General features: G+C 46.1%; 2 protein-coding genes across 2 annotated transcripts; both read right to left on the bottom strand.

Annotated features, from left to right (window-relative positions):
- Window positions 1-556: 556 nt before the first annotated feature.
- LOC143837050 (uncharacterized) lies at window positions 557-17,424 on the bottom strand. Its single transcript, XM_077336473.1, has 4 exons — window positions 17,380-17,424; window positions 16,777-16,887; window positions 2,762-2,872; window positions 557-865 (listed from the first exon to the last, which is right to left on the bottom strand). Exons 2-4 carry the CDS (start codon window positions 16,796-16,798, stop codon window positions 690-692), a joined length of 309 nt encoding a protein of 102 aa, XP_077192588.1. The 5' UTR covers window positions 16,799-16,887; window positions 17,380-17,424; the 3' UTR covers window positions 557-689.
- Window positions 17,425-43,075: 25,651 nt separating this feature from the next.
- Window positions 43,076-53,064, bottom strand: LOC143837049 (uncharacterized). Its single transcript, XM_077336471.1, has 3 exons — window positions 52,945-53,064; window positions 49,320-49,430; window positions 43,076-43,516 (listed from the first exon to the last, which is right to left on the bottom strand). The coding sequence occupies exons 1-3, from the start codon at window positions 52,991-52,993 to the stop codon at window positions 43,341-43,343; spliced, it is 336 nt and encodes a 111-aa protein (XP_077192586.1). The 5' UTR covers window positions 52,994-53,064; the 3' UTR covers window positions 43,076-43,340.
- Between the last annotated feature and the right edge of the window lie 7,884 nt (window positions 53,065-60,948).

Raw genomic sequence — 60,948 nt, 5'->3', positions numbered from 1 at the left:
GGCCATGGCAATCGTTTGAGTGCAACAATCCTTAGGGTGAATTATCAGGACTAAAATGTCCAAATACTGATCTTGCTTGGAAAATCTCTCTCTCTGGCACAGTTGTCTGCTAGACATTTGACCTAACAAAAGAACAAAATGTCATTCATCCGGCCTCAGCCCCTGACCCAACTCAGCTAAACTCGTCCCTTCGACGGCATGGAAATAGGATTAAGATAGCTTAGAGGTCCTTGTAGTGTCATCAGATTTTGAATTTATGCTAGGGCTGCCAGCTCTGGAAAGGGAAAATCCTGGAGACTTTGGGGGTGGAGTCAAGGGTATGTAGGATTTTGGGCAGAGAGGGGACTCAATAGAGTATAAAGCCATTTTCTCCAAGGAACTGATCTCTGTCTCTTAAAGATCAGCTGCGAAGCTGGGGTATCCTCAATCCTTCCTGAGGACTGCCATCCCTAATTCATGCCAAATTTCCTTCACTTTTTGTGTCTGCACAAATAGACTTGGGGACAACCAATTCACACCCTGACCGAATACAAATAGACAAATTCCAGATTGCAGCTCCTTGTCAATTCATCCTTTTTATTTGTTTTGCTTGCTAAAAAAGCCATTAGGGGCCTGATCTCTTTAAAAGGTCGAGTGGTCAGGTCCAAAGGAAAGGCATTGATGGCTCTGTCAGATCTTCAGGAGGTGTGCTAGAAGAGGAACTTGATCAGCAGAAGTCCTGAGAGTGCCAGGAGTAGAGATGCTGAGGCGGAAGGGGCCTTGCATGTGACTACTTTGATGGTACCTCCGCTGAATGTTTCTCCAGCTTTCAGTACTTCACAGGCATTCTTGGAAAAGCAAAACTTGGAAGTAGTTGTTGTCCCACCTGGATTTGAAAAACAAAAGTAAGAAGTAAAGTGGGTCCATTGATCCCAAGAAGTTTATCCATTCAACTGATGTCCCACCTTTCCTTTTTCATACCCAAGATGACTGACATAAATAGACACTTCCAAAAAACATCCCATAAGGATCCCAGGAATGGAGGCATGACCCACATCACAGTCCCATCCACACTTGGCTATCCCCTCTCTGATTGCCTCTAGAATAGCAGCATTTTCTTCTGTTTCTTTGACCATTCTTTTTTTGTCTGGGCGGGATCCACCAATGGCTTCAGTCCATGGGAATTTCATTCCAGTTGCGTGGAAAACAAATGAAACAACCCCACAGAGGTGGCAACGTGTTTACCATTAAAACACAAGGAAATGTAAGTAAGGGGGAAAATAATTCAAACAACAAGAGTAGAGTAAAGCAAGGCAGAATCTTGCTACTCCAACCGGCTGATACTTTGCAAAGAAACAGGGACTAAACTGAGATCTGTCTGTTTCCAAGCATCTTCATCAGTGACGAGAATAATACGGGGCCAGGGGACCAAGCACCGGCTGAGGCACTTGGGGATGTTCATCATGGAGAAGAGGAGGTTGAGAGGGGACAGGATGGCTCTCCTCAAGTATTTGAAAGGTTGTAACTTGGAGGAGCCTCTTGTGGTAAGGCAGCAGACATGCAGTCTGAAAGCTCTGCCCATGAGGCTGGGAGTTCAATCACAGCAGTTGGCTGAAGGTTGACTCAGCCGTCCATCCTTCCGAGGTCGGTAAAATGAGGACCCAGCTTGCTGGGGGGTAAACGGTAATGACTGGGGAAGGCACTGGCAAACCACCCCATATTGAGTCTGCCATGAAAACGCTGGAGGGCGTCACCACAAGGGTCAGACATGACTCAGTGCTTGCACAGGGGATACCTTTACCTTTAACTTGGAGGAGGACAGGGGGCAGTTCCTCTTGGCAGCAAATGAAAGGACTCGCAGGTATGGCTTTAAACTACACGTAGAAAAATATTGTCTAGCTACCATGGGACGGGAAATTCACAGAGTAGTTCACCAGTGGAATGGGCTGCCTAAGGAAGAGGGGAGCTTCCCCTGACTGGAGATCTTCAAGCTGTAGCTGGACAGATTCTTCTCCTGGATGATTTTGGCTGATCCTGCACTGAGCAGGGGGTGGGACTAGATGGTCCTTATGGCCCCTTCCAAATCTAGGATTCTATGATCAATTTTTCTTTATAACCCGTCCTATGCTTCCTCTTGTTAGCCCAGGTAGTCACTTCCCTAAGGTGGGAATCCAGTGAGAGGGGAACCTGCATTCCCGGTAGAAGAACTGGTTGGGCCCCAGGGTGCCACTAGAGATTTCCCTTGAGTGGGATCCCAGTAGCAAAGGGAGCCCACATACCCAGTGAGGGAACAAAATGGGCCCCAGGGCATTGCTGTCCTCCAGGTTCTTGTGGTCTGCAGACTGCAAATCAGGCTCCCTCTCCCAGGCTGCGCCAACACTCCTGTGGAGCTATAATAAAGCTGTGGCCTTGTTTAAGCCAATGAAGATGTGTGGGCATCTTCTTTGAGCCCAAGGTGCCCTCCTGCAAGTCAATGGAATTTCTGATTTTTGGAGTCATCTGTGCAATCCTACTCCCTCCTTAGATTTAGACACCTCAGAAAGGCTGAATTAGCAACAAATTGTCATTTGTTTGTTTGGGGCATCATGCCAATTTTTTATAAACTTTATTTTCCTGAGCTATTGTTTGTCCTCTACTGCTGCTTGAATTGTTATTGCAGCTTTTAAAAATGATGTATGTTGTTGGATGCTGTCCCAAAGATGGGCATGTGTTGCGAAATATTTTAGGAGTCGAGTACACTCTTTTCATTGGTGCTGATGGGCCAAGGTTCCATTCCACTCACCTGCTTCTGTCGTAACGGTCATACAGGTGTCTATGTTAGCAGGACAAGTCTGCTTCGAGCCACTGCAGCTGTTCCCTTCACTTGAACATGTTTCACACTCCAAAGAGGCACCTGTGAAGGGAACAGAGAGAGTCTTACAAGTCATATGGGGTCGAGAGGCATCTACATTAATTGGCAGCAGAAGGACATGAATGCCATATACACATCGAACCCTCTAAAACAGCTTTAAATTCAGAAAATGCTTTGAATGACTTTTTTTCTTCATTTCTTCCATTTTTTTCCCCAGACCTTCTCATCAAATGAACTTGACAATGATGAAGCCATGCATGGGAAGCAGTGGACATAGAAGGGGCTTCGACACGATTCTACAGGCCAGTAAAAGATTTCTGAAAAAGGTATTTTTCCACTTGTACCCACCATGCCTAGAGAATGCTGGATAGCTCATAGCATTCATCTTTAAACCGCCCGTGGCGCCACGGGCGCCACGGACTAAATAAATGGTTAAGGGGTTCTAAGGTGGGATTTGTCCGTGATGAGGAAGGGTCCAGATTGGACCCTTCCTCAGGACAGACAATCGGAGGGACCACTCGTGTCCCTCCGATTCCCAGCCCTAGCAACTGCGAGCCGCGCGCAGCGCGGCTTGCAGTTGCTCCCTTTCCCGCCGGGCTGACGCGTCGGAGGCACGAAGCGCCTCCGACGCGTCAGCCCGGCGGGAAGGGACCCCCCCCGGCAGCCGTGCGGAGGCGTACGGGGAGGTGGCGTCAGAGTCGCAGGCGCGCCGGGCGGCGCTGAGGCGGGCGGAGGCGCTGGCGGCCAAGCGGCGGAGCTCTGAGCCCAGCGCCGCCGAGCCCAGCAGGGGCCGCCCCACGCCGCGCACCAGACCCGCCAGCTGCTGCCGGACGTTCCGCTCTACCTGCCGCGCTTGCAGCGCCCGCAGACGTTGGCACATGCCCCGCGCCCGGCCCCACAGCGCCGCCCGACGCGCCCGCGCCGCCGCCCCGCCCGCCTCCGGCACCACCACCGCCGCCATCCCGGCCCGCGCCCGCCGCCACAGCCTCCCTCACGGCGCGTGGGCAGGCGGATGCCCAGCCCACGGGCCTCCCTCAGGCCCGTGTGCGCATGCCGCCTCTCGTGGGAGCCCCCGGCAGTCGCGCAGAGCGCGGCTGCCGGGGACTCCCTGCCCGCCAAATGACCGCCGCCCAGGGGAGGCCCCGCCGCCCACGAAACCATAAGTGCCTAGGGCCCGCTGTATTATTCATACAGCGGGCTTGATTACTAGTAAGGAATAAGACAATTAAAGCAACATGCAAAATCCTAAGATCTATAAATTCCAGAAGGGCCGCCACTTTTTCTCTAGCAAGAGAGGGGTAGATAAAATGCATGCTTCGTAATGAGTTGGTGGGTATTAGCCAATGTTTTACATGCTTTAGGCAGGGAAGACAGAATTTTTGCTCTTATTTTAAGGCTGCAACTTTAACCCTGGTGGAACTGCTGTTTCATAAGCCCTGTGGAACTCTCTTGAGTTCTTGCAGTGCCCTGATCTCATTGGGTCGGGTATGCCCCTAAACTAAGGCAGGGCTGAAAAGGCCCTCACCCTGACTGAGGCCAATTTGGAGCCAGGGCTCTTCAGCAAATGTTGCTCACTGGATCATAAACTCCTTGGTGGGATATGGTGGAGGAGGCAGATTCTTTGAGTTTCTCCGTAGACTAATTCAGATAGTTTTTCATCTCTGCAGTTTAACAGTTGTTTACACCTCATGAAAAACAGGACCTCTTTGACCAACTTGGCCAAATTCTTTTTGATTTTCTTTCAAAGCCTGTTGTCAGTTTGGTTCATTCTCTGCTGCCCTCTCCCCGAAAAATATTTTTCAGTGACTGGGCTAAGAGAGTTCTCTTGCTTTCAGTAGAGCCCAGAACCTCACTAAAATGAAGTTCTCACGGCAAAAATCCCTGAAAAGGGTCAAGAGTGGTCTCAGCCAAAGGCGACTGGGGCAGGTGCCATAGGGTCTAGCAGAAGGGTTCTTGAGGAGTCATGACCAACAAGCTATACTGGCCGCACCTCACTGCCCAGCTCCCACAGTAGGCTAGGATTGTGAGGGTGGAGGGTGGAAACGGGGGAGCTGAATTGTGTCCGGTAATACCATGAGCCACTGTGGTGCAGGGATTAAGAACAGCGGACTCTAATCTGGAGAACAGGGTTTGGACTCCTTTTCCTGGGATATAACTGAGCAGGGTCTCAGCTACTAACAGCTGTAATACTACCTGAAGGGAGAAGCAGAGAGAAGAGGAAGAGCCCGAAGAAGCTTTCCATGGTGATCGGAAGTGCACCAGATAAGGAGTAGTGCAAAAACTCTTTCTTCGGTAACTGAAGTGCCTGCAAAGATATTATCATTGTTAACCAAAATTGTATTTCCTGGGGTTTATTCCCTTATTCCCTTTATAATACAGCAAGACATCTTCCAGTCTAGCTGGTGTTTATTTTACTGTCTACTTTGTGTACTTTGCATTGTATCCAAAGATGTGTGTCAAAAAGTAGACCTCTGAGGAAGACTCAGTGTGGGTTGAAAGACATCCAGCCTAATGCCTAAGACAGTATGGTGCATATGATATTTTTTTCAAGAATGGCCTATGGGATTTGTGCATATTTTTATCAGTAGTCTAAATTGTACAGACATCCTGGTTTTCAGGACATGGAAAATAACATCACAACACTGAAATAACATCTTTGGACACAAGGGAACCTGCTAACTACTGCCATGTCTTGCACCCAAACTCATTAGCCAGATTTCTGGAAGCAGTGACAGGATGGCTCAAGCAGAGCCATCTGAAACTCAACTCATTGAAGATGGAGGTCCTATGGTTCCATAGAAAGATGGAGGTCCTATGGTTCCATGGAGAAAGCATGATTGCCCTGCCTGGATGGGATGCAACTATCAGTGACACACTCAGCCAGAAATTTGGATGTGGCCTTTGATGCCTCCCTTTCCATGGAGGAACAGGTCACAAATGTAGCAAGGCCGGTGTTCTTCCAGCTTCGCCAAACTAAGCTACTGGCACCCTCCCAGGCACCAGAATACCTAGCCACAGTGATCCAGGAACAGTCACCTCTAGAACAGATTTCTGCAATTCGCTCTCTGCATGCCAACCCTTATCCTTGCTCTGGAAACTGCTATTGGTACAGAATGCATCAGCCAGGGTCCTCAAAGGAAAAATCTGGAGGACCACATCTGGCCCACACTCCAACATCTGCACTGGTTATTGATTGAATTCCAGATCAGGCTTAAGGTTTTGGTAATCACCTTCAAGGCCATATGCAGTTTGGACCTTGCATACTTGATGGACCACCTCTCTGAATATGCCCCCCCCCATTCCACTCCATATATATATTTATTTATTTGTTTAGATTTCTATATATACCAACAAACTGGAGATCCTTGACCTGAAGGAAGTGCATTTGGCCACCACCAGAGTCAGGGCTTTCTCCATCCTGGCTTCCACTTGGTGGAACAAGCTCCCAGACAAGATCAGGGCTCTGCCAGAACTGAAACAGTCGACAGAGCCTGCAAAATGGAGTTCTTCTGCCAAACCATTGGTTGAGGCCAAGAGGGCCACACCAACCCAGAAGCCCCCTCCCAATGACCAAATACCAACAATCGCCCAACAGACATAATCATAAGGCAACTCCTGACCCAGCCACCATCAAATGAAAGCAGCACTCACAGGTGAATAGTCAAAAGGTAAGTGTTACACAGTTATGACTGTAAAATGCTACTGCATTCAAAATGTTAAGTTCAGAAGGACTGATATATTTCCTGGTACTGTTATGTTAAATACTATATGTATAAAGCTCTGTTCTCTGTAATGTACTAGCATCACACCCCACTGAGAGCTACAAGCTTTATTGTAAACTGCCCTGATCCTCAAGGGAGGACAGTATAGAAATGTAACAAAATAAAAATAAAATAAGATACTGAAAGAGTCTTACAAGGTATACTAAAAACCCTGGTACTTAGTGCATAATGATAACAGTTTAATCTCCAACCATACCTACCACTCAAGCAGGAGTTCTCAATGGCTACCAAGGCTCTTGACTGGCTCCAAAGATGAACTAATAACAAAATAACTGTGCAAATGCATTTTGTTGCTTCCTTGCATTTCCTGCTTGTTACGCTGGTTACAGACTCTGCAGCCAGCTTGCTTCAACTTCCTTATTTTCTCAATTCACTGGAAATTTGGGCATGATCTTCGACACTTCCCTTTCAGTAGAAGTGCAGATCCTTCAAGTAACCCAAATGGTGTTTTCCACCGTCATCAGGTTAGGTTACTAATGCCCTATCTGGCCCTGGAACAGCTAGCCAAAGTGACCTTTGTGATGATAACCTCCAGATTAGACTTCTGCAACTTGCTCTACATGGGCCTACCCTTGTCTCTGACCCAGAAATGGCAACTAGTACAAAATGCGACTGCCAGGGTTCTCACCAAAACACCCTAGAAAGTCCACATCCAGCTGATGCTGTGGCTGTTGAACTGGCTACCAGTTGAATTCCAGATCCAATTCACAGCATTAGTTTTAACCTTTAAGGCCATTTGCTGAGGCGTTTCTAGGAGAGGTACTGGAAAAGGCTGCCACGGTCCAATTAGCAGCATTCCTGAATGAAGCTTCGGTCCTGGACATAGCCCAGTCGGGCTTCCAGCCGGGCCATGGGGTTGAAATGGAACTAGACACCCTGATGGATGACCTCCACCATGAGCTAGACCGAGGGTCAGCACTGCTCGTATAACTAGACCTTACAGCAATTTTTGACAAAGTTGACCATGAGCTGCTAGCTCACTGCCTTGCCAACGCTGGGATACATGGGACAGCCCTACAATGGCTGATCTCCTGTCTCCAGGGTTACAGGCAGAGGTTACAACCAATCTCAGCACTGCCATCTCCCATGCAGGATGTTGCAGGGAGTGGTTCTCTCGCTATTTCTATTTAACGTCCTCATGCGCCCTCTTGCTGATATGCTGGTGACATCCATCATCCGGATGGATGGCCACTGATTCACCCACAGACTCATTAGCCAGATTTCTGGAAGCAGTGACAGGATGGCTCGAGCAGAGCCATCTGAAACTCAACTCATTGAAGATGGAGGTCCTATGGTTCTGTAGAAAGGGTCCAGGGAGAAAGCATGATTGTCCTGCCTGGATGGGATGCAACTATCAGTGGCACACTCAGCCAGAAATTTGGATGTGACCTTTGATGCCTCCCTTTCCATGGAGGAACAGGTCACATATGTAGCAAGGCCGGTGTTCTTCCAGCTTCGCCAAACTAAGCTACTAGCACCCTCCCAGGCACCTGAATACCTAGCCACAGTGATCCAGGAACAGTCACCTCTAGAATAGATTTCTGCAACTCGCTCTCTGCATGCCTACCCTTATCCTTGCTCTGGAAACTGCTATTGGTACAGAAGGCATCAGCCAGGGTCCTCAAAGAAAAAATCTGGAGGATCACATCTGGCCACATTTTGTTGCTTCCTTGTATTGTTGCTTCCTTGCGTTACGTTTTTCACAGACTCTACAGCCAGCTTGCTTCAACTTCCTTGTTTTTTCGATCCACCGGAAATTTGTGCATGATTTTCGACACTTCCCTTTCAGTATAAGTGCAGATCCTTCAAGTAACAGAAAAGGAGTTTTCCACCTTCATCAGGTTAGGTTACTAATGCCCTATATGGCCCTGGAGCAGCTAGCCACAGTGACCCTTGTGATGATAACCTCCAGATTAGACTTCTGCAACTCGCTCTACATGGGCCTACCCTTGCATAAGGCTCACAGGGCCAAGTAGCCCAGGGTGGGACCAAGGGCTTAGTGCCGACTGGCCTGGGGTAGGTCCAAGAGAAGTCCACACTCCCTCTTGTTACCCGAGGTAGTCACTTCCCTAGGGCAGGAATTCAGCGGCAAGGGAACCTGCGTTCCCGGTGGGCCCCAGGGTGCCACTAGATCTTTTCTTTGAGTGTGATCCCAGCAGCAAAGGGGGCCCACATTATCAGTGAGGGAACAAAATAAGCCCCAGGGCATTGCTGTCCTCCAGGTTCTTGTGGTCGGCAGACTGCAAATCAGGCTCCCCCTCCCAGGCTGCACCAACACTCCTGTGGAGCTGTAATAAAACTGTGGCCTTGTTTAAGCCAACAAAGATGTGTGGGTATCTTCTTTGAGCCCAAGGTGTCCTCCTGAAAGTCAATGGAATTTCTGATTTCTGAAGTCATCTGTGTAGAGATTCGGCCTGAGGGCGTTGGCAAACCACGCTCTCTGAGGCTGCACCTCTGCATCTAACCTAGACCAATCAGGATACTACAGCACAACAATTGCCTTATATGTAAAAAGGATTACTTGAAGCCTATCAGTTTCCTCCACGCTACCTCGCGGGATTATTTGAAATGATTTACGTGTATGTATAAATAAAGGATTCCCCTCTGTTCGAGAGGTCTTTCGCAGGAAATCCTTCTCCGTGTCATTCTTCCTCATTGCTTCCCGACAAGTGGTGACCCCCGACGTGATTCCAGACCCTGTGCTCACCGCGACCAGAAAAAGAGTCTTCGTGCACGATCAGCTACGGCTCCCTGGTGAGTATGGGGGAATCATTGTCTAAGGAACAGGTAAAGCATGCTGACGAATTGCAACAGGCAGTGAGACAGTGCACAGGAGAGGCGATTTCGGTGAAGGACCTCCGGGAACTGATACAAGAGGTATCTTGCCAGTGCCCGTGGTACCCTTTAGCGGGGACCAGAAGACTAGGAGACTGGGAAAAAATAGGGAGGGAGTTAAAGGCAGAGCCACATGCTCCCATGCTGATCTTATTGACATGGCAGAAAGTACACAAAGCGCTGGAAGTCATGAATCCAGAAGCTGGAAATCTGCTATTGAAAGATATTGCACCTTCACCCCTTCCCTATCCCACTCTCTTACCAGTGGCCGTTACACTGACCGCTCCCAAACCTGTCGCCTCGCAGCCATTAAGGACTGGGGGCCACTCCCAGATCGTTAACGCGATTCGAGCTGCCCGTCAGGCCGGTCAGCTCGATCTCTCTGAGGACTGGGAGGGAGAAACCCCAGCGTTCTTTCCTTTAACGAGGGGGGAACCACGTGGGGAAGGGGAAAACAGGCAGATCCCGTTAACGTTAACAATTTGTTGCTGGGCCCACCCATCAGGCCGGCCACACCCTCGACCTGATCTTTGGGGCAGGGATAGAGGTGGTTCTGGATACAGCTTTGGCCGTACCATGGTCAGACCATTATGCCCTGCGGGCTCGGATCAAGACCCCACCCCCTCCCCAGTTGGGCGGCGGGCGCATTTTTGCCCGCCCAAGGAGACTCATGGATCCAATTGGTTTCCAGAATGCTCTGCGGGACCCGAAACCTCCCAGCATCTCGTTAGCGGCCATGGTGGAGGACTGGCAGTCCCGCCTGTCGGCTGCTATAGACGAGATTGCTCCTAGACGTCTTCTCTGCCCTCGACTCAAACGGGCACCCTGGTATACTGGGGAGCTCCGGGAGAAGAAGAGGGAATTGAGACGACTAGAGCGAGTGTGGCGGAAGGCCCGTGACGAGGCTACAAGAACATCTCATCGCACGTTTATGAGGGCGTATGAGATGGCAGTGAAAGCGGCTAAACGTGAATTCTTTGCCGCGGAAATTGCATCCGCTAGCTCTCGCCCAGCTCAACTATTTAGGGTTGTTAGATCTCTTACCGCCCTGGAAGATGGGCGCCAAAATAGTAGGAATTTGACCATCAGCTGTGAGGCATTTGCGAGCCATTTCGCGGATAAAGTCTTGTCGCTCCGCCACTCCCTTCCAGCTACAGTTAATACAGTTAATGAACTAGAGGCCCGTTGGCCGCCTTTGGAGGTAACGTTTGATGGCTTCAGGCGGCTCTCTTTATCCGAAGTGGACGGGTTGCTGGGGAGGATGAGGGCAACCACCTGCCCCCTTGATCCCTGTCCGTCTTGGCTCCTTAAGGGGAGGGATGGACGGATAGGTGAGCAGCTCAGGGATATTGTTAACTGCTCTCTCCAGTTGGGGGAGTTTCCTGAGGTGCTGAAGGAGGCGATGGTGTGCCCTCTCCTCAAGAAGCCATCCCTGGACCCACATGACCCTGCAAGCTACCGCCCAGTAGCGCATCTAGCGTTCCTGGGTAAGGTGGTGGAAAGGGCTGCGGCGGACCAGCTCCTAGCGTTCCTGGAAGATACTTCGGCACTCGATCCATACCAGTCTGGCTTCCGCCCTGGTCATGGGGTGGAGACTGTGTTGGTCTCCTTGTTGGATGACCTTCGTCGCCAGCTTGACCGAGGTGGCTCTGCTGTGCTAGTTCTTTTAGATCTGTCGGCCGCGTTTGACGTGGTCGATCACGAGCTGCTAGCGAGCCGCCTTGCCGGTACGGGGATAAGGGGTACAGCGTTACGCTGGATACGCTCCTTCCTCCAAAACCGGACACAGAGGGTAGCCGTGGGAGAGGAAGTATCGGGCCCTTACCGGCTCCCTTGTGGGGTCCCACAGGGCTCGGTGCTCTCTCCTACATTATTTAACATCTTTATGCACCCTCTGGCTCAACTGGTACGGAGCTTTGGGCTGGGTTGCCACCAGTACGCTGATGACACCCAGCTCTTTCTCCTCATGGATGGCCACCCGGACTCCCCCCCAGATCCATTTGCCAGATGTTTGGAAGCCGTAGCTGGATGGCTCGAGCAGAGTCGCCTGAAACTCAACCCCTCCAAGACGGAGGTTCTGTGGTTGGGCCGTAGGGGGGCAGATCAGGAAGCGCGCTTACCCTTTCTGGCTGGGACGCAACTTAATATCGCATCTCAGGCCAGGAATTTAGGGGTGACCATCGATGCCTCACTAACACTCGAGGCACAGGTTAAACAGGTAGCTAGCCGGGCATTTTTCCATCTTCGCCAGGCTCGGCTACTAGCGCCCTATCTGTCCTCTGAACACCTGGCCACAGTGATCCATGCGACGGTCACCTCTAGACTAGATTTCTGTAACTCGCTCTACACCGGCCTGCCTCTGGGCTTGATCCGGAAACTGCAACTCGTCCAAAATGCGGCTGCTAGAGTCCTCACAGCTACACCATGGAGGGCTCACATCCAGCCAGTTCTGAGGCAGCTGCATTGGTTACCGGTCGCCTTCCGGATCAGGTTCAAGGTTTTGGTTTTGACCTTCAAGGCCATCCGTGGTCTAGGCCCAGCATATATGAGGGACCGCCTTTTGCCCTATATCCCCCGCAGGGCTTTACGCTCTGCGGGGGCTAACCTACTGGTCGTTCCCGGCCCCAAGGAAGCCCGCCTGGCCTCGACTAGGGCCAGGGCCTTTTCGGTCCTGGCCCCAACCTGGTGGAATGAGCTCCCGGAAGAGCTGAGGGCCCTGCGGGAATTACCAGCATTCCGCAGGGCCTGTAAGACGGAGCTCTTCCGCCAGGCTTATAACTGAGGCCGGGCGGAAAGAAGATCAGCCCCCCCCTCACAAACTGGTGGTAGAGAGCGTCACCCCCCACCGTAGATGAGGATGCAGAGAGCAAATGAGTAGGCTACGCCATCGCTGTTACAATTATTGTAAATCATTGGTTTTTATTGTCATTTTATGGTTTTAGGGGACGGGTTTATGTAAGCCGCCTCGAGCCTTCGGGGGGAGGCGGGGTATAAATATAAATATAATAATAATAATAATAATAATAATAATAATAATAATAATAATAATAATAATAATAATAATAATAACGTGGGAAGCCATTCCCTATTCAATTCTGCGTGAGTTGAACAAGGCTATAAAGGAAAATGGTTTACAATCCTCTTATTTTCAAGGAATGATAGAGGGGATCACTAATGTTAGGCAGAAAGTCTCTGAATTCTTTCTTGATTTCATCAAGCACCTTACAGAGGCACAGATTAATAATCAGGAAGCCCAAGCTGAATCGCTCAAGAAATTAGCTAAAGAAAACTGTATTTCAGAAAATAGATGCCTTATTCAGGGTTTGGGCCGTGATCCAGATATTGCAAGCATGATAAAATCTCGCTGGGATTTTGGCATAGGTGACTACCAAGCTTCTTTTGACTCAGGGTAAAGCCCTCGGGAATATTGTTCATTCTCCAGATGCTTGCAACGATCTTTATCAGGGATCACTAATTCTTAGTCACTGACCTTATTAAAATTTCTGTTCCTCTTACAAGGTATGCATTTTCTCTAGTTTTTCAGCTTTCTTCTCTTCTACAACGTGCTTTGGAAAGATTTTGTAGAACAGGTTTTTTCCATCTCTCTACAGATTTATATGGTCTTGTTCTTATAAGCAAGCATTTTCAGAAGCTATATGCATTAAACCACAATCTGCATTAGTATTTTAGGGTACTAGCTTGAGCACCCTCACCATCTGTTAGATGGGTGGCAGCCTGAGAAAGGATCTTTTAAGTTGTGACACTAAAATAATGGTATTCCATTCACAAAGAGATTTGCTTGTTTTTCTCAATCACTGCACATGCCAGTGGATTAGAACTGAACTGTTGGATTTGGCTTTGCATTAATGACCTCTTTTCTTATTTCTGTGTTTTACTCAGTTGTTTTCAATTGGCTTATATAATGTATCAAATAATGTTTTAATGGGTTTGATGATTAGCCACCTACAGAAATTTGGAAATTTAACATTTGGCTGTAATTGATAGAGCCTCCAGCTGCAGTAGCAGGAGTGCTGTTTAGCGATTTGGAATCAGACTCTCTTTTTCCAGTTCCTATGCTAGGAGCTTAGTTAGAAACTTATCTTGCTTTCTTACCTATCACCCACTAATCTACACAACTAAAAGGTTTTCCTTAGCACAGGAATGATCCTTTGTTTACAGCCCAGGAAGAACTTTAGCTTTTGTTTCCTCACCCCCGCTTCAAGGAAGAAGGGGGGGGGGGATGGAGTTCGGTCTTGAAATTTTTGGTCAGCAGTTAGGAAGTATGCTCACTGAAACGCTGCTGTGTCTCAATAGAGCTTTATTTAGTGTCTCAATAGAGCTTTAAATAGAGCTGTCTAGCTGCGTAATATTTATAAGTCAGGGTAATGCCTGGCTGTGATGGAGGTAGAAATTTTTATATAAGACAAAATCCTTTTGTCTTTATTTTATGTTTTGCTACCTTTTGGGTAAAAACAAGGCACAGAACCTCTTTGGGGAATGTGTCCACAGTTTTTATTACATCATCAATTTTTTAATGTGTAATTAGCAGTGAGAATTTTTTCTTTTGGTCAAATTCTTTTTGGGTTGTCTATTTAAAGGAGGACCTACATTTTGTTTTAACTCAGGCTACCTGATTTATATCAGACAGGCCTAATCTTTCACAGGTCAATTGTTTGTTTTGTCACAGGAATGTGTGGAGATTAGCTCTCTCTTGGAGCTCCAGCCATTCCAGCCCTCAACAGATGAGATGACTCATGGAGTCCTTTCTGTTCTTTGAATTTGATTGGTCACATGTTTGAGCGCTTTGAAAGCTCTAAGCCTCCAGGTTTCCTTCCAAATGAGTATTTGCTTTACATTGTTTCTAATGTTTTCAGTTGTCATTTTCTTTGAAAAGGGTTATTACTGATGTCCCAGTAGATGGCCTAACGGTGTTTACCGATGGATCTCCCTCACCAGGAGTCTTAACCTGGCAACAACCAGATGGTATATGGTACAGTAAGTTTACAGGTCCACAGATAATCAGCCACCGGTTGGAACTGGCAGCAGCAGTGTTGACCCTGGTCTTTCTGAGTCTCAACTATTTAATTTAATTTAAATTCTGATAGTTTGTATCTCTGTAATCTTTTATCTGTAATTGAATATTCATATTTGTCTCCAGTATGTGATGAACAACTATTAAGTGTGTTTTTAGCTGTACAAAAATCACTGTAACAGTGAACAGCTCCAATATATGTAGCTCATGTGAAAAGCCTTTTCCTGGTTTTCTCACTGAAGGAAATGCTTGAGCTGATTCTCTTGTTTCATTTGTTGTTCACTCTCCAATTGAGAGTCATGCCTTGCATCATCAAAATGCAAAGGCATTAGCCAAGGAATTCCACCTTCCTTTGGCAGAAGTACAAGCTAATGTCCACTATGCACTAATCAGGCGTCTCACTCCTCCATTGGTGTGAACCCCCGTGGATTTGGAGCTAACCAAGTTTGGCAGATGGATGTCACTCTTTTTCCACCCTTTTCCCCTTGGAAGCATCTCCATGTAATCATTGATACCTACTCTGGGTACATCTTTGCTACCATGCAAAAAGGAGAAAAAGAAAAACATTTCCATGCACATTTACTCCGAGCATTTTCAGTCATGGGTGTTCCAGGCACCCTAAAAACAGAGAATGCGCCTTCATATTGCTCCACAGCTTTTGCTCAGTTTTGCACGAATGGAACATCAAACATGTCTTTGGAATTCCCTATAATTCCACGGGTCAAGCTATTGTAGAGCGTGCCAATGGGACCCTGAAACGCATGCTCGACAAACTAAAACAAAAAGGGGAAATTGGGATTTCCCTTTTAGACAAGGAATCCCTGCTTTCAAGTACTTTGTTTACTCTAAATCATCTTAATCTTATTTCTTTTAATTCTCAATTTTTAGCTAGGACTCAGCGTCATTTCCAGACCGACGTCCCTCTTCCTCGGCCCCAGGATCAATATCGTCATTTACCAGACCTGAGGTGGTACAGGCCAGTCCCATTGATTACCTGGGGCTGGGGCTACGCAGCAGTTGCCCTTCCCTCTGGGTGGGTTCCTGCTTGTTGAGTCCGCCCTGCACTTAATGGTTGGCATCAGGGGTTAAGCAACCCAATTCCTCAGTTCAACCCGCAGCTGCAGGAGATGGAGCCCGTGGTCAAGAGAAAACGGGGAGGGAAGACATCCAAACCCCCCAGTGACTTGGGGTGCAATAAAGGGTCTGTCTGATCAAGCTGAGCAGCAACTCAAGGACCAAGGACTTCCAGAAACTCTGGAAAACTTTCTTGCTGCTGTTATAACAGCCTTACATTTTAATTCTGTTGTTATTTGGTTATGTTGTATGTGTGGGTTTTTACCAAGTGGGGTTGCCACTCCGCATTATATGTCTGCGCCTAATCACTGGGTCCGCCATGCTGCTTATATGTTTCAATTTCATGGGAAAAATGTGTCTTTAATCTATGAATCCCCTCTGTCGGTAGCTTCTATGTCATTTATCCCCACTCCCTTTAATTCACCTGAGATGGTGCTGGCTGAATTACAAAATGTAGACAAATCAAAGTTATTTGCAGGGAACTTTTCACAAGTTAAGCGCTTTCAACAATTTCGATATCAGCGCACAATGCCAGGCCTCTGTTTTTGTTGTCATGCAAAAAATTCGGCATTTCATAATTGGACACCCAAAAATCACAGTGATAAAATATGGGTAATGTGTTGCCAATCCCATGAAACTTTTCAGCGCCGAAACATGTATCGGGCTTATCATTGCCTTAAAACAAAAAAGGGGGAGATGTAGAGATTCGGCCGGAGGGCGTTGGCAAACCACGCTCTCTGAGGCTGCACCTCTGCATCCAACCTAGACCAATCAGGATACTACAGCACAGCAATTGCCTCATATGTTAAAAGGATTACTTGAAGCCTATCAGTTTGCTCCAAGCTACCTCGCGGGATTATTTGAAATGATTTACGTGTATGTATAAATAAAGGATTCCCCTCTGTTCGAGAGGTCTTTCGCAGGAAATCCTTCTCCGTGTCATTCTTCCTCATTGCTTCCCGACACATCTGTGCGATCCTACTCCCTCCCTCTGAATTAGCAACAGATTGTCATTTGTTTGTTTGGGGCATCATGCCAATTTTTTATAAACTTTATTTTCCTGAGCTATTGTTTGTCCTCTACTGCTGCTTGAATTGTTATTGCAGCTTTTAAAAATGCTGTGTGTTGTTGGATGATGTCCCAAAGAGGGGCATGTGTTGCAAAATATTTTAGGAGTCACTCTTTTCATGGGTGCTGCTGGGCCAAGGTTCCATTCCACTCACCTGCTGCTGTCGTAATGGTCATACAGGTATCTAGGCCATCAAGACAAGTCTCCTTCTGGCCACTGCAGCTGTTCTCTTCATTTGAGCATATTTCACACTCCAAAGAGGCACCTGTGAAGGGAACAGAGAGAGTCTTACAAGGCATATGGGATCGAGAGGCATCTACGTTAATTAGGGTCACACCAACCCAGAAGCCCCCCCCCCAATGACCAAATACCAGCAATTGCACAACAGACAGAATCATAAGGTGACTCCTGACCCGGCAACCATCAAATGAAAGCAGCACTCACAGGTGAATAGTCAAAAGTTAAGTGTTACACAGTTATGACTGTAAAATGCTATTGCATTCAAAATGTTAAGTTCAGAAGGACTGATATATTTCCTGGTACTGTTATGTTAAATACTATATGTATAAAGCTCTGTTCTCTGTAATGTACTAGCATCACATCCCACTGCAAGCTACAAGCTTTATTGTAAACTGCCCTGATCCTCAAGGGAGGACAGTATAGAAATGTAACAAAATAAAAATAAAATAAAATAAGATACTAAAAACCCAGGTACTTAGTGCATAAAGTTAAAAGTTAAATCTCCAACCATACATACCACTTAACCAGGAGCTCTCAATGGCTACCAAGGCTCTTGACTGGCTCCAAAGTTGAACTAATAACAAAATAACTGTGCAAATGCATTTTGTTGCTTCCTTGCATTTCCTGCTTGTTACGTTGGTTACAGACTCTGCAGCCAGCTTGCTTCAACTTCCTTAATTTCTCAATTCACTGGAAATTTGGGCATGATCTTCGACACTTCCCTTTCAGTAGAAGTGCAGATCATTCAAGTAACCCAAATGGTGTTTTCCAACTTCATCAGGTTAGGCTACTAATGCCCTATCTGGCCCTGGAGCACCTAGGCACAGTGATCCTTGTGATGATAACCTCCAGATTAGACTTCTGCAACTTGCTCTACGTGGGCCTACCCTTGTCTCTGACCCAGAAATGGCAACTGGTACAAAATGCGACTGCCAGGGTTCTCACCAAAACACCCTAGAAAGTCCACATCCAGCTGATGATGTGGCTGTTGAACTGGCTACCAGTTGAATTCCAGATCCAATTCACAGCATTGGTTTTAACCTTTAAGGCCATTTGCCTGCTGTGTCTAGTGTATTTGAGAGACCATCTGTCTGCCTAGGCCTCCTGGAGAGCAGTCTTTGAATACCAACAGGTTGGTTTCCCCCAGCCCAAGGGAAGTTTTCCTGGCCTTGACCAGGTCCAGGTCTTTTTGCATTTGGCCCCTGCGTAGTGGAATGAGCTCCAAAAGACCTGAGGGCTCTGACAAAGCTGGTCCAGTTCCAAAGGGCTTGTAAGATGGAGCTCTTCCACCAGGCACCTGATTGAGGCCAGGATAAGGACATTAACATCATCCAGGCCTCTCTTTGAGCAAAGTCACCCCTCTGCCGGCTGGGAGTTAACATCAATGAACTGGCAGTACAGCAAGCTGTCATCTCTAGTATTACTGTAATGATGCTGCAATCAAGATATATTTGGTTGTTTTCATTTTTAGGACTGTTTTAATATTTGCATTTGACTTGTATGTCATATCACCTCTTTGTCATCTTCTCTTCAGGCTAAACAGACCAAGCTCCCGCAACTTTTCCTCTTACAACTTGGTCTCCAAACCCCTCACCATTTTCATTGTCCTCCTCTGGACACGCTCCAGTTTGTCTACATCCCTCTTCAACTCGGGTGCCCCAAACTGAACAAAGTACTCCCAGTGAGGTCTAACCCAAGCGGAATAAAGCATTGCCTTGTGCGATCTGAACACTATACGTTTTTTGATACAGCCAAAATTCCATTTGCCTTTTTAGTTTTGGAGTCACACTGCTGACTCATGCTCAGTTTATGGTCTACTAAGACTCCTGTGATGTATGTTTCTTTAAGAGGTTCATTCTCTTAGCATACCTGTGAGGCATTTAAGCAACCTTGTTTTTCTGGTGGGTTGTTCTTCCTTTGCTATCGCCTCTTTGTTTGCTGCTGCTCCAGCTTTCTTTTAATTGTTATGCTAATAAACGTACCTGTGTTCAACAAAACAATCTGGACGTTGGTTCTTGGGCCAGCAGAGACATTACAGGGTGTCAGAAGTATGGATTTTTTCCGACCCCCACGTCCGCTTGTTTTGCAAGGTAATTTGGTTGAGAACTGGAAATGCTGGGAACAAACTTTTCGACTATATTTGACTGCAGCTGGAATTGATAATGTTTCAAATCAGCAGCAAGTGGCTGTTTCGTTGAATTGTGTGGGCGATGAAGCTTTGTTAATTTATAATACTTTTGTTTTTTTCTGGTGGAGAGCCAGAGGATGTAGAAGAAGTCCTTGAAGAGTTTAAGAAATATTGCACTCCACGAAAGAATGTGTTATTAGAACGTTATTCTTTCTGGAATCATTTGGGCCCATTATGCACGGCCGCCGAAACGGCGATTTCGGGTCACATGGAAAACGCGGAGGGGGAAGACGCGACGCACACCGGTTATGCACGGGGCGGGGCGCGACGGTGGCAAAATCCAGAGTAGCCGATTATGCACGCGGCGATCCGGGCGCCGCTTCTGGTTGCGCCCCGGTTACCCGGAAGCTGCGCTTTCTTCCGTGTTTCACTGACGCGGCTTTTTCGGCGGCATGCACCGAAGCTGCAGCCGGTTGCAGCCGGCTCCGTGCGTTATCCGTGATTTTAGTCGCCGCCATTCCACCCTGAATGTGCGCTAAAACCCCCGTGCATAATGGGTCTTGTGGAGACAAGGAGAGACTCTGGAGCACTTTGTAACTGAGCTTAAATTAAAAGCTAATAATGGTGAATTGGGGTCTGCTTTTAAGGAGATGGTTAGAGAGAAAATTGTTTTCAGTGCAATCGAGAGACTGAAAGAAAGGCTGTTAAAGGAACCTAGCCTTAACCTTGAGGAAGCAATTGAGATATGCCAGGCGCCTGAAGCAACAGCAAGTCAACTGAAACTATTGCAAATGTTTCTAAACAACTGCATGAGGCAACAGTGATAAAGGAGGAACATGATGAGGTTCCAGTACAAATGCTTGGAACTAGAAGACCACACGCTGAGTGGAGACATGACAATGGAAGGGATAAGGAATGTTTTCAGTGTGGGATGGTGCATAAGACTCAAAGGTGTCCAGCATATGGGAAAATTTGTCACAAGTGTGGAAGAAAAAAACATTTTGCAAGACTATGTACTGTAACATCAATAGGGCATGGCAAAGGACAACAAAAATATCATGTTCATAATTTGGATTTACATAGTTTATTTATAGGAGTGTTGTCCCATACTACTGGTGAACTGGATACATTTCAAGCCCCTGGATGGTATGCAGATGTAACGATAAGAGGACGTACAGTAAAGTTTAAGTTAGATACTGGGGCTGAAGCAAATGTTCTGCCATAAAAAGTATATAATGACTTGCCAGTTCAGAAAACATTAACTAAAAGTGATACAACTCTAGTGGCTTATGATGGAACAAAGATAAAACCTTTGGGCACTATTGTCCTTGTAGTTCATACCATAAAACAGGAAGCTGAATTATTGCTTTATGTAACAGACAAATCAACTCTTCCATTGTTAGGTCAGGTGGCTTGTGAGACTTGGTTCCTTGTGTAGGTGTTGTAAACCCAATTGAATCGTGGTCATGTGAACACTTGTTTACAATGTATTCTGATGTTTTTGAAGGTCTTGGGGAGTTTGAAGGTTCCCATCATATACATGTTGATCCAACAGTTCCACCAATGATTCAAGCATGGAGAAAGATACATTTTGCAATATTGGATAGACTTAAGGAGACATTAGAATAAATGGAAAGGGTAGGTGTGATATCTAAAGTTGATGGGCCTACAGAGTGGGTAAATAGTTTGGTCATCACAGGAAAAAAAGGGAAGTTGCATATATGTTTCGATATCCGTGACCTGAATAAAGCAATTCGTAGGCAGCATTACACCATCCCTATGAGAGATGACGTGCTGAGTCAGTTGGCAGGAATGAAAGTTTTTACAATTGTAGATGAAAAAGATGGTTATTGGCAAGTGAAACTGGATGAATCATCATCACACTTACGTACATTTAATATGCCATGCCCCCTTCAAGGATCGCTGCCTTGCCATGGCAAGGGGGCTTGCGTAGTTCAGTGAAGCTATGAGCTATGCCGTGCAGGGCCACCCAAGGTGGACAGGTCATAGCTGAGAGCTCTGACAAAAGGTGATCCACTGGAGAAGGAAATGGCAAACCACTCCAGTATCTTTGCCATGAAAACTCTATGGACAGTTCCAATAGGCATAACGATATGACGCTGGAAGATGAACCCCTCAGGTCGGAAGGTGTCCAATATGCTACTGGGGATGAGCAGACGGCTAGTACAAGTAGTGCCAGAATGAATGAAGCGACTGGTCCAAAGCCGAATGGACGCTCAGTTGTGGAGGTAACTGGTGGCGAAAAGACAGTCCGATGCACAGGGGATACCTTTACCTTTACTTTTATGAAGCCCTACAATCCCCAAAATGACAGAATGATCTCAGTTCGAATCCAAGGCAAACCATTCAACATCACAGTAATCCAGGTCTATGCCCCAACCACTGCTGCTGAAGAGGATGAAGTTGACCAGTTCTACGAAGCCCTACAACATCTTCTAGAAGCAATGCCAAAAAATGATGTGCTTATCATCATGGGGGATTGGAATGCTAAAGTAGGAAGCCAAAAGATAACCAGGATAACAGGCAAGTTTGGCCTTGGAGTACAAAATGAAGCAGGGCAAAGGCTGGTAGAATTCTGTAAAGAGAATACAATGGTCATAGCAAACACTCTTTTCCAACAACCCAAGAGACGACTCTACACATGGATATCACCAGACGGTCAACACAGAAATCAGATTGACTATGTGCTCTGCAGCCAAAGATGGAAAAGTTCTATACAGTCAGTAAAAACAAGACCAGGAGCTGACTGTGGTTCAGATCATCAGCTTCTTGTTGCAAAATTTAGGCTTAAATTGAAGAAACTAGGGAAAAGCACTAGGCCACTCAGTTATGAACTAAATCATATCCCCGACGAATACACAGTAGAGGTGACAAATAGATTTAAGGAATTAGATCTGATAGACAGAGTGCCTGAAGAACTATGGACAGAGGTTCGCAACATTGTACAAGAGGTAGCAACTAAAACCATCCCAAAGAAAAAGAAATGCAAGTAATCAAAATGGCTGTCTGAGGGAGCTTTACAAATAGCTAAGGAGAGAAGGGAAGTGAAAGGCAAGGGAGAAAGAGAAAGATACACCCAATTGAATGCAGAATTCAAGAGAAAAGCTAGAAGAGATAAGAATGCCTTCTTAAATGAAGAGTGCAAATAAATAGAAGAAAACAATAAAATGGGGAGGACCAGAGATCTTTTCAAGAAAATTGGAGATATGAAGATAACATTTCATGCAAAGATGGGTATGATAAGGGACCAAAATTGTCGGGATCTCACAGAAGCAGAAGAGATTTTTTAAAAGGTGGCAAAATTATACAGAAGGAGTATACAAGCCTAACATCCCTGTTAACCACAATGGGGTAGTTACTGACCTGGAGACAGACATCCTGGAATGTGAAGTCAAATGGGTCTTAGGAAGTCTGAGCAACAATAAAGCTAGTGATGGGGACAGCATTCCAGTTGAACTATTGAAAATCTTAAAAGATGATGCAGTAAAAGTGCTATACTCAATATGCCAGCAAATTTGGAAAACTCAACAATGGCCACAGGATTGGAAAAGGTCAGTTTACATTACAATCCCAATGAAGGACAATGCCAAACAACCGCACCATTGCACTCATTTCTCATGCAAAGTTATGCTCAAAATTTTACAAGCTAGGCTCCAGCAATATGTGGACCGAGAACTTCCAGAAGTACAGGCTGGATTTCGAAGAGGCAGAGGAACTAGAGATCAAATTGCCAAAATATGCTGGATCATGGAGAAAGCTAGGGAGTTCCAGAAGAACATCTACTTCTGCTTCATTGACTATGCTAAAGCCTTTGATTGTGTGGAGCACAACAAATTGTGGCAAGATCTTAAAGAGATGGGAATACTAGAGCATCTTATTGGTCTCTTGAGAAACTTATATGCAGGTCAAGAAGCAACAGTGAGAACTGAACATGGAACCACTGATTGGTTCAAAATTAAGAAAGGAGCTTGGCAAGGCTGTATACTGTCGCCTTGCCTATTTAGTTTGTATGCGGAGCACATCATGAGAAAGGCGGAAAAGGCGGGATTAGAGGAGTCACAAGTTGGGATCAAGATTGCAGGGAGAAATATCAACAACCTCAGATATGCAGATGATACGATTCTAATGGCAGAAAGTGAAGAGGAACTAAAGAGCCTATTGATGCGGTTGAAGGAGGAGAGTGCAAAAGTTGGCTTGAAACTCAACATCAAGAAAACGAAGATCATGGCATCCGGCCCTCTCAATTCCTGGCAAATAGATGGGGAAGATATTGAGATAGTGACAGATTTTATTTTCCTGGGCTCCAAGATCACTGCAGATGGGGACTGCAGCAAAGAAATTAAAAGACACTTGCTCCTGGGGAGGAAAGCTATGGCAAATCTAGACAGCATCCTAAAATCAGAGACATCACCCTGCCAACAAAAGTGCGTTTAGTCAAGGCTATGGTATTTCCAGTTGCAATGTATGGCTGCGAAAGTTGGATCATAAGGAAGGCCGAGCGTCAAAGAATTGAGGCTTTTGAACTCTGGTGCTGGAGAAGACTCTTGCAAGTCCCTTGGGCTGCAAAGCGAACAAACCGGTCAGTCCTAGAGGAGATCAGCCCTGCCTCCTCCTTAGAAGGCCAGATCCTGAAGATGAAACTCAAATACTTTGGCTACCTCATGAGGAGGAAGGACTCCCTGGAGAAGAGCCTAATGTTGGGAGCGATCGAGGGCAAAAGAATAAGGGGATGACAGAGAATGAGGTGGCTGGATTGAGACACTGAAGCAGTAGGTGCAAACTTAAATGGACTCCGGGGAATGGTAGAGGACAGGAAGGCCTGGAGATCATTGTCCATGGGGTCGCGATGAGTCGGACATGACTTCGCAGCTAACAACAACAATATTTGTCAAAATATATCCCAAAGGAGGCAGACCTCACTGCCCCTCTAAGAAATCTGTTTAAAAAATATGTCTTATTCCAGTGGATGCCTGAACATCAAGAGGCTTTTGAAATGGTTAAGCAGCAATTGGGCCAGGCACCTCTGCTTCAATATTTTGATCTAAAAAGACCTGTGGTTGTTCAGCCAGATGCTTCAAAATATAGGTTGGGAGCCTGTTTACTTCAAGAGGATAAGCCAGTATTAGGGTTGTACAGGGAGGCCCCGATTCGGACCGATTCGGAGCTGTCCAAATGGATTCAGGGCCAATGCAAGTCATGGAGGCCATTGACTTGCATTGGCAAGCCTCCCGAATCCTTTCGGACGATTTGGGGCCAATGCAAGTCAATGGAGCCATTGACTTGCATTGGAAATCTTTCCCCTGCCTTCCCCCAGGGCTGGGGGGGAGGGGGTGAATGTTGCACCCCTGAAACGTCTTGGGATGCTCAGGGATGGTCCTTCCTGAGACTCCTGAAAGTTTCAAGAAGATTGGACCACGGGGTCCAATCCTAGGGGCTCCCAAATAGGGTGCCCCTATCCACTCCATTGGTTACAATGGAGTGTCAGATTCTTTTGTTTGAACATGTTTCCCCATAGACTTCTATGGAGAATGTTCCTTGGGAGCCCCCAGGATGGGACCCCCTGGTGCAATCGTCCTGAAACTTGCAGGGGACTCAGGGAAGACGCTCCCAGAACTCCCCTGAAAGTTTCAAGAAGATTGGACCAAGGGGTCCCAGCCTAGGGGCTCCCAAATGCGTGGGAAAAAATGATTTCCGAACAACGAAATCGTCAACTTACCTGCTGACCCTCCCTGAGCTCCCCAAGAAGTTTCAGGGGTGCAACTTGCAAACCCCTCCCTCCCAGCTCCCGGGGAAGGCGGGGGAAGGATTTCCAATGCAAGTCAATGGCTCCATTGACTTGCATTGGCTCCAAACAGAGCAGGCCAGGAAGGGTCTTTCTCTTCCATGTGCAGGGGAACCTCTGACTGGCAGCCAAAGCAACCTCCAGGTGAGAACTGCAGAACCAATAAGGTCCACTGAGTTCTCACCTTGATTCCCCTGCAGATAAGAGGGAGGCCCTGCACTGGTCTGTGGGGGGGGGGATATCCCTGCACCACTAGGAACACTAGTGGCTCAGGGATGTCAACCTCCAGGGGAGACCTGGAGATCCCTCCAAAAACCCCCAGTGAAGCTTTAAAGCTTCATGGCACCTACGCACTAACCCGAGAGAGCCTCAGAAAGCAAATGGAGGAGTTCAGAGGAGAATCTGGATGCTCCATCCATGCTGTGGACTCATCACTGGCTCTCCCACCCAGCCTCCCCCACTCTAACAAATACAGAACAAGAGGAAGACTTACTTTTCACAACCCAAAGGTGTATCAAAACAGCTTCCAATCACCTTTCCCTTCCTACACTTGGGCCACCACCCTCAAACTCCACAAATCCAACTGCTCTACTCAGGCCACATCCTGAGAGAGCCGTGACAGAGCTGTTCTGGGAGGCCACCTGTTCTGGACCAGGGAGGGGAAAACAGTTGCCCTCAAAGACCTAGCCCCTGCTGGGTTCTCTGTCCTCCATAAGTCCTGGACAGCGGGGCAGGGAGGAGGGGTGGCAATCCTAACCCGAGAGGCTTTCTCCTTTAGAACCCTTCTTGCGCCGTCAATACCAGGCATTGAATGTGTTGACCTCGGATGGGGATCAGCCGAGAGCGTGGCCATCTGGCTAGTGTACCGCGCGCCCAACATACCGCCAGATGCCCTGCCTGCCCTGCTAGAGGCGGTGGCGGCCTGGACACTACAATTCTCCAGTCTACTAGTCCTGGGGGACTTTAACGTCCATGCTGAGCTACTGTCCTCTAGAACTGGACAGGACCTAGTGTCAACCATGGCAACACTGGGGCTCTCGCAATTTTTGTTGGCCCCGCCCATCAAGCAGGTCACACCCTGGACCTTATTTTCGGCGTAGGTTTGGATGTGGATCTGGTCACAACAACAGCCGTGCCATGGTCAGAACACTATGCTCTAAAGGCTCGGCTAAGGCTCCCACCGCCTCCTCAGTTGGGCGCCGAGCAAATTTTAGCTCGCCCGCGGAGACTTATGGATCCAATAGGATTCCGGAACGCTCTGCGGGAACCAATGCCTCCCGGTACTTCTCTCAATGGCCTGGACAGTGACTGGCATAACAGACTGCTGACTGCCATTGATGAGATAGCTCCCCGACGCCCCCTCCGGCCCCGTCTCAAGCGGGCCCCCTGGTACACCGAGGAGCTTCGCGACAAGAAACGGGATCTGAGATAGCTAGAGCGAGTTTGGAGGAAGACTCATGACGAAGCCTCGAGAACATCTTATAGAATGCAGATGAAAGCCTATGAGATGACGGTGAAGTCAGTAAAACGCAGTTTTTACTCGGCTACCATCGCATCTGCAGACTCACGCCCAGCTCAATTGTTTAAGGTAGTTCGATCCCTCACTGCCCTGATTGAAGGGCAACAAAGTAGCCAATTGGACATCAGCTGTGAGGCATTTGCGAGTCATTTTGCGGACAAAATCTCGACACTCCGCCACGACCTCCCTCCAGCCTTAGATACAAAAAATGAACTAGAGGACCCTTGGCCATCTTTGGAGAAAACTATGAGTAACTTCAGACAACTCACGCTGACCGAAGTGGACAGGATACTAGCGACAACAAGACCAACTACATGCCCACTAGACCCTTGCCCATCCTGGCTCTTAAAAACAGCTGGCATAAGGATAAAGGGCTCCCTCCGGGAGATAATCAACCTATCTCTCACAACAGGAGAATTCCCGGAGGGTTTGAAAGAGGCTGTGGTACGTCCACTGTTGAAAAAAAAATCTCTAAATCCACAAGAGCCTAACAACTACAGGCCCGCCTCGCACTTAGCATTTCTGGGCAAGATGATAGAAAGGGCAGTCGCAAACCAACTGACGGAATACCTGGAAGAAGCTTCAGTCCTAGACCCATCCCAGTCAGGCTTCCGGCCTGGCCATGGGTTAGAGACAGCGCTAGTCGCCCTTATGGACGACCTCCGTCACCAGTTGGATCGGCACTGCTGGTCGGCACTGCTGATATTATTAGACCTCTCAGCGGCGTTCGACACAGTCAGTCATGAGCTTCTAGCTCGCCACCTCATTGATGCTGGAATACAAGGGACAGGCCTTCAATAGCTGATCTCCTTCCTCCAGGATCGTGGACAGAGGGTTGCAATAGGAGAGAAAACATCAGACCGCCGGCAACTTACTTGTGGACTCCCACAAGGAGCGGTCTTCTCTCCTATCCTATTCAACATCTTCATGCACCCTCTTGCATAACTGGTACGGAAGTTTGGGCTGGGTTGCCATCAATATGCAGATGACACCCAGCTCTTCCTCCTGATGGATGGCCGCCATGACTCTCCCCCAGAAGCATTAGCCAGCTGCCTGGACGCAGTGACGAGATGGCTCAAGCAGAGTCGTCTGAAGCTCAATCCTTCAAAGACGGAGGGCCTGTGGCTAGGTAGGAAGGGCCCATGTGAGGAACTGCGCCTGCCTACCCTGGATGGCGTGCAGCTCTCTACGGCTCACTTCGCCAGGAACCTAGGCATGATTCTGGACGTCTCCCTCACAATGGAGGCCCAGATCACAAAGGTAGCGCAGCTGGCATTCTACCATCTCTGCCATGCCAAACTACTAGCGCCCTACCTGGCCCCGGAACACCTAGCCACAGTGATCCATGTGACGGTCACCACTAGACTGGACTTTTGTAACTCGCTCTATGCAGGCCTGCTCTTAGCCCTGACCCAGAAATTAAAACTGGTTCAAAATGCAGCAGCCAGGATCCTCACAGCAACACAGTGGAGGTCTCATATCCGGCCTATTCTCCACCAGCTGCAATGGTTACCAGTTGAATTCCGGATCAGACTAAAGGTTCTGGTAATTACCTTCAAGGCCATACGCGGTCAGGGCCCAGTGTACCTGAAGGATTGCCTCCCCGCCTATGCCCCCAAAAGAGCTCTGCGCTCTACTGCCACCAATCGGCTAAGGATCCCTGGCCCTAAAGAAGTCCGTCTGGTCTCGACCAGGGCCAGAACATTCTCTGTTCTGGCCCCTACCTGGTGGAACAAGCTCCCAGAGGAGATCAGGGCCCTGATGGAGTTTAAACAGTTCCGCAGGGCCTGCAAAAAGGAGCTCCTCTGCCACGCATTTGGCCGAGATCAGACAGAATCAACAGCGACCAAAGGGCCCCTGCTCCCCCCCACCCCCTCTCAGAATTCCATCAACAAGCCACCCCCCTCAGAATCCCATCAATAAGCCCTGGACCTGTTTGTATTACTATATTATTATTCAGTTATATTGTGCTGTTATTTGGTTACAATTATTAGTTATCAGTTATACATGTTTTACAGACTGTTTTATGTATTGTTCTCTGTTATGATGTAAACCGCCCTGAGCCTCCGGGGAGGGCGGTATATAAGTATGATAAACAAACAAACAAACAAACAAACAAACAAAATCCCTAAAACAAAGTGTTTGCTGTCTTCTCCACCGATGTCCACCAGGCCAGGTCCAAGATGTCCAGGGTCCAGGAGGCAGGCAGACCGCTCAACCAGGCAGGTAGCTTGGGAGCAGCACAGCCAGCCAGCCAGCCAGAGAGCTCAAGTGAGCTCCCACAAGCAGCCCCTTGCTTTAAGTAGCCTCCTCCTGGGCAGGGTACAAAGCAAGGGGATTTAAAAATGAAAACTGTTCAGTGAGTGGCCAGAATGTCTGAGCTGAAAAGCTACAGGCAGTCTGGTTGGCCACTCACTGCCCCTCCCCCACCTTGCTGCCATTTTCGGCTGGAAAGAAAAGGGGGGGAAGGCAGACAGAGGCATCAGGCAACAGCTGCCTGGCCTCCAACTCGGCCAAATCGATTCGGATCCGAATTGATTCGGCTGTCCGAATCGCCGAATCTAGGCGATTCGGACCGCTAGGGGGAGCTGGAGGCCCAATTTGGATGGTTTCTGATTTGGGAACGTCCTAATCGAGCCAGATTCGGGCAATTCGGACGTTTCTGAACTTGAATCGCACAACCCTAGCATCCTATGCATCTAGGGCTCTTAAAGCGTCAGAACACAATTATGCTCTAATAGAGAAGGAGTTACTTGCTGTACTATATGCTATGAGGAAGTTTCATCAATATGTATTTGGTAAGGTTGTTTTGGTCCAGACTGATCATAAGCCATTGGAAGCTATTTTTAAAAAAACAATTGGTAGTGCTCCTGCTCGGTTACAACATATGCTCTTACAGCTTCAAAGATACCAACTTAATGTGGTGTATACTTCCAGGATGTAGATGTATCTAGCTGATACCTTATCAAGAGCCACTGTGGGTGCTCCCGTAAGTGTTGGTGAAGTAAGGTAGCAGGTGAAAAAGTGGTACATGAAATAAATAGCCTAGAAATGAATCCAGAAGGCATAACAGCTATGCAGGAAATAACAAATCAAGATGGCCAACTCCAAGCATTAGTGACTGTTATAAAACAGGGATGGCCACAATACCGTAAAAGCGTTCCTCCATATGTGAAACCTTTTTGGCCAGTAAAGGATTCAATCCATTATGAAGAGGGTATTCTCTATGTGGGTGATGGGTGGTCATTCCTATGTCTCATAGGCAGAGCATACTTTCTCAGCTTCATGAATCACATCAAGGAATCCAGAGGACCAAAGCTAGAGCAAGAGATTTAGTGTATTGGCCTTGCATGAACAATGACATTGAGACATTTCTTGGAAAGTGTTCGGTATGTGCACAGCTTGCAGCAAGGAATCAAAAAGAACCACTTATCCCACATGAGATTCCTAATTTGCCATGGGAGAATGTAGGCATAGATATATTTGAATATGACTTCTCTCCATTTCTTCTAGTGATTGACTACTATTCAAAATACCCAGAAGTAGTCTCACTACCAGATAAAACGGCAGGAATGGTGATTGCCAAACTTAAAGCAATATTTGCTCAGCATGGCATTCCGAAAAGAGTTGTAAATGACAACATGCCATTTGCTAGTCTGGAGTTTCAGCAATTTGCTCGGGAGTGGGGCTTTGAGCAGTGTTTCAGCAGTCCAGGATACCCACAATCAAATGGGATGGTTGAAAGAGCAATTTGTTCTATAAAACAACATTATAAAGACAGAAGAGGGGCAAATACATGTATATTTGGCATTGCTTGAATATCGAAATACACCTATCACAGGAATGGCATATTCTCCAGCTCAGATGTTGATGGGTAGAATGCTTAGAAGTAATCTGCCAGTAACCACTGAGCTGTTCCGCCCCAAAACATTGAGTGAGGTAAAAGTTGATCTTCAAAGGATACAGGACAGACAAAAATATTTTTTTTTCATTTGTAAAGTATTTATTTGTATGAATTGTGAGAACAAGTCCAAACCAATATTCATAACGGTCCTCCTCATGTATTACATTCAACATAAAATTACTTATCCCAATTTTCAATATAAATTGCTTACTATTTCACCTGAATCTAAATAAGCTACAATAAAAGTTCTTGTTTACAACCACTCTTCCTTCTAGCCCTGACTTTGATCAAAGTAACTAAGTTTTACCAAATATATTATAGATTGACTTACACAAACATGCTGAATGTGTTTGTCAAAGTCTTATATCTTAATTGTCATTATATGTACCTTATTACTTGGCTTGGTAATCTAGGAACCACTTCCATTGTTCAAAGAATTTTCCTTCTCCATATCCATTCACTGAGGTCGTCAGCCTAGCCATTTTAGCCATTTCTACCATCTTTTCTTGCCACATTCCCAGCATAGGGATTTCTTTGGTCTTCCATCTCCTGGCAATTACTATCCTCACCGCAGTTGTGGCGTAGAAAAATAGCACATACATTTGTGGTTTAAGATTTTTTGACATAAAGCTTAACAAAAAATACTCCGCTTCCATATTAAACTTAAGACCCAGCATTTTTTCTATTTCCCGATGTACTTTTCCCCAAAAGCTATATATAACAGGGTATCTTCACCATACATGGAAAAAATGACCCCACTTTTTTGCTGCATTTCCAACATCTATCACTGTTCTTTTTAGACATTTTTGCAAGGGCCTTAGGGGTTATATGCCAGCGATAAAACATTTTGTACCAGTTTTCTTTTATTGATTGGCTCCTGGTTACTTTGTTCAACTTTGACCACATGCTCTCCCAAGTTTCCATGGTGATTGTCTTTTTGAGGTTTTCCATCCACTTGATCATGCAGTTTTTTGCCACTTCCGATTCGGTCTCATATTTTAAAAGTATTCTGTATATGTTACCTAGCAGGTGTGGTTTTTGTTGTATGATGATCTCTTCAAACTCTATCACTTGCGTTCTTATATCCTCCTTTGTTTTGAAGTCTTTTTTATATATAGATTTTAATTGATTATGCTCTAGCCAATTTAGAGGAATCCCTTCTTGATTCCATATTTTTAATTCTTTGAAGTTTTTGGTCTTGGATAGAAGGTCATAGACAGTGATCCTGGTCTGTTGTGTTGGAGTGAAATGTGCTTCTATCGGCGATTTTAGTAGGGAAGGAGCCGGTGACAGTCTTTATATTTATGCCATATTTTGATGGCCCCCGCATTCCATTGATTTTTCCCTTTCTTTATTGTTTGAACTGTTGATGGCCATAGTATTTCATGTAGCCCTACTCCGAATTTTCCCTATCCAGTGCTAGATCTTTATGCAAAGGGTCGATCATCCCGTCGGTCAACATTGTCACCATTGCTGCATGAGAATAAAGTTTTAAATTTGGCAGAGCTAGGCCAACTCTTGCCTGAGCGTCTTGCATTACCCTTGCTGCTATTCTATGTCTTTTATCTGCCCATACGAAGTTGTAAAGCTCCGACTGCCATCTATTTAATTGCTTATCTCCTAGGGCTATGGGCAGAGATTGGAACAGAAAATTGAGCTTTGGTAGTATATTCATTTTCAGTGTCACCATTCGGGCCGACCACGAAAGCATCAGCATAGACCATCTCTCCAAATTGCCTTGTATAAGTTTCCATTCTCTTTCATAGTTGTTTTTCTTCAATTTTGTAAGGTCTTTATCCAGATATATTCCTAAATATTTTATCACTCTGGGGTTGATCTCGCAGCTTGATATTTGCTTAAGGAAGATATTCTCAAGATCCGTTGTTTTATATAAGAATAGTTTTGTCTTTGATCTATTGACCCTGAATGTTTGCCAAATAAATTTAATAAATCAAATAACGCTGGTATGGAAGATAGGGGATCAGTTAGAATGCACACCACGTCATCCGCATAGCACTTCAACTTGAATACCTCATTTCTTACTTTGAGCCCCCTTATTTTGTCTGAAAAGCGTATTTTGGTCACCAGCATTTCTAAAATTAAGTTGAATATTAAAGGTGAGAGTGGGCAGCCCTGTCTTGTTCCTTTTTGAATTTTTATTAAAATATAATATAATATAATATAATATAATATAATATAATATAATATAATATAATATAATATAATATAATATAATATAATATAATATAATATAATATAATATAATATAATATAATATAATATAATATAATATAATTAATATAATTAATATAATTAATATAATTAATATAATTAATATAATTAATATAATATTTTATATATGATCGAACAGCAAGATCCCTTAAACCATTACAAGAAGGGGATCAAGTATGGGTGGAAGCTAAAAAGGGTTGTTTTCCCACCCTTGTAACAGAAAAATGTAATCAGCCACACACGTATTGGGTAATGACCCCTGATGTGCATAAGTATCGGAGAAAGAGACATGAGTTGAGATATTGTGGTTCTGGAAGTAATGATGTGGAGCAAGAACCGGAAGTAGCTATTGAAGGGCCGTCTAACCAGCATTGTAATACGGAGAATGGGAGTATGGAGGAAGTTAAACCGGATGGAAATGATTGTAGTATAATGGGTGAAACATAGGACAGGCGAACTGAAGAAAGATCTCCCAGATATGTAAATCTTATGGTAGACCTGTTTTCATACCAGAAAGATATACACCATGAAAATTGTACAATTTAAAGCAAGATGTTTTTATAAAAGTGTTCTTGTTGTACAGTTGTATGGAAGCTTTGTTTTCTGTGAAGGGAGATGTGATGTATGTTTCTTTAAGAGGTTCATTCTCTTAAGAAAGAGCTCTTAGACAGAACTGATGGTTTGAAAAAAACAGCTGATGAAAACACAACTCAGCCAACAACACATCAAACGAGAATTCAATGTCTGGAAGTTAATCAACAGGAGTGGGAGAGAGCTAGGGACGTAAAAATCAAAAGCACCTTGGAAGAACTTGGAAAAACAGATTTAAGGAAGGAAAGCACCGAAAACCTGGTAGTCTATTTAGAGCAGGAAGTGATTTGGCTCAACAAAATAAACAGAGTCTATTCAAAGGCGACAGCACGCAGGAAGCAATCAGGAGATATCTCTGTGCGACCTGATAAGATAGAAACACTAACATTCCAAGACCTGCCCGCAGATACATCATGGGAAAGAACACAATTTCACCTTTTGCGACCACCTGAAGAATATGATGAACAGTGGAGCAATTACTTGGTCTCTCTTAGGAAAGGCAGCAGTAACCTTTAGGTTAAAGCCGATATACAATGGGAACTGTCTATATATTCCTTGGGGAAATAGTAGATTGTACCCTTATAAGTATTAATTACTTGGCTATTTTCTTTCTTTTTTTCCCCTCTTTTCTTTAAGATAATAACAGACTATACCTTTACATGTATCAATAATTACTAGCTCAGCTGGTTGTTTCTTTTTCTCTTTCTTTCTGTAAGCGCTATATATACAACAAAAATAAAAATATTCTTTTTAAAAAAAAGAGGTTCATTCTCTTAGCACACCTGTGATGCATTGAAGCGACCTTGTTTTTCTGGTGTGTTGTTCTTCCTGTTTGTTGCTGCTCCAGCTTTCTTTTAATCATCGTGCAAATAAACGTATCTGTCACTGCCCCCTCCCCCCCACACACACTGCCATTTTCGGTGGGAAAAAACAATCTGGATGTTGGTTCTTGGGCCAGCAGTGACATTACAACTTCTATCCTTCCAGGCATCCATCCATCCATCCATCCATGGATCTTCTCTCTCTTTCCCAGGCATCCCTTTGTCTTCTAACTGTCTTACTTTCTGTCCTTCTTCCTTTATCTCTTCAATCCCTTTATCTCCCTTGCTGTCCTTCCTCCCTTCCTTCCTTTCTCCCTTTTTTCTCTCTCTCCTTTCTGCCTTGAGGCAGCAGCAGCAGAGCTCAGGGCTCCGGGGAGCCCTCGCTGTAAATTTACTTGCTTACTTATATACTTATTTAAATTTTTATACTGCCCATGTCTTTGTAGCTCTGGGCGGTTTACACTGAACATTATATAACTTACATGGAATATTATACAGACTATAACATCAAAACAACTTTCAATAAAGCATCAAAAGATTACAAAACCACATTTATAATATAAATAGCAATTAACATTGGGAGAGTCATGGGCAGGCATCTGGGGGGACCAGCAGGTGTTCTGAGTTGGTCAGCCTCAAGCGAATGCCTGGTGGAAGAGCTCCCTCTGACAGGGCCTGCAAAACTGTGGAAGTTCTGGCAGGGCCCTGATCTCCGCAGGGAGCTCGTTCCACCAGGTGGGGGACAGAACCGAGAAGGCTCTGCCCCTTGTTGAGGTCCGATGCACTTCTCTGGAGCTAAGGAGCCAGTTGGAGGTGGCAGAGCGTAGGACTCTTTGGGGGGTATAGGCAGGGAGGCGGTCTCTCAAATACACTGGGCCCAAATCGCCTATGGCCTTAAAGGTGATTGCCAGAACCTTAAGCTTAATCCAGAATTCAACTGGGAGCCAGCCAAGTTGTTGGAGTGCCAGCTGGATGTGGGATCTCCATGATATTTTAGTGAGAATCCTGGCCGCGGCATTCTGCACCAGTTATAGTTTCCGGATCAAGGACGAAGGTAGGGCTGCATAGAGCAAGTTGCAGAAGTGCAGCCTAGAGGTGACCATCACATGGATCACTGTGGCTAGGTGTTCTGGGTCCAGGTAGGGTGCTTGTAGCTTGGCTTGGTGGAGGTGGTAAAATGCCAGCCATGCTACCTTTGTGACCTGGGCTTCCACTGTAAGGGAAGCATCCAGGATCACACCCAAGTTCCTGGCAGAGTGCGTTGGTGAGAGCTGCACACCATCCAGTGTGGGCAGACGTGCTTCCTCCCATGGCTCCTTCCTACCCAACCATAGGACCTCCGTCTTTGTAGGGTTGAATTTCAGGCGACTCTGCTTGATCCGTTTTGTCACTGCTTCCAGACATCTGGCTAAGGATTCGGGGGGCGGGGGGAGTCAGTGCAGTCTTCCATCAGGAGGAAGAGCTGGGTGTCATCCGCATTAATAAAACATCAATAAAAGGATCAATAAAACCATAATGCATACTAATAACTGCCCTACATCCAACTCCCAACCTTCTCCATTCACTATCAGGTATTTCCCAAACCAGAGTGGGAAACCCATATTCCAAAAGAAGAAGAGTTGGGTTTTGTATGCTCCTTTTCTCTACCCTTAGGAGTCTCAAAGCAACTTACAATCTCCTTCCCTTTCCTCTCCCCACAACGGACACCCTGTGATGGAGGTAAGGCTGAGGGAACCCTGATATTCCTGCTCAGAATAGCTTTCTCAATGCTGTGAAGAGCCCAAGGTCAGCCAGCTGGCTGCATGTGGGGGAGTGGGGAATCAATCCTGGCTCACCATGTTAAGTAATTCCATGGCAGACCCCATAAAAATTACAATACATAAATTTTAAAAAATTTTTGGTAAAAATCCATTACATCCCCCCATAAACTTTATCCAATGGGGAAGTGGTAAGAGGGAAGCCGTCACCCTCACCACAGGTAATCCTGGTGTACTGCTGTTCGGAACCCTGATCAGATCTTCTACTCAAATTCTGGCCTGGCACAGGTGGAAAATAACCTGGCAGGCTATTCTCTTGACCTGTGCCTCAAGATCAGTGAGACATCTATGGTCACTCCCAGATTCCTGGCTTGGGGCACACTCATAAATTGCATCTTGGCCATGGTGCATAAACACGCTTCCTGTCCAGCCACAGGACCTCTGTCTTGGAGGGGTTGAGTTTCAGATGACTCTGCTCAAGCCATTCAGCCATGGCTTCCAAACATGTGGCAAATAGTTCCAGGGGTAATCTGGGCAGCCCTCCATGATGGGATGGAGCTGGTTGTCATCAGCACATTGATAACATCCCAGCCCAAAAATGCACCAGCTGGGCCAGAGGGTGCATAAATATGTTGAATAATGTGGGGGAGAGCAATGTATTCTGAGGAACCACACAAGAGAGCTGATAGAAGCATGAGAGCTCATCCCCCACAGCTACCCTCTGGCTCTGGTTATGGGGAAAGGAGCATAATCAGCTAAGTGCTGTGCCCCGTATCCCCATCCTGGCAAGTCGGTGAGCCAGCAGTTCATGGTTGACCACATCAAAGGTGGCCGAGATATCTTATAGAACAAGCACAGCCAAAGCGCCTCGATCCAGCTGCTGACGGAGATAATTAATCAGGGTGCCCAGCACTGTCTCCACCCGATAGCCAGAATGGAAGCCAGACTGATATGGATCAAGAGCCAATGTTTCATCCAAGAATGCCAGGAGCTGGTCTGCCATGGCCTTTCAACTACATTACCCAGTAATGCCAAATGTGAAACTGGATAGTACTCGGCTGGGTCTGAGGGCCCAGCGATGGTTTCTTAAGGTTAAGGCAAACTGCTGCTCCCTTTAGTAGCTCAGGAAACTTCCTGGTAGACAGGGAGATATGGATCCACTGGCCAACCCCTTTGAGGAGCCAAGATGGCCAGGGATCAAGGGGCAAGTGCTAGCCTTGACTGACCCCAGCAGCTTGTCCACTTTGGGTAAAGAGAGCTGTCTGAAGCCATCAAACGTCATCTCCAGAGGTGGCCAAGAGACATCCAGTTCATTTTCTGTATCAAACATGGTGGGAAGGTCACGGCGGAGCGATAAGGCTTTGCCAAAAAGCTTGGTAATGCCTCACAGCCAAGATCCAATTGACTAATATTCTGGTCCCCTTCCTTGAGGGTGGTAAGAGACTGAAATATCCTAAATAATTAGGCCAGGTGAGAGCTGGCAGACACAATTTCCAAGGCAAAACATTCGCATTTTTCCACTTTCACTGCCATCTCATATGCCTTCATAAGTGTTCAATAAGATGTTCTTGCCTCCTCACTGGAAGTCTTTCACCACACTCATGCTAGTCATCTCACTTCCCTTTTCTTCTCCCGGAGAACCCTGGTGAACCAAGGGGCCCATCTGAGTCGAGGACAGAGAAGATGTCTGGGAGTAATCTCATCTATCACTGCCACCAAGTGAAACTGACTGTCCTCCACTAGGACTGACAATGAGATTCCAGGAGGCATCAGTTCCCACAGAGCATTCCAGAAACCAAGTGGATCCATAAGTCTTTATGGCCAGGCAAAAATACACATGGCATTAAAATTAGGATGGAATGGCATCCTGAGCCCAGCCTACTGGGCATTCTGGTCTGACCAAAGGATGGCTACAGCCACATCCAGACTCACTTCTATCTCCAGATCAGTGAGGTATCTATGGTCACTCCCAGATCTTCTATCCCAGCCCTGAAGATCAAGTCGAGGGTGTGGTTAGCCTGAAGATTGTGAGAGCCAAGTTTTGCCATGGAAAACACTTAGTCTGAGCCAATTCCCAGGGGTGGCACATCCGTATTAACATTGAAGTCCCCCAGGACTAACAACCTGGGCGACTGCAATGCCCAGGTAGTTGTCACTTCCAGCAGGCTTGGCAGGGGATCTGTTGGGGCATTGGGTAGGTTGTACACCAGCCAGATGGCCAATCTACTGAGTCCCATCCAAAACCAACACACTCCACCTCACTGATTTCTCGTGCTGGAAGAGCCTTGTAGGAGAAAGCCTCCCGGACCATGAATTCCATCCCCCCTCCCCTACCATGGATCCAAGATTGGTGCAGGACCAAGAACCCAAGTGGTGCTAGTTCTTTCAAGGCAACTGACTCACCTTTCCGCACCCAGGTCTCGGTCACTCAAGCAAAGTCCACCCCTGACTTTGCAAAAAACTGTTGCAGAGTTGAAGCTTGTTGTTAATTGATGTTGCATTGCAGATGACCAAAATTGGATCCTTCCTAGCCTCTACCCTCACGCTTCTGGCGATGGAATGGAGGTTGGAAGAGGATCAAGTACAAACTTCAGCAATTCTTCTATTGTCCAACCTCCTCCCCCTGACATTCCGCCCTTGGCCAAGCTTGGTCGATACCCCAGCCCTACTATGCCCCCCCCCAGCAGCAACCCCTCTCTATCCATGCTCTTACAGATAGGTGATCTATCCCAAACTATCCCTAGCTCTCTAACTAACTGCCAACTCCACTAATCCCATCCAAAATCTGGTGGATAAAGAGAGGGTATATAAAAGGTTGGTGGCAAATACAACAATAAAAAAGAATAGATTTTCTTACTTATATGCAGTGGACATCAAAACTGAAAGAGGAATGGAACGAATCTCAAGGAGTTTTAAGAGAACAAACTGAGTTTGAAAAGTTGATTTTGCAAGATAAAGATACCCAAGACATCACTTGGGTAGAATTTATAAACTTTTGCTTAAATAAGAAACTGAACTAGAACAAGTGAAACCATGTATGATAAAGTGGGTGCAGAATTTTGGTATGATTATCACAATAGAGGAATGGGAACATCAATGATGTAAAATATGAAATTGACAAAATGTCAGTCATTGCATGAAAATTGGTATTAGATGTTTTATAGATGGTATTCGACATCTAAAGCTATTAGTAAAATTTCTAAACAAACTGATGGAAAGTGTTGGAAATGTCAAGATGCTATTGGATCGTTTTTTCACATGTGGTAGAATTGTAAATTGATCAAAAACATTTTGATAAAAGTACATGATAAACTACCAACGATGTTTAAATGTAAATTTGCATTGGATCAAAAAAATATGTTGTTAAGCATTGAATACACAGATATATCAAAACAGGGTGTGGAATTCTTCAATGCAATAGCAGCAGCAGGACTCAGCATAGCTGTGCACAGGGATTTATGGAGTGTAAAGCTCAGAGAGCTAGCTGTAATGGCTAAACTAATGAACCTGGTCAATCACAGACCACCAGAAGACTTTCAAATATATTGGGACGAATATTGGAAATATCTAAACCTTTTTTTTTCTCTTTCTGTAACTTTTCTGAATCTTACTATGTAAAAATTAAAAAAGGAATCCGAGGAAGATATCAAATATTACAATAAAATAATTGAGTTTTTATTGGGACACACAAAAGGGACAAATTCTTAACTGCACTAACAGAGATGCATTTATACTAACACACTTACACAAGGAGGAACAAAGAAGGAAATTGACTAGATCTAGAAAATAAGGGTCCACAAGAGTTATAATTACTGATCTGGGCATGGGACATGCTGGAAAGAAGCAGAGCAATGTGAATGAACCTGCACTCATATCAGTCATCTGACAGGATCCATACCAAGAAATCTGAGCAACAGAGAAGTGCTTTGATGGTCTTTATAGCCTTTTTGCAGCTATGTACATGGTGGGAAAGCTTGTAGGCTGGATGGGCTTGAGGGGGGTAAACATTATGTTTGATTGCTAATCTCTTTTGGGGAGCCTACATTCCATGGTGGGAACCTAGTCTCTTTTGTAGTCTTGGGGGACTGGGAGTGGACATCATACATGGCTTTAAAAAAGAGAGCCGTTTATTACCTGGAACGAGAGAATCTAGAGGTGAAGGGTCATTCCACATTTTGTTTGAGGTCAGCTATCAGAGCATGGCTGAGTTTGTCTCATTAGTACTTGAATGATTTTTTCCCCACAATTCTCTCGAATAGGCCTTCTTCTTCTGGGTAACCAAGTTCTTAAACCACCACCCCCTATTTTTTGTTTCGCAGGATGGCCATGGGTGGAAAAGGCTGAGAGGGCAGTTATATGGAAATGGGGCAAATCTCCATTTCTAAATGATGTTGCTACCAGGCTGGTGTGGACAAGGAAGAGCCATGGCCTGGAAGGCCCAGCTCCTCCCTGTCCTACAGTAGCTCAGAGGGGGCACAGAATTCCCCAGTCAGTTTTGAAGTGCTTAACTGTGCTGCAGGGCAGACTGGGCATTTATTTTTATTTTGTGGGAATGTGGGATTGTGTTCCGTACAATCCCACGTACCTGAAAAATAACCACCCGCAGCCCCCCCCCCACATGACCTTCTAGACCTGTTTGGATAGGGAAGAGCCAGGCCTGGAAGCCCCAGCTCCTCCCTGGCCTACAGTAGCCCAGAGGGAGCAACAAATGCCCTGGTCAGCTTTGCAGTGCTTTACCACACTGCAGGGTGAGGCAGACCCAGGCATAACACCCCCTGCAGCCCCATCACATGGTGAAGCTAATCCTTCCACATGTGGTTGAAATGTGTTTGGTTTTCTGTTTTTTTGTTGTTGTTGTTTTTTTGTAATTTATCCATGTGTCAAAATGCTTTGTATTTGTCCAGTAGTGTATGACATATTTTATGTGTGCACATGTATTGAAATAAATGTTTGCATTTTAATATTTAATATATTCAGTTCCTGCTCAACCTTGTGTAGACAGGTTGAGTTACTTTGCTCGCTCTTTTGTTGTTTCACTGAAGACCACTTTATTCTACAACCTTTCTGGTTTGCAGAGTCAAGTCTAGACTGGTACAACCTTTCATGTTGTATTTGATTAGTTGAAAACTCCAGCTGTAGCAACAGAGGAAGATGGTCACCTTCTAAGTATGGGGGAATTTGGAAATTCTTCTCCAAAGTTAATAGTGCTGAACAAACCAGCTGAGTGGTGTAATGCTATATTTAATCGCTCCTCATGGACCCCTCCTCACCTTTTTACTGTCTCGCTACTAGTAAAGGCAGGAGGAGGAAGTGAGGGGAAGGCGGAGGGTGTGGATGCTAATGTAACTTCTGGTGACGTGTCACTTTTGGGTGACATGGCAGAGAGGCAAGTGGACCTCAATTGGGGCACAGAAACACTGGACTTCCTACCCATAAAACTATAAATATACCATCTCTAAAACCACAACCCACCCAACAAAACAAGACAACCTGTACAAGGCTAAGAAGATGGTTCACAAATGTAATTTAATAAAATTGGGTTAATATGATTTAGTTGGAACATTCAAAATCTGTATCTCCATGTAAAATCAAATTGTATAATTCCTATTATCCACCCCGAGACAACTAGGAAGGGAGGGCTATAAAAATAAAGTTGTTGTTATTGATGTTGTTATAAGCTCACTGGGATCACTCAGGTCCATTCTGCACATCTGCCAATGTTGCTGGATGTCCGCGACAGCCCGAACCGCTTTTTTGGTAACACGCATATTTTCAGTCTTACAGGAATTTCAAACAAGGCACTCTAAATTTGTGGTGCGGGAATGTTGCTGGAGTGCTGCGGTTTGTTGGTGACATCATGTGGAATGTTAAAAATATAGCGTTTACAAACTGACTCAGCTAAGCTCATCCCATCGTTCCATTGACGGCATGTACATGTGATAGAGGCCCTTGTAATGTCATCAGATGATGAATTTATGCTAGAGTTGCCAGCTCTGGATTAGAAAAATATATTAAATATATTAAATATAAAAATGCAAATATCTCCCTGGACTATGCTTGAGGCCAGAAAATTAACACCGAGGAAACACTGGCCTCCCTACCCATAAAACTACAAATATAGAATCATAGAATCATTGAGTTGGAAGGGGCCATACAGGCCATCTAGTCCAACCCCCTCCTCAACGCAGGATCAGCCCAAAGCATCCTAAAGCATCCAAGAAAAGTGTGTATCCAACCTTTGCTTGAAGATTGCCAGTGAGGGGGAGCTCACCAACTCCTTAGGCAGCCTATTCCACTGCTGAACTACTCTGTGAAAATTTTTTCCTGATATCTAGCCTATATCGTTGTACTTGTAGCTTAAACCCATTACTGCGTGTCCTTTCCTCTGCAGCCAATGGGAACAGCATCCTGCCCCCCTCCAAATGACAACCTTTCAAATACTTAAAGAGGGCTATCATGTCCCCTGTCAGGCTCCTTTTCTCCAGGCTGAACATTCCAAGTCCCTCAACCTATCTTCATAGGGCTTGGTCCCTTGGCCCCAGATCATCCTCGTCACTCTCCTCTGTACCCTTTCAATTTTATCTACGTCCTTCTTAAAGTGAAGCCTCCAGAACTGCACACAGTACTCCAGGTGTGGTCTGACCAGTGCCGTATACAATGGGACCATGACATCTTGCGATTTTGATGTGATGCTCCTGTTGGTACAGCCCAAAATGGCATTTGCCTTTTTACCGCTGCATCACACTGCCTGCTCATGTTTAGTTTACAATCCACAAGTACTCCAAGGTCTCGTTCACTTACAGTGTTACCTAGAAGTGTATCCCCCATCCAGTAGGTATGCTTTTCATTTTTCTGATCCAGATGCAGAACTTTACACTTATCTTTATTAAATTGCATCTTGTTCTCATTTGCCCATTTTTCCATTGTGTTCAGATCTCATTGGACTCTGTCTCTATCTTCTGGAGTATTTGCCAGTCCTCCCAATTTGGTGTCATCTGCAAACTTGATTAGTTCCTCCACCCCCTCATCTAGATCATTAATAAATATGTTAAAAAGTACCGGACCAAGCACCGAGCCCTGAGGTACACCGCTACTCACCTCCCTCTAGTCTGATGAAACACCATTAACAACAACTCTTTGAGTGCGGTTCTCTAACCAATTCCCTATCCACCTAACTATCTGAAAATCCAGATTGCAATCCTTCAACTTATCCATCAGAACAACATGGGGAACCTTATCAAAAGCTTTACTAAAATCCAAGTAAACGACATCAACCGAATTTCCCCGATCCAGCAAACCTGTTACTTGGTCAAAAAAGGAAACCAGGTTGATCTGACAGGACCTGTTGGAGACAAATAAACAAATATACCCTCTGTAAAACCCCAACCAACCCAACAAAACAAGACACCCTGTACAAGGCTAAGAAGATGGTTCACAAATATAATTTAATATATTTACGATTTAGTTGTAACATTCAAAAACTGTTTCCCCAAGTAAAATCAAATTGTAGAATTCCTGTTATCCACCCAGAGCCAAGTAAGAAGGGAGGGCTGTAAAAATATAGTTGTTGTTGTTGATGTTGTTATAAGCTCGCTGGGATCACCCAGTTTCTGAGACCAGAATGATTTTATTCCACAAACTTCCATAATATTCTTTGTAGTGTGGGCAGTTGGCCCAAGAAAGGAACTAGGAACCAGCTAATGTGATTTGGGCCACAGGTGCACTAGAAGAGGAACTTGATCAGCAGAAGTCCTGAGAGTGCCAGGAGTAGAGATGCTGAGGCGGAAGGGGCCTTACAGGTGATTTCTTTGATGGTACCTCCGCTGAATGTTTTTCCAGCTTTCAGTAGGTCACAGGCTTGCTTGGAAAAGCAAAGCTTGGAAGTAGTTGTTGTCCCACCTGGATTTGAAAAACAAAAGTAAGAAGCAAAGTGGTTCCATTGATCCCAGCAACAGAATCCCAAGAAGTTTATCCGTTAAATTGATGTCCCACTTTTCCTTTTTCATACCCAAGATGACTGACATAAATAGACACTTCCGAAAAACTTCCCATGAGGATCCCAGGAATGGAGGCATGACCCACATCACAGTCCCATCCACACTTGGCTATCCCCTCTCTGGTTGCCTCTAGAATAGCAGCATTTTCTTCTGTTTCTTTGACCATTCTTTTTTGGTCTGGGCGGGATTCCCCAATGGCTTCTGTCCATGGGAATTTCATTCCAGTTGGGTGGAAAACAAATGAAACAACCTCACAGAGGTGGTCACATGTTCGCCATTAAAACACAAAGAAATGTAAGAAGAAGGGGGGAAATAATTCAAACAGCAAGCCAGAATCTTGCTACTTTAGTGGATAGTTTTCAGTCTAGCTGGTTAGCGGCAGTTAGATGCAAGATTGAACATCTTGGCTTTTCCTCAAACGCTTTACTTTTGGCAGGAAAGGACTCAGCCCCCCAAAATGATAAAACAAAGAATCCAGGATACTGAGCAGCAAGCGGACCTCTCTAGTTCCCCCATCTTTAGGTCACCGCCCAGCAATAGATATTTTCTTTCTCCCGCCTCATATCTTTCTATTTTGGATAGTAACACTCACAGAAGAGCCTTTACCTTAGCTAGGTGCACGGCACTAACCTCAGCAGTATCGGGAGGTATAAAAGGATCCCTTTCCGTGAGAGAACGTGCCCCTTTAATTCCTGTCAGGTAGAGGACCTTGAACACATTTTTCTGTCTGTTTCCAAGCATCTTCATCAGTGACGAGAATGATACGGGGACAGAGGACTAAGCACCGGCTGAGGCACTTGGGAATGTTCAGCCTGGAGAAGAGGAGGTTGAGAGGAGACAGGATGTCTCTCCTCAAGTATTTGAAAGGTTGTAACTTGGAGGAGGGCAGGGGGCAGTTCCTGTTGGCAGCAGAGGATAGGACCTGCAGGAATGGCTTTAAACTACATGTAGAAAAATATTGTCTAGCTATCATGGGAGGGGGAATTCACAGAATAATTCAGCAGGGAAATGGGCTGCCCAAGGAAGACCCTCACTGGAGGTATTCAAGCCGTAGCTGGACAGATTCTTCTCCTGGATGCTTTTGGCTGATCTTGCAATGAGCAGGGGATGGGACTAGATGGCCGGTATGGCCCCTTCTGAATCTAGGATTCAATGATCATTTTTCCTTTATAACCCGCCCTTCCCTAGTCATCTCTGGGTGGGTAACATCACGTGTTAAAAACAGCCCATGCAGAATGGTGTATATTAAAACAGTTTTCAGTTTTAAATTGCTAAGCAGGGGGGCCAGCAGCTCTTTGGCATGCTTTCACTATAGTGTTGCTGGCCACCTACCCGCCAGTGCAATGCTTGCAGCCTTTTCCATTTTGCAGTGGTTTTCCAGCTACATTGAGGCGAGATGTCATTAGAAGTGACTCAGGTTGGATCGCCACTAATCCTCTTTTTTTTTTTTTATAATGATTTTTTTTATTTTCATAAAGATAGAAATATAATCATCATTTGAGAATATACGACCCCACATTGACTCCACAGTGATATAAACTTTTGCCCAACAATACACCAATAAAAAAAAATAATAAGGGGGGAAAGCCCCATTTTATATTTCCAACGCTAACGATTATATTACCTATATGCCTACTAAGAAAAAGAAACAAGAGAGAAAAAAGGCACTGCTTCCCCTTTTTCATAAAAATAGCAATGTAGGATACAGTATATGTTGTTAATACAGAGAATAATAAGATTTCCAGGTTTAGATTAGATGCTTAACATTAAACATAGAACAATATAAACTTTCAGTCTTCTATAGCTTCTCCTTATCCTTGGTTCTGATACATCTACAAAACAATTTATGCTTGACCCATTCTAAGAACCATCCTGACAGATATATTTTCAGATTTAAGTTGAAAGCTTAACATTAAACATTTTCTCCAAATCAGTGTAGGCTTTAGTCCTAGGACAATACACTAATAGAGGAAAGAAAAAATAAGGGGGGAGAACCCCATTTTACATTTTCAGCACTAATGATTATATTACCTATATGCCTACAAAAGAAAAGAGACAAAAAAAAACAAGAGAGAAAGAGACACTGCTTCCCCTTTTTCATAAAAATGGAAATATAGAATACAGTATAACATTAAACATAAAACAATATGAGCTTTCGGTCTTCTTAAGGGGGTCTCATCTCGAGGCTTGCTACATCTTGTCGTTCCCGTAAAATTATATTCTGTCCCATTGGCCTTTGGCGTAGAAAGTGCAGTTGTACTCTTTCCCGCAGAATATGCATCGATAAATCTTGAGGCCGTTGCACCTCCTGGACTCCAGTATCAATACAATTTTTTCCCCAGAGAGATCCTTTAAATCGGTTACTTTCACTGCAGATCCATATTTCTTTTGATTGATTTTTGTACACTGTTGCTTTGAGATGGCTGTATGTCTTTTAAAAAAGGGTGTCCTTATCTGGGCTGCAGAACTCCGGCATCCCATTTTCCGTCTCCAGAATTTCAGATTTCTCTTCTACTGTTGGTTTTCCACCTTGTTTAGAGCTGTCATCAGCCACTGTTATTGATCCATTATTCCTGTTAAAGACGTCTTCCTTGGCATCTTGGATCTCCTTGAAGATATGAATTTCGGATTTCTCTTCTACTGTTGGTTTTCCACCTTGTTTAGAGCTGTCATCAGTCACTGTTATTGATCCATCATTCCTATTGAAGACTTCTTCCTTGCCATCTTGGATCTCCTTGGAGATATTTTTGATCAATCCATCTAAAAATACTTTGTAATCTTGGGTTTGTATCTCTATTAGATGAGCCAATCTTTTTAACATAGACATGATTTTGACTTTAAAAAAAAACCGGCCTCAAACAATTTTACAAGTGGCCAGTAGAGGTCCTCTGTTTTATCCTCTAATGTTCCGGCACAGGCATGTGACGTATTGATTCTCGTACTGGCACAGAGTTCTCGTGAGATTTTCCCATTCACAGCTCTTATCTCTTATCTTCGAAAACCAAAACAATTACAATAAGAGCTTTTGCCAATTAATTCGAGTTGATTTGAGTCCTTCTTCTGCTTAGTTAGGAGAATTAGCCTGCCTCTTAACGAGGTGCCTTCAGGCAGAGCAGAGTAAGAGGAGGGGGGAAACAAAGGGCTTTGATGCAGGAAGAGAGACGAGGAAAAAAAAAAGCGAGAGATACTTGCAGTAAATGATGTTTTGGAACTCAGCCGATGTCCTCCCCTCAGTTCAAAGCGTTCATTTGTGGTAAGTCATCATGTAGGGTTGAAGCAGATACTTTAAGATTAAAGAAAGAAAAGAAAGTCCGAGGTAGAAAATGGCAGTCGTCCTCTGGACCTGGAACGCTGACAGCCTATAATCCAGGGAGATATACTCCCTAAAGGATTGGAGACGGCCCCAAGAACTTCCTGGGTAGAAAGGTGAGGCGGGGTTTGCGTACCCCTCCTCTTTTCTGCCAATTGCTTGCACAATTGACCCCTGTCAGGCTTCAGAGATAGCAGAGCAAATGCCCTGCCACCCTCTCAGGACGACATCTTTAGCCACACCCCCGCCACTTATCCTCTTGAAGACATTCCCCCCCCCCATTTACCAGTGCAACCTTATTTTCTTCCTGTTAATTGTAACAGACACTTCACATTGCTCCTCCCATGTCTCTGTTACACAAGCCCGGTCAATTTCCTTTTCCTGGAACATTTAATACAGTTGCACAGTATTACGTACTGCTAGCGGACAGCTGGAGGAAAGAAATACCTTGTTGAAGAGGAGGTGATGTTCTAGCATTCTTCAGTTTCACTACCCATGACTGAAAAATAGGGGCTGAGCCCAGAATAATTCCATCTCTAAATGCCATGTTGTTTCCATGTATCTATCTAACCTGGAGATGTCGAACACATTGGTTACAAGGGCCAGATCTGACATAAATGTCACTTTGTTGAGCTGAGCTACATGTGCTGGGAAAGGAGGCATAAACTTGATGAAGGACACAGGCAAACCCATTTTATTTGTTTTTTTTCTCAAAATGCAAACATGTTTAAAACATTAACAGGTGTAGTGTCTCCCTACTGGCCACCCTCCTACTTTTATTGCCCAATTAGGACTGGGAAAATATACAGGGTCATAATGCACTGCATCTGTCATATGGAAGCAAAGATAATGAGAAGTAGCTCACAGGCTGAATAAGAGCCCTGGGCAGGGCAGTTCTGACACCATTGATCCAACTGGTATTAGAGTATAATAGGGATGTGCATAAAATAAATATTTGGTACAGTTCAGATTCGGCAGGAAATGCCTGGGAAGAGCGAGGGGAGGCATTTAAAGAGCACACCTTACACTTCCCTCGCCCAGACTTTTCCCATGCAACATAGAGCCAAGAGTCCATCAAACAGATGAGCCTCAGGTGTGCTCTTCTCTCCCCCAGCCCTTCCAAGGCGATCCTGGGAAATGGTGAGTTCTCAGCCAAATCTTGAATTAGACTAATAAAGTCCATATAGATTCAGGGTCTTCTGATTTGGCTGCTTTAAATTGGTGGGCTGTGTTTCGCCTCAGATAAGCCCAAAATATACTTGAATCACCATTGATTCAAGTATTTTCAGGCTTATCCAAGCCAAATCACCCATCCCTGGTGTGGCTGAGATTCAACCCCGAGCCACCATTGACGCGGTGGAGGATCCAGGCAGGAAGGACAACATGTTTGGAGAAGCCCCCTGCTTGGGGGAGAGAGCTGGTCCCTGGATATTGCCAGCCAGTTCAAAACCCCACAGTTGGCAGATTCTTTGGAGCGGGTAACAATGCCAGGTCAGCCAGGGCATGTCTTGGTTGGGAGAACACACTTGTTTAGAAATGTTAGTGGAAATGAAGCCTGGTGAGCCTTCTTCTGGTGGTGGTTTGGCATGGGATGGGGACTGTTTTGAGGAGGGGGGGGGGTTCAGTCTGAATATCAAACTCCACAGGATTTGGGCCTTCTTAAGAGGTGGCAGGTCTGTGAGCAGGGCCAACCTGGCAGGGAAGGCATAAGGCTCACAGGGCCAAGTAGCCAAGGGTGGGACCAAGGGAGGCATGTGTCCCTCCTTGGTACCCCAGGGTAACCAGTGCCAAGTGGCCTGGGGTAGGTCCAAGGGAAGTCTATGCTTCCTCTTGTTAGCCCAGGTAATCACTTCCCTAAGGTAGGAATTCAGTGGCAAGGGAGCCTGCATTCCTGGTAGAAGAACTGGTTGGGCCCCAGGGTGCCACTAGAGATTTTCCTTGAGTGGGATCCCAGCAGCTGAAGGAGCCCACATACCCAGTGAGGGAACAAGGTGGGCCCCAGGGCATCTGTGGCCTTGTTTAAGCCAACAAAGATGTGTGGGCGTCTTCTTTGTGGGCCCTTTGAACCCTCCTGCAAGTCAATGGAATTTCTGATTTCTGAAGTCATCTGTGCAATCCTACTCCCTCCTTAGATTTAGACGCCTCAGAAAGGATGAATTAGCAACAAATTGTTATTTGTTTGTTTGGGGCATCATGCCAATTTTTTAAAAAACTTTATTTTCCTGAGCTATTGTTTGTCCTCTACTGCTGCTTGAATAGTTATTGCAGCTTTTAAAAATGATGTGTGTTGTTGGATGCTGTCCCAAAGAGGGGCATGTGTTGCAAAATATTTTAGGAGTCACATGAGTACACTCTTTTCATTGGTGCTGATGGGCCAAGGTTCCATTCCACTCACCTGCTGCTGTCGTAATGCTCATACAGGTATCTAGGCTAGCATCACAAGTCTCTTTCTGGCCACTGCAGCTATTCCCCTCGTTTGAGCATGTTTCACACTCCAAAGAGGCACCTGTGAAGGGAACAGAGAGAGTCTTACAAGGCACATGGGATGGAGAGGCATCTACGTTAATTGGCAGCGGAAGGACATGAATGCCATACACACGTGGAACCCTCTAAAACAGCTTTAAGTTCAGAAAATGCTTGTTATGACTTTTTTCCTTTATTTTTTCCATTTCTTACACAGACCGTCTCATCAAATGAACTTGACAAGTGATGAAGCCATGTATGGGAAGCAGTGGACATAGAAGGGACTTCGACACGATTCTACAGACCAGTAAAAGATTTCTGAAAAAGCTATTTTTCCACTTGTATCCACCATGCCTAGAAAATGCTGGATAGCTCATAGCATTCATAAGGAATAAGACAATTAAAGCAACATGCAAAATCCTAAGATCTATAAATTCCAGAAGGTCCGCCACTTTTTCTCTAGCAAGAGAGGGGTAGATAAAATGCATGCTTCGTAATGAGTTGGTGGGTATTAGCCAATGTTTTACATGCTTTAGGCAGGGAAGACAGAATTTTTGCTTTTTATTTCAAGCTGCAACTATAACCCTGATGGAACTGCTGTCTTATAAGCCCTGTGGAACTCTCTTGAGTTCTTGCAGTGCCCTGATCTCATTGGGTCGGGTATGCCCCTAAACTAAGGCAGGGCTGAAAAGGCCCTCACCCTGACTGAGGCCAATTTGGAGCCAGGGCTCTTCAGCAAATTTTGCTCACTGGATCATAAACTCCTTGGGGGAACATGGTGGAGGAGGCAGACTCCTTGTGTTCCTCCATAAACTAATTCAGATAGTTTTTCATCTCCGCAGTCTTTCTGGTTCTCACAGTTGTATACACATCATGAAAAACAGGACCTCTTTGACCAACTTGGCCAAATTCTCTTTTGATTTTCATGGCGGCCGCTGGAGAGCACCAAAGGTGAGCCAGTGGCAGAGTGGCAGGGCAGCCCCTGAGGCAGCAGCCAGGGAGGAGGATGAGGAGGAGCCGTGGCCCGGTACTGACTGATCCACGGACCGGGACCGGTTCCCGGACCTAGGATTGGTGACCACCGTGTTAGGGGAAAAGAAGGGGGGGTTGTTTATAAGCCACTTTGGGATTCCTTCAGGTAGTGAAAAGCAGGCTATCAAAAAAATCAACTCTTCTCATTCTTGTCTTTTATCAGGTCATTTTGTGGGAATGCTTGAGCCTCTCGGAATTCCTGTGATGTTACTTCCATTTGTGCAGGCAGAAGTGATGTTGTAACATCACTGGATAGTAAATTCTGGTAAATCTCTATTGCAATTTCAGCAGAAGTGATTTAAGGATTTTGGGGGCCCAATGGTGGAGGGAGAAGCCAGACTGGGGGTGGAACCCCCCCCCCTAGTGAACAGGGGTTTCACTCCAAGTGTTCTTAAAGTGGGAAAAGAGGGATGAGGAGAGAGGCTATGGTCCTGATTCATGGAAGCGGAAGGCACTGTGTGGGACACCTGGGAGCATGGGGACCATAGCATATGCAACATGGATAAACCAACCTTGACTGGGGGGGTTGCCAGAAAACAGCTAAAGGGCAATGGCTACCTTAATTTTGCCTGGGCGCCCAAAAATCACTAGGACCTCCTCTGAAATCTGAAATTTGGCATTCCTTCAGATCTTTGCAAACAGCCTAGAAGCCTGGCAAACTACAGTTCACAGTAATCTTCGCACTGGGAGCGTACAGATCAGGTGTTTTCAGCTGAATCATGGTCCAAGCTGCAGCCCTTCTATTAGCTGTGGGAAAAAATCTGGCCATGAAGTCTGGAATTGAATTTTCAGGTGAGGGGAAGAACAAGTTCATAAGAAGGTCAACTACCCAAAGAATAATTCTCAATGGTATTTGGAGGGAGGTGAGCAGTGGGGTGCCGCAGGGCTCTGTACTGGGCCCAGTCATTTGCCACATTGGTATTAATCATAGGATTGGAGGAAACTTGTGTTCTAGGTGAAGTCCATTGGTATTAATGATGTGGATGAGGGGGTGGAGGAACTAATTATGTTGGCAGATGACACCCAGTTTGGAACTTCCTAGAAGATAGAATTCAATGAGATCTGAACAAGCTGGGAAAGAGGAAAAATGAGAACAAGATGCCGTTCAACAGAAGAACAGAGTTCTACATCTGGGTCACAAAAATGAAAAAATACACATACTGGATGGGAGATACTACTCCTGGGTAGCAGTATGCATAAATGGGATCATGGTGTAATTGTGGACTGTAAGCTACATATGAGCAGACAATGTGATCAACAGAGGCATCAACAGAATCATCACATTGAAATCGCAACATGTCATAGCCTCTCTCTATACTACATTGGTCAGCCTGGAGCTGAAATACTGTGTGTAGGTCTGGAGGCCTCACTTCAGAAAGGACAAAATTGAGAGGGTACAGAGGACAGCAACAAGTATGATCCAGGGCCTGGGGATCAAGCCCTAGGAGGAGAGGCTGAGAGACCTGGGAATGTTCCGCCAGGAGAAGAGAAGGTTGAGGGGGGACATGATGGCTGTTTAAGTATTTGAAATCCCCACCTACGTCACAGGATATTTGTCTTCAAACATTACAAGTTTGCCTCCTATATTCTGCTTTGTTTGGGCACAGAAAAGGGCAATGGACTGAGCCGAGATCTGTAGTTTGCCTATCCTCCCATTTTCAGCAGGAGTTGACAAAAGATTTTCAGGAGTTTCTTTGTGGCCTTCAGGGCCAGATCCTGGCTTCCATAAAAAAAAATAATAATCCAATTTTCAGCAAGCTGAGCATGATACTTTTCTGCACTTCTGACCCTCCAGCTATTTTTTCCTCCGCTCAGAGAATTCCTCCGATCCCAGGATCCATTTGTATGGTGTATGTTGTACGGTGTTAACAGAGCCATGCTGGACAACACCAACACCAGTTATAGAATCATAGAATCAGAGAGTTAGAAGGGACCTCCTGGGTCACCTAGTCCAACCCTCCGTACAATGCAGGATCCTCACATTAGAAGAAGGCAACACGTGGACGAGGAGTGGGGAATCAAACCCAGTTCTCCAGATTAGAGTCTGCCACTCTGAACCACAACACCATGCCATGTCCCATGAGGCAAACAACCCTTCTAAGAGAACTGTGGCTAGCCTGTGGTCACCCAGCTGGCGGCATGTGGAGAAGGAGTGGGGAATTAAACCCGGTTCTCTAGAGTCCGCCCTTCCTCACCATGACACAAAGGCTTCATACACACTTTGACATCGAAGGCTTCATTTGAGGAGAGGCTTAGAAATACCAGTTTCTGGAATTTTCAATCCCAATGAAGACAGCAATGGAACAAGAGGGCAAGAAGGTCCTTTCTTTCCATAACGTTTGGTCCAGTTTTGAATATATGCATGATTAAAGCTTCTCAACTCCTGTCATGGTTGAGGAGCAATATTGGTTGGACACAACAACCCAACAATATCAGGGGAAGCCTGCTTGGCTTTGGTTTCGTGCTCTTCAGCCCGGTGAAAAAAATCCTGCCCTCCTCTGACAGGGTTAACAGGTGCTGCTTACCTGTGGTGAGGAGGACAGAGAAAAGGAAGAGTCCCAAGAAAGCCTGCATAGTGACGAGACCACGTGGAAAACAGTCTTTCTTCAGCGAAGGACGCTGTCGTTGTCCAGGAGGTCTGCTTGTCAAGGTGCCAGAACAAGTGCATGCATGTTAGGCAGGAAACAAGCTCTTTTATCTGGTGGGTATTACAGATTAACCCGACTCCTTCCTCTGATTCGCTATTGCTGGGTATGTATCAGTGTTTGGCCAAGCCTTTCCCCTGATTTGGAGTACAAACGAAAGAGTCACCACGTTGAAGGTGGCTGAATCCCACTTTGCATCTAGCAATGTCATCCTCTTTGCATTCATCCCAGGAACTGGCCGTGAGCCAGGTTTGTCTTCTTTCACTCTTGGGTTAATGGATAACCTTTCAAGCTGTTCTGAAAAGTAAATCCACCATGCTCAAGATGGAGTGAGATCTTTGGTTCCATCCTTGCTTAGTAGAAGCCATTCTAAACAAGGGTGGTCTTCCTGATTCTGTGGTCTTGAGCCAAACTTGAGGATGGGGCCTCACGATTTCAGGGGGGTTATTTATTTATAATTAGGTTTATATACTGCCCCTCTCCGCAAATGGGATTGGGAGGGTTTACAATACAAATAAAACATCAGTGAAAACGTTCATAAAACATCAGTGAAAACAATCATAAAACACCAGTGAAAACATTAATAAAAGTTCAGTAAAAGGATCAATAGAACCATAACGCGTACTAATAACTGTCCTACCTCCAACCCCCAACCATCTCCATCACTATCAGGTATTTCCCAACCCAGAGTGGGAAACCCTAATTTCAAAAAAAGAAGAGTTGGTGTTTGTATGCCGCTTTCCCCTACCCAAAGGAGTCTCAAAGTGGTTTACAAAGCGGTTTACCTTTCCTCACCCCACAATGGGCACCCTGTGAGGGAGGTGAGGCTGAGAGAGCCCGGATATTCCTGCTCAGTCAGAACAGCTTTCTCAGTGCTGTGAAGAGCCCAAGGTCAACCTGCTGGCTGCATGTGGGGGAGTGCAGAATCAGTCGTTGCTCACCCTATTAAGGAATGCCAGATCCTCCCATGGGGGAAGGTTCCCCCCACAGCAGACCCCATAAAAATCACGTTACATAAATCAAGAAACATTGTGGTAAAAATCTACTACATCCCCCTCATAAAAATCATCCAATGGGGGAGTGGTAGGAGGGAAGCCAACACCCCCACCATAGGTAATCCTGGCGTACTGGTGCTTGGCAACCTGATCAGGTCTTCTACTCAAACAAAAGGTTTGATGGCTACTTTCTTTTGAGGAGCCCAAGGGCCATGGCGGGAGCTCAGTATCTTTTGTAGTCTTGGGGGATTGGGAGTGGACATCATACATGGCTTTAAAAACAGAGAGCCATTTATTAGCTGGAATGAGAGACTCTAGAGGTGAAGGGTCATTCCAGATTTGGCTGGAGATCAGCTACCAGAACATGGCCACAGCGGACGAGCTCCTGGATTTCTTGGAAGAAACTTCAGCACTTGATCCATATCAGTCTGGCTTCCGTCCTGGCGACGGGGTGGAGACGGTACTGGTCACTCTGCTGGATGACCTCCTTCACCAGCTGGATAGAGGCGGGTTGGCCGTGCTGGTCCTATTGGACCTGTCAGCGACCTTTGACATCGTGGACCATGAGATCTTGGTCCACCGCCTTGCCGGCACAGGGATAGGGGGCACAGCCTTGCGCTGGATACGCTCCTTCCTCCAAGACAGGACCCAGAGCTCCTGAAAAATAACCACCCGCAGCCCCTCCCCCCCACATGGCCTTCTAGGTCCGTTTGGACAGTGAAGAGCCAGGCCTGGAAGTCCCAGCTCCTCCCTGGCCTACAGTAGCCCAGAGGGAGCAACAAATGCCCTGGTCAGCTTTGCAGTGCTTTACCACATTGCAGGGTGAGGCAGACCCAGGCATAACACCCCCTGCAGCCCCATCACACGGTGAAACTAATCCTTCCACATGTGGTTGAAATGTGTTTGGGTTTCTGTTTTGTTTTGTTTTTTGTAATTTATCCATGTGTCAAAATGCTTTGTATTTTTCCAGTAGTGTATGATATATTTTATGTGTGCACATGCATTGAAATAAATGTTTGCATTTTAATATTTAATATATTCAGTTCCTGCTCAACCTTTCAGGTTCCCCGTTTGTGTAGACAGGTTGGGTTACTTTGTTCACTCTTTTGTTGTTTCACTGAAGACCACTTTATTCTACAACCTTTCTGGTTTGCAGAGTCAAGTCTAGACTGGTACAACCTTTCATGTTGTATTTGATTAGTTGAAAACTCCAGCTGTAGCAACAGAGGAAGATGGTCACCTTCTAAGTATGGGGGAATTTGGAAATTCTTCTCCAAAGTTAATAATTCTGAACAAACCAGAATATTGTCAATAGCTTTGGTACCCACCAAAAAAATAAACTCCCCTGGGTGGTCACCATTAAAAGCTCCATTGAGAATATAAAGACTTTGTTTCAAAGCTAATTTTATAAGGCAGAAACCAGAGAAGTTGAAGGGCATTTCTGCACATCTTTAAAAATAGCATTATGCCAGGTGAGTGGCGTAATGCTACATATAATCGCGCCTGCCGGACCTCTCCTCATATTTTTACTGTCACGCTCTTCTCTGCTGCCATTTTGTGCTTTTCTCCCTCTACAAGTGCTGATGGAAATGGCATAAGAGAGCAATATTTTTTTATACGTGACTCTCTTTCACCTGTCAGTCAAGGCAGGCAGCCAATCCCCTTTCTCCATGCTTTAAAGGGCCTGTGATGCCTGCTATTTTTTTTAAAATCAATACTTCTCCTTTAAAATGCCTATGCATCTAATCATAGATGCATATTGCTTCTTTATTGTCACCCCTTATGGAATCACAAGTCTTGCTGCTTTAAAAAATAAATCTTATTCCTAATTGGGGGGGGGGGGGAGCTTGGAAAGGCATGCTTTGTGCTACAACTTTGGGGAGAATTTTTTTTTTTTGCCTTTGCCTGCACAATTGAACACCTATTCGTTGCTCCAGGCAGTTCCCTTAAAAAAAAAAAACTCCCATCCCCAGGAGAAGGGAAACGGAGGCAGGTGTGAAGGCGGGACACTGGAGGCAGAGATAGCGCCTCTTTACCTCCCTACATTTCTTTGTTGGTGGGACGCTCTCTTTCATTGGTGGGACGCTCTTTTGTTGGTGGGACGCTCTCTTTCGCCGCTTCAAGGCCGGAGGACAGCATTCACGGGAGCTGCGCAGTTTCGGCTGACCCCTTCGCCGGGGGGGACTTAGCGGACGGGAGGCACCTGGAAGGACTGTGGTGACACCGGAGGCTTTCGGCAATGGGTGGCGGGCGGCGGAGAGCGGCAATGGCCGGGTGGCGTTTGCGCGCCCGGCGTGGTGAGGCCTCGTACAGCGGCACAGGGCCTTGTAACGATGAGTGGAAGAGGGACGGGGGCAGGCGGAAGAGTCACGACAGTGCTCTTCACGCCCACGTGACTTGGGCCACAGCAATTCCCAGGGCCCGCAAAACCCCACAAGACCCCCAAGGAGTGAGGGGCAGGGCCGGGGTCGGTCTACAGGCCACAGGGTGATGGACGCAGCCAGGTCCCGGGACGGAATTGCGTGAGTCCCGGTGCATATTGGGGGCCTCCCGCAGTTTGGGAGTCCGGGACGCCAGTGGCCAGGCCCAGAGTGGGCGAGCAGGGGGGGGGGCTGAGCAGAGGGCGTGTTTCCCCTCGTTCTTCGAAGAGCCCCAGCCCCCCGGGATCTAGGGGCAGGAGCTCAATTAGGCGGGCCCACAAGCCAGCTACAGCTTGAAAATCGAGGCCCAAGGTCTCTAGTGCATAGCGGGCACCAGCAGGAAGAGGCAAAACAGGGCCCGGCCATCAGCCTCCCCAGCTAGGGCCCGGCTTGGCAGGGCCCGATGGGACACAGGGGCCTAGTGGCTGCCCAGGAGGTGGGGCGCCGGCAAAACAAAAGGCAAGGGGCCAGCGGCCTTCCCCAAAGAGGATGCGGCCTACTGACGGGGTTATGCAGCAGCCTTGGACCACATGTCTGACAGCAGTCCAAGTGGTGGCTCTAAGGGTAGCCATTCTTCACAGGGGTCCGGCTCCGGTGATGTTGTCTGCTCTAGTCCCTCTGCAGGTAGCAGCGGGCCCAGCAAGACAGGGCTCAGGGAGGACCATGCCCGTAAGAAGGATCACAGGCGACGGCGCAAGATCATCCCCTCCTCTGGTGAGTCATCCTTCTGGGAAGGTGAAGAAGATCTCCGAGAAGGCTGGTATTGGCTGGAAGGGGCCTATATACCGGGCTTGCCATGATGGTTACTCAAATGGAGGGATGAGGCGGCTAGGCTCTTGGATGAAGAGGGCATGCCAGAGGAAGATCGGATCCCTCCGGTCTGTCATACAGCGCGAGACTCTCCCCCCGGCATACATTTGCCGGCTAAGATTTGGGAGCAGGCGCTGGAGGGCTTCTTTGTAGACATTTTTGCCATGCTCAGAGGGCAGGGTAAAGGAGGGGACACATGGAAGCGCAAAGAGGCGAAGAAAGGGGACAGGCTATCGGCTGACAAAACATTTGATAATTGGCTCCATGGTTTGGCCGAATATATGACGTTGATAACAGCTGCTTATTTACTTAATACACACACTGCATAAGGAAACCTCCCTTAAAGTACGATGCAACCCCGAAGGTCATCTCTCCAGAGATATTAAAACCCAAAAAGGTGTTAAACAAGGATGCATCTTGGCCCCACTTCTTTTTAACTTCTATATTAATGATATGGTAACATTAATTTGTAACATTAATTTCAACCCCCAAAAAATTGCTGGAAGACATCTTTCAACCCTGCTCTATGCAGATGATGCAGTAATTTTATCCAAAACAGCTGTTGGACTCAAAAGAGCCCTGAAAGCTTTAATATTATATTGTAAAATGGACCATTTAGAACTAAATTACCAGAAAACCAAATTTATGTCATTTGCTAAAAAATCTAAGAGACATTCCTGGATCATTGATGGGCACAGAATTGAACAGGTCTGTCATTTCAAATACTTAGGGGTGGTCTTTCAGACCTCTGGTAGCTGGAAAGCCCATGGGGACTATGTGGCCAACAACGCACAGAAAAGTGCAAATGCCATTCTTAAGTTTTTTAGATCAAAAAGTGGACAATATATACCTGCGGCACTCAAATTATTTGAAGCCAAGGCAGTGTCACAACTATTATATGGCACACAGTTGGGCCCCCTCTCAAACTTGGCCCCCTTAGAGAGGGTTCAATCTAAATTTTTAAGATCTGCTCTTCAAGTGCCAAAGTGTGTCTCCAATGTTACTCTGAGACTTGAGACAGGTTTCATGAAGATGGAGGCTAGAGTATGGATGACTGCTTTAAATTACTGGCTTAGACTGTCCTTTTTCCCTTGTGGCCTTGCCCCACTAACAACTGAGGATGACTATCAATCATCTTGGCAATGAAACATCAGAACTAAAATCACACTCTTGGGGTTCTCTCTTGAGTTCCTTCTGAGTATGGGATATGATCAGGCCAAAGAAGTTGTTAAGCAGAGATTGACCGACATAGAACGCCAACAGGACCTAGCTAATAACCCATCTTTCATTATTAGTGAACCCAATAGATATTCATCTTTCCCTATGACATATCTGGCCAAGCTTGAAGTACCTCGTCATAAGACGGCCTTCACTTTGGCACGCTGTGATGCCTTCCCTTTGGCGATATAGGAAAATACCCTATATTGAAAGGAAATGCACCTGTGGCTCTGGACATGTAGAAACCATGGAACATGTTCTCTTTCAATGTCGATTCTATAATGAGATTCGAAGTAGTCTAATTCTTTCATTGCTAGGCAGATTCCCAGGGCGCTCAGGAGAATTTTACATTTCTCTGCTGCTTGCAGATATAGAAAGTAACACAACTTATAGAGTTGCCAAGTTCTGTGCAGCAGCGATCAAAATTCGTAATAGAGTGGTCTGTCTTAAATGAATCTGGGCAGCTGTGTTTATCTACCTTTTCTATTTTCTCTTGTTATCTTTTAAGATGTTTTAATTCCTGGTTTTAATGGATGTTTCTTATGCTGGTCTATGACCGTAATAAAACTAACTAACTAACTACATGACGTTGATAACAGCTGCTTATCCCGAGCAGGGGTGGCACACATGGCGGTATTTATCCCATGTTTTAGAGGCCCGAGAGTATGACCGGGAGTTCCGGGAATTGGCCTCGCACGACCCTGTAGCATGATGGGACTTGAAACACCATGACACGTGGATAGTTCAAGTTGGTCCCAGCATGCAGCACCAGAAGGAGAAAGGGAAGAGTCCGGCTCCCAGCAGGAAACTGGCGGGTTTCGTTTGCTGGGACTACAACTGGACCGGATGTAAGCGTGGCAGTGCTGGTTTGAACACAAATGCGAGGGCTGTGGGGGGGCATGCTCTCCCTTCATGCTTGCAGGCTGCGGGGAACCCTCCCTTTCGAGGGACCCAGCTCCTTGGTAGGAAGGACGGGGGGTCGGGTGGAACAGGGTCCTCCACAGCTGGAAAAGCGGTCTGAGATACCTCAGGCACTCAGAAGGGTAGCTGGCATGCCTTTAAAATTGGGACCATTGGTGGATTGGCTTCAACGTTATCCCGAGAGAGAAGATGCCATTTATCTTGCTAAAGGGTTTACAGAGGGGTTCCGGATCCCTTTCATGGGGGACCGGGTGCCCACGGTTTGCAGGAACTTACGATCTGCTAGGGTCTTTCCTGAGGTGGTGGCCAAAAAATTGAGGAAGGAATGCCAGGCGGGGTGGATGGCGGGGCCTTACAACAGTCCCCCACTGCCTGATCTGCGGGTATCACCACTGGGGATAGTGCCCAAAAAAGCGGCTGGACAATACCTCCTGATCCAACACCTGTCCTACCCATACAGGGGGTCCGTTAACGATGCCATACCCCCAGAGTTATGTTCTGTCCGTTATGCCTCCTTCGACGAGGCAGTGGCCATGGTGCGGTCCTGCGGGCCAGGGGCTTTCCTAGCAAAGAGCGACATACAGTCGGCGTTCCGGTTGCTGCCCATCCATCCGGACGATTTCAGTTTGCTGGGAATCAAGTTTGGAGAGCAATGGTACGTAGATAAATCAATGCCCATGGGATGCTCCATTGCCTGCGCTGCATTTGAGACCTTTAGTAGATTTCTTGAATGGGCGGTAAGGGAGAAGGGCCGTTTTTGGGAGGTCACCCATTATTTGAACGACTTCCTTTTTGTGGGTCCTGGGGGCTCGGGGGAGTGCGCTAGAAGGCTGGCCATTTTCCAGGCCCTGGCCTCAGAGCTGGGGGTTCCATTGGCCGAGGACAAGATGGAGGCTCCAGCCACCCGCATCACATACTTGGGTATTCAGCTGGACTTGGAGGCAGGGCCATCTAGCCTGCCCCGGGACAAGATACACACGCTGGTTGGCTTGCTGGACAGGATGTTGCAGAGCCGTAAGTGCCCCTTGAGAGACATGCAGGTCCTCATGGGTCACCTGAACTTTGCGTGTAGAATCATCACCCTGGGTAGGGCTTTTTGCGCCCGATTGGCACATGTCACGTGGGGGGGGGGTCAGGAGGCCACACCATCACCTTCTTTTGAGGAGCCCATGGACCATGGTGGGAGCTCAGTATCTTTTGTAGTCTTGGGGGATTGGAAGTGGACATCATACATGGCTTTAAAAACAGAGAGCCATTTATTAGCTGGATCGAGACTCTAGAGGTGAAGGGTTATTCCAGATTTGGCTTGAGATCAGCTACCAGAACATGGCCACAGCGGACCAGCTCCTGGCTTTCTTGGAAGAAACTTCAGCACTTGATCCATATCAGTCTGGCTTTCGTCCTGGCCACTGGGTGGAGACGGTACTGGTCGCCCTGCTGGATGACCTCCTTCTCTAGCTGGATAGAGGCGGGTCGGCTGTGCTGGTCCTATTGGACCTGTCAGCAACCTTTGACATTGT

This window comes from Paroedura picta, chromosome 5 (assembly GCF_049243985.1).
Source record: "Paroedura picta isolate Pp20150507F chromosome 5, Ppicta_v3.0, whole genome shotgun sequence".
Classification (NCBI taxonomy): Eukaryota; Metazoa; Chordata; class Lepidosauria; order Squamata; family Gekkonidae; genus Paroedura; species Paroedura picta.
This window is presented reverse-complemented; position numbering and strand designations above follow the sequence as displayed.

Coding starts and splice junctions, on each gene's coding strand:
- LOC143837050 (XM_077336473.1), bottom strand. CDS start 16,798: ATGACCATTACGACAGCAGCAG. Junction 2,873..16,776: donor GACCATTACGACAGCAGCAG/GTGAGTGGAATG, acceptor TTCCCTTCACAG/GTGCCTCTTTGGAGTGTGAA. Junction 866..2,761: donor GACCGTTACGACAGAAGCAG/GTGAGTGGAATG, acceptor TTTCAAATCCAG/GTGGGACAACAACTACTTCC.
- LOC143837049 (XM_077336471.1), bottom strand. CDS start 52,993: ATGCAGGCTTTCTTGGGACTCTTCCTTTTCTCTGTCCTCCTCACCACA. Junction 49,431..52,944: donor CTCTGTCCTCCTCACCACAG/GTAAGCAGCACC, acceptor TTCCCTTCACAG/GTGCCTCTTTGGAGTGTGAA. Junction 43,517..49,319: donor GAGCATTACGACAGCAGCAG/GTGAGTGGAATG, acceptor TTTCAAATCCAG/GTGGGACAACAACTACTTCC.